The sequence below is a fragment of the Heteronotia binoei genome, chromosome 15 (assembly GCF_032191835.1).
Source record: "Heteronotia binoei isolate CCM8104 ecotype False Entrance Well chromosome 15, APGP_CSIRO_Hbin_v1, whole genome shotgun sequence".
Lineage (NCBI taxonomy): Eukaryota > Metazoa > Chordata > Lepidosauria > Squamata > Gekkonidae > Heteronotia > Heteronotia binoei.
The window spans coordinates 20,245,067-20,317,155 of record NC_083237.1 but is presented as its reverse complement, the minus strand read 5'-3'; the positions used below and the strand labels follow the sequence as shown (position 1 = coordinate 20,317,155).

The window sequence follows — 72,089 nt, the reverse complement described above, 5'->3', positions numbered from 1 at the left end:
TTCTTCTGAGATCTGACAAGATTGGGCTCTAGTATATCATTCCAGGTCCCAAAGGTAACTGGTGTGTGATTGGGAAATGAAGATTGTTTGGATTGCGACTAGGTATTCTATGTTAAAATAGATATGAGAAACAGCTATTGAGCCATGCTGCCTTCTCTTTTCCCCTTTCATGACTCAGAAAAACATACTGGCTGGTGGTTGACCATCTGTACACACCTGTAGTGCACTTCCACATGGAAGACAATTGTATGGGGAAGAGACAGTGAATCTTTACAGAACTCTACACAATTCCTCTGTTTGTCCTGCTGTTGGATATCCCATGAACCTAAAAGCAGAGCCTCTCAAACCCTGACTCCAAAGCTGGACAAGGCTAGCAGGTGTGAGTGATCGGGAAACCTTCTGTCTAAGTCTACAAGACAATAATCTACACTAGAATCACTGAAATACCATGAGAATTGCCACAATCCCCTTAAAATAAATTAAGGTCTACTTACATGCCTGGTTGGGTATATGGTGTTACAGTAAAGTTCAGTATTTGTACCATATTAAGTTCAAGGGATACAAAAGCCCCAATGATAATGTCAGCCCTGGAGCTTGCAGCATTCTGAGGTTTTGCCTGCCGATTGCAGAGGGAGTTCAAATCCTTGCCACAAACAGGAGCAAAGAGGAGCAGGAGGAGAAGGAGCCATAACATTGGACATATGGACATATGAAGCTGCCTTATACTGAATCAGACCCTTGGTCCATCAAAGTCAGTATTGTCTACTCAGACTGGCAGCAGCTCTCCAGGGTCTCAAGCTGAGGTTTTTCACACCTATTTGCCTGGACCCTTTTTTGGAGATGCCAGTGATTGAACCTGGGAGCCTCTGCTTACCAAGCAGATGCTCTACCACTGAGCCAGTGTCCTTCTCCAACATTAACACCTCCCTCTTTCCCACACAATTCCTGCTGCTCATTTTCATGATGTGCTTTTAAATAGCAGCAGCATTACAGCCCCTCCCCCCAACAATGAACAGCTGCCTGACCATGTGGCTAAGTGCAGGGCAGTGAGACGACAAGGGATGTTTTTGTCCTGTGGTTTGAAAGTTGCCTCTTGCTTCCCATAGGACACCTACAAGGACAGAAGGTGAATTATAGTGGAGTGGATAATTGTAGAGGAATTATTCCCTTCCCTTCCCTTCCTTAGAAGCTCATTGATTCATGAATCTTGAGCAGCAGAAAGTAACTGCTTTCCCTTAAAAAGGGAGGCGGAAGTCCCACATCCACAATGTCTCATAATATATGGGCACCAGACATTGCCAGGAGTATGCCATCTCTCAGGCTGCTTGGCATTCCCCACTGCCAGTCTTGGCCCATGAGGAGTTGATGGAAGATGTCAGTCTCTTCCCTCAAAGCAAGCCCACCGGGACCTCTGGGATCTGGGGATGACCAGCCCCAGGTGGACCCCTTGGTGTGTGCTGCAAGTTTGACCCCCCCCCTCCTTGCTGTATGAGGTATGTTCCCCCTGAGGAGGCATGGGGCAACCAAGAAGCCCCAGACAGCTTGGATTCTGCCCCTGATCTCTCTATTGCTGTTATGGGAAGAGGTTGCCCATGGGAAGGTTTATATGAGCTGAGAGGAACTTGCATGTCATATGGGACTGCATTGTGGCACTGAGGCCCTGGCTGTCACGTTCTCAGGGCACAGGCAGGTGGGAGTCCAAAGCCAGTCCAAGGTCAAAGTCCAGGAAGTCAAGCAGGAGCCACCAAAGCAAAATCGCAAAACAGAATCAGAAGTCAGCATCTAAAAGCCAAAGAGTCAGGGTGCCAAGGAATTCAAGCTGGTCAGGATCTGGAATCAGGAAGGAGCATGGATGCAAGCCAGAGGATCAACTTGTTGCTTCCACGAGGTTGCCAAGTCCAGGGTGTGAGTTATATGGGAGCCTCAATCAGCCTGCTCCCTGGGTGGCCATGACTCTTCTAGAACTCAGGGCTGAGAGATCTGAAGCACCGGTGTGCCTCATGCCTTCACTCTGAAAGTGCCTTTTGGAGCTGGCTCCACACTCTTGAGATGGGAGGGGGAAAGTTTGGAGGAGATTGATTGTCAACAGCCGGCACTGGTGCCCGGAATGTGGGGAGAGTGATTGATGCTCCAACTGCTGGACATTCAGCTGAGGAGCTTGTAGGCAACTCTTCCTAGTCTGTTAACCCTTCCAGCTCCCCCTCATCAGGGCTCATGACACTGGCCATGGCTCCTGCCCCTGCCCTCCTGACCCCTGATGGTGCTCCATGGGCTGCAAATCTTAATTTGTAAAACACAAATGTGATGAGATGTATAATAATAAGATTGTCTGTTCTTCTGTCAGGGTCTGGACGACTCACCAGAAAATTAAGCAATGTCTCAGAACTGGCCTCCCTCTTCAGGATGACCTTGGGAGTTGTAGGGGCAAACTAGAGTATCCTGGAAACTAGAGTATCCTGGACCTGGTCCTTGCAATCCCCAGACTTCCCCCCACCCATTTCAGGCATAAAGCTGGCAGCCTCAAAATTGGCCATTGGCTTCATAATGATGATGGAAGGAGCAGGCCCCAAACTAAGGGAACTGAAGCATATTAGCCCATGCTGACCCCACTGGAAGCAAAAGGTGAGTTTGGCAGTCATTTTTCATTAGGTTCCAAAAGTGAACGGAACTGGAAGTTTCCGGCCCATTTAATCCTGAGAGCCCCCTTCCACCTGCATTTTATATTGGAAGCCAATATGAGTCAATTGTTAGATCTTATCCTACATAATTGCCACACACAAGGGTGGACATAGCTGCAGGGCCTGTGAGAATCCCAACAGCATGATCCAATGATGGCTCTCACCAAAGAATGCCAGGCATCCAGCAGTGAAGAGGCAGGGCTAGGGTGGTCCTTGGGAGGAAACCCAAAGATGAGGGGAGGGGCTTCAGGGTCTGTGGAGGCAGGCTGAGGAAAGGGCCTCGGGCCTGAGGATAGCCCCATATCTGATATTAGATTGGCCAGGACTCTATTTCAATTTATTTCAGATAAATTGTATCTATTTCTATGGGCAGTGAAAACAATTGGAGCATATCTGTGAAAATATCATTTCGAGATTGAAAAACAAAGAGGTTTGAAAAAATATCTGTTAACACATCTAGACTTTGTTGGCCTTGTTTTCACACAGGTCTGGGGCAAACTAATAGTGCCCTAGTTTTCTTTATTAGCTGCTCTCTAGTTTTGAGTTCAGATGCTCCTGTTGTTGACTTTGGCATAAAATATCTCATAAAAACAGAGTATTCCGATTGTACAAGGAAGTGTCAGAATGAATAGTATCATCCACTATTATTCCAGATTTTCCATTTGAAATCTATAGCACACTTGATATGGATTTTACGAATCACAATAAGCCCTTGGCACTAGGGATAACAGGCCTCTCGCTATAGGAGGAGACCTCCTAGCATGGAACGGGGGGAACTTCTGGTGCTTACAGGGGCCAGGATGCAACTGCCATGACCAGTCAGTGATCCTAGCATCAGTTTATAATAGTTTATGTTTCCACAGGCACCCTTAACTTCCATTGCAAATAGCATAGGGGGCTTCTGAATAGAATGCGCATAAACTGGACCACAATCACCAAATTCCTCTCATTCTTGTCTCTGCCACTTCCCATCATCATCACCCTCCTATACATGGCAGTCAGTTTTCAGACATCTAGCTTTATTTTCTAATGAGCCATGCTTTTCAGAGACAGCAGAGTCTTCCATAGCAAAGAAGCTGGGGAAGGTTGGGGTATCTGGTGATTATGTGGCTGAGGATTTTCTGATTACTTGGAATTTGGCTTTGTAAATGCAATGACCATCCTGAAGCTGGTGGCTCTCTTTGAGAATGCTCACTTTATTTTCTGAGGAGTTCTGCATGCCAGTGAGTGACATAGAGATGGACACATCTTAGTATAATTTTACATAAAGCAAATTTATTCCTATGGGCAGTAAATTGTGATAAAGCACAATGCCATAATCCAATAAGCATATATGTAAACACATTTTAGTGAAGAAAAATAGTGAAAATATTGCAAAAATGTGGGAATGGGTTTTTTAAAATAACAAAATCTGCTGATTGATCTACAAATTGTTGGCCTTCTGGGTAAACTGGTTGGACCCAAACTACTCTGGTGAGATATAATGGTCTATTCCTTAGTTTTCCTTACTAGTTTCTCTCTGGTGTTGAGTTCAGGTCTCAGTATAATAATGTAGCATTTGGGGAGGAAGATACACCCCAATAAACAAGTGTTCGAGGCCAAGATGGAGAAGATCTCCACAGCCACCATATATTTCCCACTGGTGCTCAAGTAGGTGGGGACAAAGGACACCCAGACAACGCAGAAGACCAACATGCTGAAGGTGATCAACTTGGCTTCATTGAAACTACTGGGCAATCTCTTTGCCAAGAAAGCCACAATGAAGCTGATAGTGGCAAGAAATCCCATGTAGCCAGGACAGTGTAGAACATGACTTCTGAGCCTTCATTACATTGGACTGTGATGAGAGCAACCTGGGAGAGCATGTCAGACTCTGGGAAGGGAGGAGAAGTTGTCAACCACACAGTACAGATGCCTACTTGAATGAGGGAACAGAGAATAATGCTTGACACTCCCAGCCTCTTCCCTCCCCATGTCCTCATCTTGTTTCCTGGCTTGGTGGTCATGAAAGCCACAATCACAGTGAGGGTTTTGCCCAAAACACAAGAAACGGAGAGAGAGAAGGTGATGGCGAACAGTGGTTGCCGAAGAAGGCATGTCACCTTCCCAGGTTCCCCAATGAATAGGAAGCAGCAAAGGAAGCCGAGCAGCAGAGAGGCAAGGAGGGCGCAGGTGATGCTCCTGTTGTTGGCTTTGACGATGGGTGTGTCCCAGTGCAGAATGAAGAGACCCATCACCAGAATGGAGATCAGTGAGAGAAAAAGAGTGAATGAAGCCAGAACTGCTCCCAAGGGTTCTGCATAGGATAAGTAGCTGATGGTTTTGCGGATGCATTGCATCTGTTTCTGGTTTGGATACTGATCTTCTGGGCACTTTTCACATTGGTCTGCATCTGAAATGAAAGGACATGTCAATTATTCAAAAATGTTCTCCATATACACTTATTTTTCAATGTTATTTAAAACCTTCCTTTATAACCTCTCACTGACATGCACAACAGATTTAAGAGTGTGCATCGATGCAACCCATGGGATGGGATATCAAGTAAACAGTGTAATACACATAGAATGACAGAAATCTGCAACATACCTTAAGGTATTAGACACAATATGTTAAATGGTGCAGAAAAGGGATTTCATACCTGGAATCTGTCCTTATTTTTCTAATTATAGTATATGATCGTATAAGGTTGGGGGGGGGGGGTTGCTATAATTTTTTACACAGAGCAATGGATTTCAGTTCAGTCACACATCACGATATTTATTAACATTTTTGTTCCGAGTCCTTCATTTAGAGACATTGTATGTTATGAGCCTTTTCCTAATTTTCGTTGCCTGCGCCTGGAGGCAGGGTGGGGAGGTGGGAATTTAAAGCAGAATATAGCTGTGAAAATTGTTGTTGTGTCAGAGGAGCACCCAGATCTGCCCTTGTGGGTTTGGAACAAAAAGGCAGAGGGTCACTTTTCTCTGGTTAACACACATAATGTGTTTAGAGTGAATTAGGTTGTTTATGTGCTGAAGTCTGGTACTTCAAAAGTAGGGAAGGAAGGAGGGAGGGAAAGAGAATGTTCACCTGGCAGACAGTTGGCATCTTCGGCCCCATTTGAAGAGCCGTATTTTGAATAGGAACTCTGCTTCCAAACCCTGGAAACCAGGTTTCTTCCCTTAGAAAACAGTATGCCTTCACTATGTAACATATAAAATGTGAAATCTCATCAGTAAACAGTTCATATGTTAAAGTTGAATGGGACTCTGAATTCTGTTGTAATATTCAATCTTTTAGGTTTTTGAAAAAAAACCCTATGTTTTAGGCCATGCAGTGTGAAGGGAGGCAGCAGAGTCCCAGTCCAGATTTAAAATCTAACACAATTCAGATTGTAGGATTATTCTGGAGTTACCTCCAGCGAGTATGGCCTTTTGCAGCCATGGCAACCAGTAAATCAGACCTGAATTTGTTCATGCTCCTTTGCTGTTTGTTTTGAGGACTTGCTGCTGGTTGTTGGCTCACAGGTAACTTCATGTTCTTCTACATACTTGTTTGATTTGATATCCTCCCTTTGGAGCATTGAGCACAGTTGTAGCAACAGGTGTTCTTTCCCTCCTTCGCTAACCTGGTTTGTCCAGGGAGGCAGCTCTCAACACACTTGGATCGGGGGATTCTCTGTTGAAAAGCACAAAGAAAGGGGCTAAGGACGGAATGGCTGCCTTCTGTTCACTCCATGGAATGAATTAAAATTTGTGTGGCTAGGGTAAATTCTCTTAATTTCCATTGGCCCACTTTCTCTCTGAAATCCACCTGTCTGTACCCACTTCCATTTTTGGAGGAATTTGAAATCAGTTTCAAATCAATTCGATTTTGATCAAAGTGATGTTAGAAGTGAGAAGGGGAAGGAAGAAGGGTTCTGTAAATTAGAGGATTTCTCTCCAGGGGCTAAAAGACAGGAAATTCCATTGCAAACCTACATACCTGCTTAAAATTGGGATTCCACACAATGGCACTTGTATTAAGGGTGAACTCTTTGTGCTGGGGGCCCATTTTTCCAACTTGGATTCTTTCGAAGGATTCATATGGGGATATAACCAAGTTCATGATGTCATAGCTAGCTACCTGATTACCGTTTTCATCAAAAAAGATTTCTTCCCCAGCAGTATTCTTCTCTTGTGTGCTATTTAACACTACCTACTTTTGGCACAGGTGGTCATCCAGAGAGTAGGTTTGTTATGCCATCCATATATAGATTGTGTTCAACATTCTTGGTCCTTTCCTAAGGGTTGTTGACTGCCTCGGGAGTCTTCTGAGAACCATTGTAGAGACATATAAGTTAACTCACAGATATAAAAAAAATGGTTTGGCAGATATTTGGCAGCCTTCAAGGAAGCAAGCTGAAAGCTCCTAGTGCCCGTCCCTCCTATTTGTCACTATCATATATAGCATTATAGACGAAATCCACTGTAGCTCCCAATATATAGCCCCTTAGCTCCCTTAGCTTAGATGTGCAGGTGGTTATCCCAAATTATCCTGCAATGAGAATATCAGGTACTCTTACATTTTAGTAGAGATCTCATTGGGTTCCATACTCCTCCAAGAGCCTGAGGGCTCTTCTCGCAGGGCCTACTGTAAGCTCTTGGAGGATAGAAGAAGAAGAAGATATTGGATTTATATCCCGCCCTCCACTCCGAAGAGTCTCAGAGCGGCTCACAATCCCCTTTACCTTCCTCCCCCACAACAGACACCCTGTGAGGTGGGTGGGGCTGGAGAGGGCTCTCACAGCAGCTGCCCTTTCAAGGACAACCTCTACCAGAGCTATGGCTGACCCAAGGCCATGCTAGCAGGTGCAAGTGGAGGAGTGGGGAATCAAACCCGGTTCTCCCAGATAAGAGTCCGCACACTTAACCACTACACCAAACTGGCTCTCCATAGACTACATCAGGGGGGTGTAGCCTAGCATTCAAAGGAGTTCCTGCTACAAAAAAAGCCCTGGTGGTTTACAAACTTTAACTGATGTTGAAACTGGTTGGCATCCACAAAGGCTAAGCTGTTCATCATGGTGGATTTGTGAATTACCTGCCACGGATGAGCATTCAGAAGATTCCCTCTGTCTCCATCCCCGGCTGCTTTTTGTGGTGCACTTGAATACATGGCTTGTAGAGCGTGCTGTACAGCATAGACAGCATTGTAGATGCGGTAGATGTCGCTGTACGCTCTCTTTTCAAGTTGAGTTTCAGTGAAAGCCAAGCCTTTCTCCTTTCCTGTACACATTTGCTTGGTGGAAGAATATGGGCAATATCCGGGGAAACAGCACTTAAAAATATTGTACCACAAATAGTGGATGCAATAAAATTCAGAGTGGATAGGAGATACGTTCACCAAAAAATTCTGGAATCCTGGCATTTTCTTTCTGTGGGTTGAGAAGCACAAAGTGCCATTGAGGGATTTTGTTTGGGACATACTTTTTAAAGAAGCAGCAGTTATGTCCACCTCTGCAGTTGTGATCCAGACTGTCTCAAAAGCATATTTTGAATTCTGCACTCCAAATAGAAATGATGATAATCCCAGTATATAATGAAGCTCTCCATGGACAATGACCACGTTGATTTTGTTCTGTTTGAGATTAAAAGCCACAGTAATCATCTCTGTTACATGCTGGGTTAATCTCTGAATCCATAGCACTGAAATCATGTATGTCAAAGCAATGCAAATATTGTTCTGGAGGAGCCTTGGTCTCAGGGTCTGAAGGAATGTTTCTCCGCTGTCATCGTCTGCTGTGATGAGGCCAATCCAATTCCACCCAAAGTGACCCAGTAGGTGAACAATCACCTCCTGTTGAAGATTTTCATTGGGAATCATCCGGAAGAAATGAGGGAACTGTGTTTTATCACTCAGTGCTGGGAGGAAGGATCCGTAACTGAGCTAAACATGGTGCATGGATGAGAAAACACATTTTTAAGCATAGTAAATTCCCTCCTTTCTTTTATAGGCACGGTTTATTCCTTATGTTTATAGAATTTATTACTCCAAGCGACAGAAACTTGTAAATCCACACTGATCATTTGAGAGGAAACTACCATCTTTGTACACAGGACAAATGGATTCAATGTATGAGACTGGAATAGCCATAGCAATGGTGATTTATCCTAGTGGTAGTGGAGTGCCTCAAGGATCTGTCCTGGGACCGCTGTTTTTCAACATCTTTATAAATGAATTAGATGAAGGAATAGAGGGAATGCTTCTTAAATTTGTAGATAATACTTAAATGGTAGGAGTAGCAAATACAGTAGAAGATATAGCATGCTTAACAGGCTGCAAAACTGAACTAAAACCAATAACATGAATTTAATTGTGATATAAATTTAATGTTCTGCATTTAGATAGGAAAAACCCAATGCATTATTATAGGATAGAGAGAGCTGTCTTGGCAGTAGTTTGTGTAAAAAGGGATCTACAGGTCTTAGCGGATCATATACTGAACATGAGACAACAGTGTAAAGCAGTAGCTAAACTGTATAAACAGAAGTATAGTGTCCAGATCATTAGGAAAGGCACAAACAGGTATAAGAAGAGGCCAGCATGGTTAACAAACAAAGTAATGGAAGCTGTAAAAGGTAAGAAGGACTCCTTTAAGCGGTGGAAAACCAGTCCAAGTGAGATTAATAAAAGGGAACACAGGCAGTGGCAAATCAAATGCAAGACTGTGATCAGGCAGGCAAAAAGGGACTATGAGGAGCATGTTGCAAAAAACATAAAGACCAACAATAAACATTTCTTCAAATATATTAGAAGTAGGAAACCAGCCAGGGAAGCAGTGGGGCCCTTGGATGACCATGGGGTAAAAGGATTACTGAGGGAGGATGGGGAAATGGCTGAGAAGCTGAATGCATTTTTTGCATCCGTCTTCACCGTGGAAGATGAGAAGTGTTTGCCCGCCCCAGAACCACTAATATTGGAAGGGGTGTTGAAAGACCTGAGTCAGATTGAGGTGACAAAAGAGGAGGTCCTACAACTGATAGACAAATTAAAAACTAATAAGTCACCGGGTCCAGATGGCATACATCCGAGAGTTCTGAAAGAACTCAAAGTTGAACTTGTGGATCTTCTAACAAAAATCTGTAATCTTTCATTGAAATCTGCCTCTGTTCCTGAGGACTGGAAGGTAGCAAATGTCACCCCCATCTTTAAAAAGGGTTCCAGAGGAGATCCAGGAAATTACAGGCCAGTCAGTCTGACTTCAATACCGGGAAAGTTGGTAGAAACCATTATCAAGGACAGAATGAGTGGGCACATTGATGAACACAGGTTATTGAGGAAGACTCAGCATGGGTTCTGTAAGGGAAGATCTTGCCTCACTAACCTGTTACATTTCTTTGAGGGGGTAAACAAACTTGTGGACAAAGGAGACCCGATAGATGTTGTTTACCTTGACTTCCAGAAAGCCTTTGATAAAGTTCCTCATCAAAGGCTCCTTAGAAAGCTTGAGAGTCATGGAGTAAAAGGACAGGTCCTCTTGTGGATCAAAAACTGGCTGAGTAATAGGAAGCAGAGAGTGAGTATAAATAGGCAGTCTTCGCAGTGGAGGACGGTAAGCAGTGGGGTGCCGCAGGGCTCGGTACTGGGTCCCATGCTCTTTAACTTGTTCATAAATGATTTAGAGTTGGGAGTGAGCAGTGAAGTGGCCAAATTTGCGGATGACACTAAATTGTTCAGGGTGGTGAGAAGCAGAGAGGATTGTGAGGAACTCCAAAGGGATCTGTTGAGGCTGGGTGAGTGGGCGTCAACGTGGCAGATGCGGTTCAATGTGGCCAAGTGCAAAGTAATGCACATTGGGGCCAAGAATCCCAGCTACAAATACAAGTTGATGGGGTGTGAACTGGCAGAGACTGACCAAGAGAGAGATCTTGGGGTCGTGGTAGATAATTCACTGAAAATGTCAAGGCAGTGTGCGTTTGCAATAAAAAAGGCCAACGCCATGCTTGGAATTATTAGGAAGGGAATTGAAAACAAATCAGCCAGTATCATAATGCCCCTGTATAAATCGATGGTGCGGTCCCATTTGGAGTACTGTGTGCAGTTCTGGTCGCCGCACCTCAAAAAGGATATTATAGCATTGGAGAAAGTTCAGAAAAGGGCAACTAGAATGATTAAAGGGCTGGAACACCTTCCTTATGAAGAAAGGTTGAAACGCTTAGGGCTCTTTAGCTTGGAGAAACGTCGACTGAGGGGTGACATGATAGAGGTTTACAAGATAATGCATGGGATGGAGAAAGTAGAGAAAGAAGTACTTTTCTCCCTTTCTCACAATACGAGAACTTGTGGGCATTCGATGAAATTGCTGAGCAGACAGGTTAAAACCGATAAAAGGAAGTACTTCTTCACCCAAAGGGTGATTAACATGTGGAATTCACTGCCACAGGAGGTGGTGGCGGCCACAAGCATGGCCACCTTCAAGAGGGGGTTAGATAAAAATATGGAGCAGAGGTCCATCAGTGGCTATTAGCCACAGTGTGTATGTGTGTGTATCTATCTATCTATCTATCTATCTATCTATCTATCTATCTATCTATCTATCTATCTATCTATCTATCTATCTATCTATCTATCTATCTATCTATCTATCTATCTATCTATATATTTGGCCGCTGTGTGACACAGAATGTTGGACTGGATGGGCCATTGGCCTGATCTAACATGGCTTCTCTTATGTTCTTATGTTCTTATGCAAAGTGATGGTATTACTTTACTCTGCTCTGGTTAGACCTCACCTAGAGTACTGTGTTCATTTTTGGGCACCACAATTTAAAAAGGCTGTAGACAATCTGGAAGGTATCCACAGGAGGGCAACAAAGATGGCGAAGGGTCTAGACCAAGTCCAATGACAAAAGGCAGAATGAGCTGAATGTTTTTAGCTTGGAGATGACTGAAAGGTGATGTGACCGTATATGATCTGGTACTTGAAAGGTTGTCAGCTAGAGGATGGTGTGGAGTTGTTTTCCATGGCCCCAGAAGGTCAGACCAGAACCAATGGGTTGAAATTAAATCAAAAGGGCTTTTGGCTAAGTATTAAAAAGAACATGATGACAAAGCAGCTTCCTCAGGAGGTGGTGGGCTCTCCTGCTTTGGAGGGTTTTAAACAGAGGCTTGATGGCCATCTGAAAGCAATGCTGATTCTGTGAACTTGGTTGGATCATTAGAAGGAGGACAGGGCTGCAACCACAAGGAAATGGTGATCATCACTTGTGGTCATGAAGTGATTTTTCTCCAGGAAGTTTGGCTAGAGATCCTGGAGAGTCCCCCCCCACCACCACCCAATCTTCTGGGGATGGAACAGGGGTCACTGTGTGTTGTGTGTGTTGGAGAGAGGTATTGGTGAAGTTCCTGCATTATGCAGAGGGTTAAATGTTCCTTCCAACTCTTTTGATTCTATGGAAACCCTCGTATCCACAGCCACAGAAATTGCAATAAACAACATTACAAAGAAATGGAACACAATCTTTTAAAATATTGTTTGTTCTTTAGATTTGGAATGAGTTTCAGTTTCACACTTTTAATGATCACAAAGTATCCAGTTTTGTTATTATTGCAATTACTAACAAAAGATTGTGAGACTCTAGCATCAGGAGCTCCCAAGATGACCTTGATTAGAGACATTTTTATGGACATACTTTGAGGACCCAAAGAAAGGGAATTGGAAGGGGATCTATAGTTGGAGTGTATCTATATGATCTCCTAAGCATCTTTATGAACACTCATACCTGTGGGATCTTGTACATCATTGAAATCTTGGCCATCTCGATGGAGATTTGTGAGTTGCTGCCTTCAATGATGGCCATAACCTTCCTCTTCCTGTCACAGTTGTAGTTGAGTAGAATCGCCTGTCCTTTGGAGAGTAGACTTAGAATGTTCCAGTATGACTTTCTTTCAAGGAAATTGTTGTCATAGATCTCCAGTCTCAAAGTATGGTTGAATAAAAGGTTGGGATTTTTGTTGATCTCCTTTTCAGCAAAACCAAAGGCAAGGATGTGCAGATAGTTATCACAACTTATCCTGCAATGAGAATAGCATGTACTCTTACATCTTTGTAGAGGCCTCATTGGGTTCCATAATGGGAGAAATTTGGGATGTGATTGGGGGGGGGGGGGGGAGAGGAATAAATGCATTTAATTCCAATACATTCTGAGCTTCAGGTAGCTTATGTGCAGCTCACAGAGTGTCATGGTGAAATTCTTGAAGTGTTGCTGCATTCATATCTGAAATGCAGGTCCTAAGTGATCACAGAAGGCCTCACAAGAGGGAGAGCGTGATTAAATAGGAGCCAACTAAATGAATTTTATCTCATCTTCCAACTGTAAAGTACTGGTGTATTATCATTTCAGACAATTTTCTGTACATTTATTTATTTCCTTAAATTTCTATCCCGCCCTCTCCACAAGCGGACCTAGGGCGGCTCACAGTCAGTTCAGAAGTTGTATTTACAATTAAAACTAATAAAATACAATTACAATTAAAACATTCCATGATGCTGTACAACTTCAATATAGGCGGGCTCTTCTTTCCTGATGGTGATCGTATAGTAATCATAGCTGTTTAGGTGGCAGGCCTCTCCTGGGTTAGCTGTTAAAGGCCTGTCGGAACAGTTCAGTTTTGCAGGCCCTGTGGAAAGTAGAGAGATCTCGCAGGGCCCTTATGGCCTCCAGGAGGGCATTCCACATTTCTGGTGCTGCCACCAAGAAGGCCCTAGCCCATGTGGAGCATAGCCTGGCCTCCTTTGGTCCAGGGATGGACAGTAGGTTTTGTGTCTCTGAATGCAGTGCTCTCTCGAGAACATGCGGAGAAATGCGGTCTCCGACCATAAAGGGCTTTAAAGGTCAATATCAACACCTTGAAACGGACTCGGAACACAATATCCTGCCTTCCTATCATGAAGTTCAGCTGTACCCAACCTAGGCTTACCCTTCCACCAGACACACTTACGTTTAAACCAGTGTTTCAAGAAGGAACCCAGAGCCTGGTCTCCCACTCTATTCTACATTGGTTCTCATCACACTTCTCACAGTACTCAGTCTCAGTTCTGGCAGATGAGAAAAGTTATCATCAGACTTTCCAAAGAGCTAAGAATGATTTTCTTGGTAAGAAATAGGGGCCAGTCACTCTTAGGTGAGTTGGAGGAAGACCTTTGCTTGGTTTGAAATCTGTGGCTACATTGAAGAACACTCTGAGCTCAGCCACTTAGGAGGGGGTAGTGGAGGAGCACTCTAAAGAAGCCATTCTGCATCCTGCTTGGTACAGGTTCAGGGTGCAGGATTGTCATTTACATATTTAATACATACACTAGCTGAAAAGGCACAAGATTGTTCTAAAAAAGTGGGAAAGAACTGAGTAGAAGTTGCTGATGAGTGCCTGTTTGCGTGTGTAAAGTGCTGTCAATTCAGAGCAGATTGATAGTGACCCTGAAGGGTTTTAATGGCAAGCAATTAAGCAGAGGTGGTTTGACATTGCCTTCCTCCGCAAAGTCTACCTTGGTGGTCACTCATCCAAGTACCAACCCTGTTTATGTTCTTCTGAGAGATGATGAGATTGGGCTAGGCTTGCCAATCCCCAGGTCCCAGCGGAGATTCTTCCACTTTCCCAGGCTCCTTCCCACCCCCAGTCAGCTGGCCGGCGGGGGGAAGCCCCGACCCAAGAGGACCATGTGCCTTTCCAACTCCGGAGGCTTCAGTCTCCGATTGAAAGGCTTCCTCTTGGGATGGTGTGTCTGTGTTACCTTGAAGAAGTTGGCAGCAACTCATGAGTAGAGGGGCCAATCCCCTGCTTCAGACTCACCAGAAATAGGGTGGTGGTGGGGGGGAGGGAAACGTCTGCTGAGCACTTCATTATTCCCTATGTGGAGATCGATTCTCATAGGGTATAATGGGGAATTGATCTGGAGGTTTCGGGGGCTCTAGGGGAGCTGTTTTTTGAGGTAGATGCACCAAATTTTCAGTATAGTATCTAGTGCCTCTCCCCAAAATACCCCCAAGTTTCAAAACGATTGGACCGAGGGATCCAATTCTATGAGCCCCAAAAGAAGGTTCCCCTATTCTTCATTATTTCCTTTGGAAGGAAGACATTTAAAAATGAGTGCTGTCCCTTTAAATGTGATGGCCAGAACTCTCTTGGAGTTCAATTATGCTGGTCACACCCTTGTTCCTGGCTCCGCCCCCAATGTCTCCTGGCTCCACCCCCAAAGTCCCCAGATATTTCTTGAATTGGACTTGATAGGGCTCCAGTATATCATTCCACGCCCCAAAGGTGACACTTATTGAACATCTGAAATTTGGTGTGTGATTTGGAAACAAAGATTGTTTTGATTGCAACAAAAAGGGGAGGGATGGTGGCTCAGTAGTAGAGCATCTGCTTGGTAAGCATAAGGTCCCAGGTTCAATCCCTGGCATCTCCAACTAAAAGGGTCCAGGCAAATAGGTGTGAAAAAACTCAGCTTGAGACCCTGGAGAGCCGCTGCCAGTCTGAGTAGACAATACTGACTTAGATGGACCGAAGGTCTGATTCAGTATAAGGCAGCTTCATATGTTCATATATGTTCAACTAGGTATTCTCTGTTTAAATAGATCTGGGAAACAGCTATTGAGCCATGCTTCCTTCTCTTTTCCCCTTTCATGACTCACAAAAGCATGCTGGCTTATGGTTGACCATCAGTACACACCTGTAGTGCTCTTTCACATGGAAGAAGTGTATGGGGAGGAGACAGTGAATCTTTACAGAACTCTTCCTCTGTTTGTCCTGCTGTTGGATATCCCATGAATCTAAAAGAAGAGCCTCATAAGTCCTGACTCCAAAGTTAGACAAAGCTCCATCTGGAGAGCAGGAGGTTTGAGTGATGGATGCCCTCTGTAAGCGAGCAGGATCAGCAGGAGAAGGAGCCATAACATGACTGGTTGGGAATATGGTGTTACAGTAAAGTTCAATATTTGTACCATATTAGGCTCAAGGGATACAAAAGCCCCTATGAAAATGTCAGCCTGGAGCTTGCAGCGTTCTGAGGTTTTTCCTGCCAACTGCAGAGGGAGTTGAAATCCTTGCTGCAAATAGGAGCAGGAGGAGAAGGAGCCATAACATTAGTGCCTCCCTCTTTCCCACATGATCCCTGCTGCTCATTTTCATTATGTGCTTTTAAATAGGAGCAGCATTCCTTCCCGCTGTAGGAGCGCAAGCTCAGAGATAATGCTGGCAGTTAACAACCTGCCTGTGGTTAACCACTCCATAGTGGATGCTGACACTTGTTTGCAGTTAGAACTCAGCATCTTTTTAAAAGCCCTGAGGTCTTTGCATCTTGCTGGCTGGTGAAGAACTGGCCAACTTCAGCCCAACAAGTAGCATCACATCTCAAGAAGGCTGTAGGGCTCCCCAGTCTTCAGAGAATGATGCTGCAAACTGATTTTTGCTGGACTTTGGCTTTGATATGTAACCTTCACTTTGCCTATAATACCTTGTTAAACCTTGCTAAACTAAAAGCTGAGCCTGGCGAGCCCTGACTCCAAAGCAAGATAAGGCTCCACCTGGAGAGCAGGAGGTGTGGCTGATCTATTTAAGTCTTCAAGAGAACGATGTACACGAGAATCACTGAAATATGATGAGAATTGCCATGCTGGCCTTAAAATAAATGAAGATCAACTTACTTGTTTGCTTGGGTATATGGTTCTTCCATAAAGTTCAACATTTGTACTAGGTTATACTCAAGGGACACAAAAGCACCAATGATAATGTCAGCCCTGGAGCTTGCAAAGTTCTGTGGCTTTTGCAGCCAGCTGCATAAAGAGTCCAGAGGCTTGCTGCAAACAGGAGCGAGCAGGATCAGGAGGAGAAGGAGTCGTAACATGAGTGCCTCCTTCTTTCCACACAATTCCTGCTGCTCATTTTCATGATGAGCTTTTAAAAAGAACAAGGAGCAACATTAGAGTCTCCTCCCCAAAGATGAGCAGTTGCCTTGCCCATGTGGCTAAGTGCAGGGAAGGGATGCCACGAGGGATGTTTTTGCTCGGTGGTTTGAAAATTGTTTCTTGCTTCCCAGGAAACTCCCACAAGGATCAAAGGTGAATTATAGTGAACTGGATAATTGTAGAGTACTGAGTTGTTTGAGCAGACTTTGGAGGATGGTGGAAGACAGGAGGGCCTGGAGTGATTTTGTCCTTGGGGTCGCAGAGAGTCGGACTCGACTGCGACTGAACAACAACAAACTTAGTTGTTTTCCTTTGCTTCCCATTCCTGCCCTTAGAAGCTCATTGATTCACAAATCTTGAGCAGCAGAAGACACTTATTTATTTATTTTCTTCTTTCCCTTTATGCAAGGGTAAAAAGGACTGAGACAAACTTTGCAATTCCTAGAGTGCTCTTATGGCTGAATAAGAGGTTGAGATTTTTGTTGATCTCCTTTTCAGCAAAACCAAAGGCAAGGCTGTGCAGATAGTTATCCCAACTTATCCTGCAATGAGAATATCATGTACTCTTACATTTTTGTAGAGACCTCATTGGATTCCATAATGGAAGAAAGGTGGGATGTGATTGGGGAAATGCATTTAATTCCCATGCATTCTGAGCTTCAGGTAGTTCAACTGCAGCTCACAGAGTGTCATGGTGAAATCTTTGAAGTGTTGCTGCATTCATATCCGAAATGCAGGTCCTCAGTGATGGCAGAAGGCCTCATCAGAGGGAGGGAGTGATTAAATAGGAGCCAACTAAATGAATTTTATCTCATCTTCCAACTGTAAAGGACTGATGCATTATCATTTGAGACAATCTTTCTGTATGTTTTTATCCTGCCTTCCTTCCGTGAAGTTCAGCTGTTCCCAACCTAGGCTCACCCTTCCAGCAGACACACTTACCTTTAAACCAGTGTTTCAGGAAGGAATCCAAAGCCTGGTGTCCCACTCTAACTACACTACGTTGGTTCTCACTACACTTCTCACATTACTCATTCTCAGTTCTGGCAGATGAGACAAGTTATCATCAGACATTCCAAAGAGCTATGAATGATTTTCTTGGTAATAAATAGGGGCCAGTCTCTCTTAGGTGAGTCAGAGGAAGACCTTTGCTTGGTTTGAAATCCACGGCTACTCTGAGCTCAGCTACTTAGGAGGGAAGGGAGGGGTGGAGGCACTTTGCTTGGTGCTGCTTGGTACAAGTTCAGGGTGCAGGACTGTAGTCTTGGATATTTAATACATACACTATCTGAAAAGCCACAACATTATTCTAAAAGAAGAACCCAGTAGAAGTTGCAGGGGTATGTGTGTGCATGAGTGTGTATAGTGCTGCCAAATCAGAGCAGACTGATGGTGACTCCAAGGGTTTTTGAGGCAAGTGATTAAGCAGAGATGGTTTGCTTTCCTCCACAAAGACTTACCTGGCGGCCACTCATCCAAGTACCAACCCTGTTTAGGTTCTTCATAGATAGGACAAGATTGGGCTCTAGTCTACCCTTCCAGGACCCAAAGGAAACTATCGCAGCGCCAGCCTCACGGCCTCACTGGATCTCTAAATTTCAGTCTCTTCGGGGTATTTTACTTGTTTAGATGGATGGGACCACAGCAGCTTTGTAGTTTTTCTCACACAATATAGGCTCACGAGAACTTGAACTTAAAACCACAGATTTATTGTTACAAACAGTCTTAAACTGGGGATATGGGAGATATTTACACAGGTTACTATTTTGTTTCAGGCTTCACGATTACTTTTTCTTTTGTTTTGAGTCTTTCACCGTTACACAGTTCACCTTCAACTCCCTCTCCACCTTTTGTCGAGGTCTGGCCTCTTGGGATAGATGTGTCTAGTCACACCCCTCGACTGAAGACTCTTCTCTCAGCCCTTCTTGGTGTCTCTGACCCACATCTACTCCCTCAACCTCCTCACTAGGTCTTTAGAGTAGTTTCCTGGTGTCTGCGACCGTTCAGGTCTTTAACTGACTCACACACACACACACAGCCCTCTCGGCTGGTTAGGTCAAGCTGGCAGTCTCTGGAAGACTTCCCCGTCTCCTCATCCAGCTTCTTCTCAGGATCAGCTTCTTCTCAGCCTCTCTCAGGCCCGAACTGACCCTCTCAGTCTTTCTGTCAGGCTCCAACTCTGACAGACTCCTGACAGAACTCCCGCCTCAGCAGTTTCCTGTCACCAACCAACTTTTTTTCCCCCTCCCTGAGAGCTCAGAGCACTCTGCCCCCCACCCTCAGGTCACCTGACGCAGCCCTGTGCGCCTTCAGTTTATTCTTAACCCACTGCTTTCCGTCACATGTCCCTCCCCCTTTTGAGACATTGCGCAAGGCGAAAGGTCTCAGCCTTTTGCTGAGCAATGGGACATGGGCACACTTGCTTGGGTTACACTACGTTATAACACTTTTGTCATAATACCAACTTCAAAATTATATACATTCTTACTCAGTTATACAGTCTAATACTCTTTAACATTACTATACAAACAGACTTTTAACACTTCACATTCTTCTTGATAGCGCATCTGCTATCACATTTTGCTTCCCAGGGATATGCTGGATGTCAAAGTTGTAATCTTGGAGCTGTAAACTCCATCTTATCAGTTTGCTGTTCGTATCTTTAACTTGGTTCAACCATTTCAGGGGAGAATGATCTGTACACAGTGTAAACTTCCTTCCCCATAGGTATGGTTTCAATTTACCTATTGCCCACACAATCGCTAAACACTCTTTTTCAATTACTGAGAGGTGTTGCTCTCGGTCCAATAACTTTCTGCTCAAATACAGAACTGGATGATACAGTCCTTCCTCTCCTTGCTGACTTAAAGTTGCACCAACCCCAACATTAGATGCATCAGTAAAGAGGGTAAACTCCTTTGAAAACTCTGGAGTTTTCAACACCGGTTCCGTGGTCAGAACCACTTTCAGATGTTCATACGCTTGTTCACACTCTGAATTCCAGATTACTGGATCAGGGTTCTTCTTCTTGGTGCACTCACATAGCGGTGCTGCTATCGTGCTAAACTCAGGTATAAACCTCCTGTAGTATCCTACTACACCTAAAAATGCTCGTATTTGTTTCTTGGTTTGGGGTCTAGGCCACTCATGTATGGCTTGCACCTTTCCCCAATCTGCTTTGATCTTACCTCCTCCTAGCACATGCCCTAAATACTTAACCTCGGCCATGGCTAGTTGACACTTAGATGCCTTGATGGTGAGACCCGCATCTTTCACTCGCTGTAACACAATGGCCACATGCTGCAAGTGTTCCTTCCATGTAGCACTGTAAATAGCAATATCGTCAATATATGCAAGAGCAAATTCTTTCAGTCCTACTAACATCTTATCAATTAATCTTTGGAACGTGGAGAGAGCGTTCCTTAACCCAAATGGTAATACAGTAAACTCAAAGAGTCCCTCTTTGGTTACAAAAGCTGTTTTCTGCTGATCTTTAGGATCCATAGCTACCTGCCAATAACCTTTTGTCAAATCTAAGGTGGTAATAAAATTGGCAGCTCCAATTGTCTCGACCAACTCGTCTATGCGAGGCATTGGATACACATCCGGTACTGTGATTTTATTCAACCTCCTGTAGTCCACACAAAACCTTATAGTTTTGTCCGGTTTGGGTACTAGGACTACAGGTGAGGCCCACGGACTTTCTGATGGTACAATCAAACCCAATTTCAACATTTCTTCTACCTCCTGCTGTACATACTTGGCATTCGGGCCAGTCACTCTGTATGGTTGGAGTGCTACAGGCCTCGAATCCCCTGTGTCAATCTTATGACACGCTAAGTTCGTCTTCCCTGGTACATCTGAAAAGATTGTCTTGTACCCTCCCAATATCGTTTGTAATTGGGCTCTCTGTTCTCCATTAAGAGAAGGGGCGAACTGAACCTCCTTAATGGTTTCTTCCTGGGATATTTTCCCCCAACCCGACAATTCAGTTCCCGCACTCACTCCCTTCTTTGCAACTAAAACCAAATTACCCCTGTCAAAATAAGGTTTTAGCATATTTACATGGAACACCCTACATTGTTCCCCATCTTCACTTAAGTTCACTACATAGTTCACGTTGGAGACCTTATGGGCGATGGTATAAGGTCCCTCCCAGGCCACATCTAACTTGTTCTTCTTTCTGGGCTTCAAAACCAGTACTCTGTCTCCTGGCTTGAACTCTCTGTCTCTGGACTTGGAGTCGTACCACTGCTTCTGCCGTCGTTGTGATCTTCTCATGTTGTCTGCAGCAGCCGTCCTCACCTCCTGCAGATGCTGTTGTAGTTCTTGTAGGTAAGAGATGACATCTGTCTCCTGGATGTCCTCGTTCCCGGACCACGCCTCTTTCAGAACATCAAGGGGTCCTCTGGCTTGTCTTCCATACAACAGTTCAAATGGACTGAACCCGGAACTTTCTTGGGGTACCTCCCTGTACCCGAAGAGCAGGTGTTGCAACCTTTGGTCCCAATCGTTGGGATGTTTGTATGCGTAAGTCTTTAGCATATGGTTCAGGGTGCCATTAAACCTTTCATTGAGTCCATTTGCTTGTGGGTGGTATGCTGTTGTAGTCACATGCCGGATTCCACAAGCTCTTAACAACTCTTGCATCACATTTGACATAAATGTGGTGCCTAAATCAGTCACCATCTCTTTTGGGAAACCCAATCTTGAAAACACAGTCAATAGGGCTTCCGCCACTGTCTTTGCCTCAATGTCTTTAAGTGGAACCGCTTCTGGAAACTTGGTGGCATAATCTACGATGGTCAAGATGTACTTGTTTCCCCTTCTGGTCACTCTGGAGATAGGACCAACAATATCTACTCCTATCTTCCCAAAGGCTTCTGTGACTATAGGGACTGGTTGTAATAGACCCTTAGTTTTATCTAGAGCTTTCCCCACCATTTGGCAGGCCTGACACGATTTGCAAAAAGCCCTTATGTCCTTGCCCATATTTGGCCAAAAGAACCGTTCTTGCACTCGGTCCCTTGTCTTATTGATGCCAAGGTGAGAGGCCATGGGTGATGCATGAGCCAAATCCAACACTTGCATCCTATACTTTCTTGGCAGGACTAATTGCTTCTTTCTTTCCCATACTATGTTATGTTTTCTTTTTAAAGCCACCCGGTATAGTTTCTGGTCTATCACTTTAAATTGGCATGGGTGTTCAATTGTGATCTCAGTGTCACTCACCCCAGTTCTCTGCCATAGTTCCTTCAGGCTGTCATCTTGTTGCTGCTCTCTGAGGAATTCTGCAGCAGGGATGGTCTGCAACATTGTTTCCTCTTCTTCTGCTGGTTGCTGTACACACGCCTCAGTAGTTGCTTCTTCTGGCCTGCTTCTAGTTACAATGTTGACAGGATTAGCTTGCTGTCTCTTTAACTCATCAGCTAAATCATTGCCCAATAGAAGTGATGTTCCTATGTCACTCAGGACTCCCACAATCCAATCACCTTGGAACTCTCTATACTTGATAGGAACTTCTGCTAGGGCCACTTCAAATGTAGGTCCTTTAATGCCTTTTATGGTGTAAGATTTCCCAGGCAAATACTGATGACTTTTTACTAATTCTGGCTGTACTAGGGAAACCTGCGCCCCTGTGTCCCTATAAGCCTTGACTTCCTCGTCATTTACTGTCACAGTCTCAGTATATTCCTCACTCAAGCTTTCCTGCACCTTCCACACCTTCAGAACACTACTGGGTCTTTCTGGTGATGTGTTCTCTGGAAGTGAAGGGTTTGTTTCTACTTCTTGCTTTTGACTTTGCACTATTTTAACTGTCTTAGCTGGTGGGGTCTTTTTCCCTTTTTCTGGGCAAAATTTGGCATAGTGCCCAATTCCTCCACATTGGAAACAAGCAGCCTGGGTCCTTCTGTATGGAGGTGGACTGTACCGTTTTGCAGGGTTGTTGTTACCCGCCCCAGACTTCTCTGGAGAGTTCCAGACTCGGGGTTTTTTAGTTGGAGCAGTCCACATTGATCTCCCTAGATCTGATTCAATCTCATCTAGAATCATAGCTGCTTCTTCTACTGTCTTCAATTTCTTGTCTCTCAGAACCCACCTATACTGAGAGGGGACTTGGTTATAAAACTGTTCCAAGCCCACTAAGTTTTTCAGGTCCTCTAAAGTGGAAACTTTACTCCCTTCAACCCATCTGTTCAGGGCTCTGTCTAACCGACAACCTAGTTGAGAGTATGTTTCTCCAGGCTTCCTTCTGATTTCTCTAAATTTTTTCCTGCTTTGCTCTGCTGTTAAGCCAAAGCGGACTCTGACCCTTTCCTTGTACAATTGATAATCAGAAGTCTCCTCATCCCTCAGTTCAGAGTAGATTTCACTCAACTCTCCACAGATCTGAGGTCTCAAATAAATCATTCTGTCCTCATCAGCAACTCTTAAATCTTTACATGTTCTTTCAAAATTAAACAAAAAAGCTTCTACATCATCCCCTTTTTGATACTTGGGGAATTTCTTTTGTTCTACTGTGAGGCGCCTCTCATTTCTAGTATCACGTTGAAACTCAGGCCTTCCCTGAATCTCCTGGAGTTTCAAACTGTACATTTTTTCCTCATGTTCTCTCTCTCTTTCTGCTTCCCTCTCTCTTTGTTCTCTCTCTGCTTCCCTTTCTCTGCGTTCTCTCTCCTCTCTTTCTGATTCCAGCCTAGCCATTTCCATTCCTTTCTCTGATTCCAGCCTAGCCATTTCCATTCCTTTTTCTCTTTCGGCTTCCCTTTCTCTGTGTTCTCTCTCCTCTCTTTCCGATTCCCTTTCTGCTTGAATCTTGGCCATCTGAATTTCTTTTTCTGCTTCTATTCTGGCCAATTCCAACTGTATTTTCATAGCCTCAATGCTCTGACCAGGATTCACCTCAGGAATCTCTTCTTGCGTCTGCCCATCCCCCGTGGCTGTGGTAGTTCTCTTAGGAGGAGCCATTTCTGACAGGAATTTTTCACAAAACTGTCTTAATTCCTTCACTGCAGTGTCCCTCTACTTTCTGTGTCTCTTAGTGACACTTATTTTGGGGTTTTTCTTCGAAATCCCGACGCTGGCAACCAATTATCGCAGCGCCAGCCTCACGGCCTCACTGGATCTCTAAATTTCAGTCTCTTCGGGGTATTTTACTTGTTTAGATGGATGGGACCACAGCAGCTTTGTAGTTTTTCTCACACAATATAGGCTCACGAGAACTTGAACTTAAAACCACAGATTTATTGTTACAAACAGTCTTAAACTGGGGATATGGGAGATATTTACACAGGTTACTATTTTGTTTCAGGCTTCAAGATTACTTTTTCTTTTGTTTTGAGTCTTTCACCGTTACACAGTTCACCTTCAACTCCCTCTCCACCTTTTGTCGAGGTCTGGCCTCTTGGGATAGATGTGTCTAGTCACACCCCTCGACTGAAGACTCTTCTCTCAGCCCTTCTTGGTGTCTCTGACCCACATCTACTCCCTCAACCTCCTCACTAGGTCTTTAGAGTAGTTTCCTGGTGTCTGCGACCGTTCAGGTCTTTAACTGACTCACACACACACACACACACAGCCCTCTCGGCTGGTTAGGTCAAGCTGGCAGTCTCTGGAAGACTTCCCCGTCTCCTCATCCAGCTTCTTCTCAGGATCAGCTTCTTCTCAGCCTCTCTCAGGCCCGAACTGACCCTCTCAGTCTTTCTGTCAGGCTCCAACTCTGACAGACTCCTGACAGAACTCCCGCCTCAGCAGTTTCCTGTCACCAACCAACTTTTTTTTCCCCTCCCTGAGAGCTCAGAGCACTCTGCCCCCCACCCTCAGGTCACCTGACGCAGCCCTGTGCGCCTTCAGTTTATTCTTAACCCACTGCTTTCCGTCACAGAAACACTTATAGATCATCTGAAAACTGGTGTGTGGTTGGGAAATGAAGATTGTTTTAATTGCAATTAGGTACTCTCTGTCTAAATAGATTTGGGAAACAGCTATTGAGACAGGCTGTCTTCTCTTCTCCCCTTTCATGATTCACAAAAACTTGCTGGCTTGGGGTTGAACAGGATTTTTCTGCATATGTGGAGGTCCTATCCAGTAAGTAGCACCTTTTGTCCTTTCACAACTTGCCTCTTTGTGGGGAATTCCTATATTCAGAAGGACAAATTAGAAATAGGGATTACATCATGAGCTTTGAGTAAGAAGAAAGGAAGAACGCAACTCATTGAATCTCCCCCCCCCCTTCAAATAGTCATTACTGCAGAGTAATGATCAGGAAAATGTTTGAAGATTGTTGCATGCAGAGGACTGGATCAAAAAAGATTTATTTTCCTGACAATACAGCCAGAGCCGTCCCTGCAAGTAGGCAAACTAGGCAATTGCCTAGGACATTGGCCTTCTGGGGGTGCTAAATTGGGTGGCCCCCATCTGACTCGGTGATGTTATAACTGCAGAAGGGGGAGCAGAGAGCATAGGATCAGCTCTGAATACAGAATTCTGCTGATGCCAGGAGGCTTCACGGGGCTCTTTGTGCCTGAAGGACTTTCTATCAGAGGAAGATGTCATTGTGAGCAGAATCAAAATTGTGGATCCAACCTAACATGTTCTCCATCACTCCATTAAAGATGTACTTTTCTGCTTTTATACAATAACAATAAACTGAAACTCATCCTAAAATCTTTTCCTGTTTTGAGGCAATTGTATCCCCTTTCTTTATGTAACGACACCTGCCCTCCTGGGAATCAAAAGCAAAAGAAAGAAGGAGAGAAATTTTACTGCTAGCTTTGTGATCCATGCCCAGGGGGGAAGATTTCAAAGCAGAAGGGTAAGTGATATCACACAGCAAGTTTTCCTGCACATTGTGCTAATTCAGAGAGCCATTGATCTAAGTCTCATGCATTGAAGTACGTAGAAAGCCATCTGGAAAACTGATGCAGAAAAAAAAAAACTATTTGGGAAACCAGAGATGCAGAAACTTTAGGGCAATTTTTGGCCTGAATCAGAACACTGGGAAAGAGGATCAATAGTAAGTTTCCAAAGGTTTTCCATTCAGACATACAGCTGTGGGTCATATGATGGGAAATGAAGAACATAAGTATCTGTGCACCAATACGATTGGATGCACTGCTCTGGATTTTTTTTTTTTACATATAACTACAATGTATAACCCAATTCAGTGGGTCATTGGGACAGGAGACATTGTATACAGAGGTCTGTATAAGCCTGGAGTCTACAATTATATAGAGGCAGTATTGCCTCTATATAACAGTTGACTGAGGAGTGACATGATACAGGTTTACAAGATTATGCATGGGAAAGAGAAGGTAAAGAAAGAAGAAGTACTTTTCTCCCTTTCACACAATACAAGAATTCACGGATGCTCAATGAAATTCCTGAGTGTTTGGGTTAGAACGGATAAAAGGAAGTACTTCTTCACCCATAGGGTGATTACCACATGCAGTTCACTGCCACAGGAGGTGGTGGCAGCTACAAGCATGGCCAGCTTCAAGAGGGGATTGGATAAACATATGGAGCAAAGGTTCATCTGTGGCTATTGGCCACAAGGTATCTGTTTGGGGCAGTGATACTCTGTATTCTTGGTGCTGGGTGGGGGGGAAGAATGGCCACCTACTTCTGGCTGGAGTTCTGGCTCCACCTGTGGACCTCCTGATGGTACCTGGTTTTTGGTCACTGTGTAAGTAGGTCTCAACAATGGGATGGTAAAGCTCCACTCTCCTCCATGGAGGGAAGCAAGATTTGGAGGAATTAAATACTTTTCACACAAGAGATTTCACCCGAGCTAACCCTACCTCTCATACAGATTAAAAGTGCATGATCATACAAGCACATCTGCCCTCCAAGCCGCACCCATTCTCACCCCATCTTCAGGTGTATTGCAAAGGTCCTGGAAAGCTAATGCAAATGAAAGGTGCTTACATTATACAGGGTTGTTATGCTGCTTCTGGCAAGCCCCAGGAACAAAAAGCAAAACTGTGAGAATAAAACCAGCACTGTTGTGGAAGATACCACCAATGCAACACTCTTTCGGGATGTTCTCTCAGTAATATCCAGGGCTTTTTTTGTAGCAGGAACTCCTTTACATATTAGGCCACACACCCCTGATGTAGCCAATCCTTCTGGAGCTGACAGTAGGCCCTGTAATAAGAGCCTTGTAAGCTCTTGGAGGATTGGTTACATAAGAGGAGTGTGGCCTAATATCAAAGAAGTTCCTGCTACAAAAAAGCCCTGGTAATATCACACTTACACCACACCGATAAAAGGAAGTAATTTTTTTACCCAAAGATATGTGGAATTCACTGCCGCAGGAAGTGGCGGAAGCTACAAGCATAGACAGCTTCAAGATGGGATTGGATAAACAAATGGAGCAGAGGCACATCTGTGGCTATTGGTCACAAAGTATATGATTGGGACAGTGATACTCTGTATTCTTGGTGCTGAGGGGGCAAGATTGGCCACTAACTTCTGGCTGGAGTTCTGGCTTCACCTGTGGACCTCCTGATGGCACCTGGTTTTTGGCCACTGTGTGACACGGAGTGTGGGACTAGTTGGGCCATTGCCCTGATCCAACATGGCTTCTTTTATGTTTCTTTGTTCTTATCTGACAAGCTCAGGCTATACTATGCTGCCAGAGCTGGTGCATCGATTAGGCAGCAAGAGGCAGCTGCCTAGAGCGCAGCTCTGGGGGGAGAGTGCTGGTTTCAATGCTTCCGCCTGACCTCACTTTCTCAGTGAGGGAAATAGTGAGCTCAGTGGCTATTGTGGGGCTTCCAGCCTCAGTGTGCATGCAAGCCTCTCACTGATACTCCATCCCTCACATCTGTGCTTCCAAGCACAGATGTGAGAGGCAGAACAACAGTGTGTGAGCTGATGCCAGAAGCCCCACTGTGGCTGCTGCCGAGCTCACCTTCACTGAGGAAGCAAGGGGTAGAGAGGGGCATCTGGCCTGGGGCACTGGCATTGCATGCTGCCTTCCCCCCCCCCCTACTGCCTACTACCAAGTCCTTCTTCATAACTGACAAAGTTGAACATTAAAACTGGGAATTAAATGTAAAACTGTCTTCTACCAAAGAGCTATGGACCACTTTACTTCACTTCATATAGCCTATACTCTATCGTAAAGCATATCAGTATTATAAAATGGTATCATAAGAGCTACATAGGGTTGCCAACTCTGTCCTGGGAAATTCATGAAGTTCTGGGGACAGTGCCTGGCAAGGGGAGAATTTGGGAAGTGGCTCTGTGGAGGTGCGATGCCACAGAATCCACTTTCTGAAGACACCATCAATCAATCAATCAATCAATCACCTTTTATTTGTATCCCGCCCTCCCCGCCGAAGCAGGCTCAGGGCGGCTAACAACAAAATTCAATATACATTGTACAGTACAACATTTTAAACTACAATTAATTAAAATCTATTAAAATTCTAAAAACATTAAAATTAATATTTGTGCTATTACCTAGATGGCGAACTTACTTAGCCGTTCTAATCAGTGAAGGCCATTCGAAACAAGATGGTCTTGCAGGCCCTGCGGAACTGTTCAAAGTCCCTCAGGGCCCGCGTTTCTTCTGGAAGTTGATTCCATAATTGTGGAGCCATAACAGAGAAAGCCCGGGTGCGGGTACTTTGAAGTTTTACCTCTTTTGGCCCGGGGATAGTCAGCAGGTTCTTCCCTGCTGACCTCAGTGCTCTCTGGGGTTCATGTGGGGAGAGACGGTCCCTAAGGTAGGCAAGTCCTCGGCCATATAGGGCTTTAAAGGTAATGACCAGCACTTTGTAACGAATCCGGTAAATAACTGGTAGCCAGTGCAGTTCACGCAGCCCCGGCTGTATGTGCTCCCACTTTGGGAGCCCCAGCAGCAATCTAGCAGCCGCGTTCTGCACTAGCTGCAGTTTCCGGGTTCGGCACAGAGGCAGCCCCATGTAGAGGGCATTACAATAATCTAATCTCGAGGTGACCGTTGCGTGGATCACTGTTGCCAGGTCCCGACGCTCTAGGAAGGGAGCCAACTGCCTCGCCCGCCTCAGGTGAAAAAAGGCTGACTTGGCAGTGGCTGCTATCTGGGCCTCCATTGATAATGAAGGCTCCAGTAGAACTCCCAGGCTCTTGACCTGGCGCGCCGCTTTCAGTAGTGCCCCGTCAAAGACCGGGAGAGGTATTTCCCCTCCCAGAGCACCCCGACCCAAGCAAAGGACCTCTGTCCTCGCTGGATTCAGTTTCAACCCACTCAGTCTTGACCAAGTTGCCACGGCCTGCAGTGCCAGGTCCAAATTCTCTGGGACGCATCCAGGCCGGCCATCCATTAGCAGATAGAGCTGGGTGTCATCTGCATATTGGTGACACCCAAGCCCATAACTCCTGGCAATCTGGGCAAGGGGGCGCATATAGATATTAAATAGCATCGGCGATAGAACTGCTCCCTAAGGCACCCCACAATGTAGTGTGCATCTCTGGGAGAGCTCTCCTTCGATTGCCACCCTTTGTCCCCGATCCTCGAGGAAGGAGGAGAGCCATTGTAGGGCCAACCCCCCAACCCCGACATCGGCGAGGCGGCAGGTCAGTAGCCGTTGGTCAACCATGTCGAACGCGGCCGACAGATCTAACAACATCAGCACCGCCACACCGCCTCGATCCAGATGCCGCTGGAGGTCATCCGCCAAGGCGACCAGCACTATCTCCGTCCCATCGCCTGGGTGAAAGCCGGACTGGCAAGGGTCTAGGACGGAAGCGTCATCCAGAAAGCCCTGCAACTGCAACGCCACTGCCCTCTCTAAAAACGGTAAATTCGAGACCGGTTGGTAATTTGCCAATTCGGCCGGGTCTGCTGTACTCTTTTTACTCTTTTTCAGGAGGGGACGGACCAGAGCCTCTTTTAGGGGCGTTGGAAAGCGCCCCTCCAGGAGGGATCTATTTATGATGTCCCGTAAAGGACATCCAAGCTCCCTCAGGCAAGATTTAATTAGCCAAGAGGGGCACGGGTCCAAATCACAAGTTGTTGGGCATGCAAAGGAGAGAATTCCGTCAACTTCCTATAGGCTGAGTGGGTTGAAATGATCCAAGACTAAACCAGAAGACACCATTTCCTCCAGTGGACCTGATCTCTGTAGGCTGAAGATTAGCTGTAATACTGGAAGAACTCCAGACCTGACTTGAAGGTTGGCAGCTCTATGGACATGCTAGAATCCTCATCAGCAGTAGTGTTCGACTGGAACTCGGATGTCCAGGTTCTAATCCTCAGTCACCCATTATTCCTCTTGATTTCAGGTCTGTTATGAAGGTATAATGGAAGAAGGCAGGGCTTTTTTTTTGTAGCAGCAACTCCTTTGCATATTAGGCCATACACCCCGATGTTGCCAATCCTCTTGGAGCTTACAGTAGGCCCGATATTAAGAACTCTGTAAGCTCTCGGAGGATTGTCTACATCAGGGGGTGTGGCCTAATATGCAACAGAGTTCCTTCTACAAAAAAAGCCCCAGAGGAAGGGAAGAATAACAGCATGATAGAAAGAAAAGGGAAATGAACACATCAGCTTATCTCTAGGGGTCAGTGCAAAAGGTAAGAAAAAGTTTTCTTGTTAATGTTAGCACAGAGTTCAATGTCTGCAGAGGGAATCATCTCCTCTTGCAATTATGCCAATCACAGTAATTTCTTCTCCTTGACAAGCCTTCCCAAAGGGGGGAAGGAAACAACCAAGAGAGAAGTCTGAAAATGGTCATTAAACCTCCCATGGCCACTGACAGTTGGCAGAAGAGACAAGAGGCAAGCAGGTTTTTGTCACTTCAAGCTAGGGTATGCCAGTTTTGTCATTCATGTTGGACTGTATGCCACCTCAGCTAGCACTGAAAGCATCTCTTTGTAACTGTTGACAGAATGTAGGTTGGTATGTTTCCCTTTAAGAAAGGAGACTGGTGGACACATTCACTATCCAAGGTAGCCCTAAAGCTGTAGATGATCACAAGAGAGTCTATGTTGGTTTTTTCAATCATGCTTAAAATTTGACCCTGCACAATTTCAGCTAGAGCTGAAGGCATTCTTTTGTGCCTGTGTTGAAAGAAAGAAGGCTGGTATATTTTTCTGCAGTCACCATCCAAGGTTATTGTAGGTTGTAGATGGTCATAGGAGAGTCTTCGTCCAAGGAGAAACTTTTCTGAAGGAATGGGGACATTGGTGGTGACAATATTTCTCTTAGTTCCCATGATTAGGAATGTAATTGCTCTACAGTGCTCTCCAAAGGATCCTCTCCCTGTTCCATATGAATGGTCCCAAGCAGGGGATTTCCTCGTTGGTGGAATTCTTTCTCAGATAGTTCACCAAAGTTACATACTTCTTTTTACACAACACCCTTCAAAAAATTTATTTGAAGTTCCAGAGTAAGTAATTTTTTTTCAATCTGCTTCATATCTCCTTAGGATTTTAAACCTAACATAGTTGATATATGAGAAAGGATATTCCTAAGTAATTACATGTGTTTGGTTTACCTTAGCTCTTCACCCTATCATTTTCTCAGTCTTGGCCATTACTGCTTTGAGTCATTTTTGCAGGGTTGAGGTGGTTTCATAAATGTTTTTAATTTGTATAAATGCCGTTTGCCTCATCCAGTCAGGATATCCTTTGCATCCCCTATGCTATGTATGTAGCATCAACTTCAATCTATACAGAGACCTCTGTGATTGCATCTACACCACAGATAGGCCTAAATGTCATGAGGGTATTTGATTTGTTGTTGTTTCTTACCAACCTCAGGGGTGGAAATTAGTCAAAAAGTCATAATTACTGATTTTACTGACCAAAATCCCTAAAAAGCTTGCCAAAAACTAACAAAATACTGAACTTTTTAATTTCAGCCTGTCAATAAATTAGTGCTTAAAAGAAAATCTGGAATGCCATTTAAATATATATATATATATATATATATATATATATATATATATATATATATATATATATATATATATATATATTTACAGAACATAATTACTGTAAGGCAAGACTTGTTTTTGCTTTTACTTTATATTTGCTTTTAGCTGAAAAAAGGACTTATTAACAAAATGTTTTGTTTCTCAACAGTTTTCTGCACTGCATCTGCAGGAATTTTTTTCTTGTAGTATTCTTCCGTTGTTTTCTCCACTTCTAGCATGAGCTGTGCCATGTTGATCCCACAATATCTTTTTTCTCTCCAGCCTCCTTTACACGTTTGGTTCTGTTCTTGTCTCAGCTTTTTCAGCTTTGCTTCCTTCTTTTCTCTGTCTGTCTTCTTAAACTTTTTTAACTCCTATGCTTTGCCCTTTTCTTTTTGCTCCTTCTCTCTCATGGCATGCTGTTCATCAAAATGTTGCTTGCCATCTGTAAAATCTCCTGTGTGATATTAACATGGCATACAATGTTTTTGTCAGGGCTTTTTTAAAAAAAGAAAAAGCCCAGCAGGAACTCATTTGCATATTACGAGACACCCCCTGATGCCAAGCCAGCCAGAACTGCATTCCTGCTCAAAAAAAAGCCCTGATTTTTGTATATATCAGGGGTGGCCAACGGTAGCTCTCCAGGTGTTTTTTGCCTACAACTCCCATCAGCCCCAGTCATTGACCATGCTGGCTGGGGCTGATGGCAGTTGTAGGCAAAAAACATCTGGAGAGTTACCGTTGGTCACCCCTGGTATATATGATACAAAGTTTCTTTGACTATCAGGTGGGCATTCAAAGTTCTCTCTGACATGCTGGCCCTTTCACCGGTCAAAATGAATCCAGATTTTGAAAACTTGAATCTGTCTTCTCCCTGGGAAGTCATCATATTTCCCCCCAAATGCAGCAAACCACAGATTGCATTCACAAAAACAACAGCAAAAATACAACCTTTACAAACAATTTTTTTTAAAAAATGACAAATTAATGGCCAAGATGAAAAAAAAAACTGACTTACTGATTTTACTGAACATTTTCAACCCTTGAAACCATATAACAGTGAGGGTCTTTAAAGGAAACACTTCTAATTGATAATGAGATGCTGTGTTTGACTGGAATAATGACACAGAAATTTAGTCAGCTGTTTGTGTTTTTGTTGTTCTTGTTGTTGTACGCTGATATCGTGTACTCCCCTCCCCCCCCCCGGTAATTTGATTCCTGGACAAGAGAAATATGGATTTAAAAGACTTCAGCAATCAATCAATGCAACAAATCAAGCTCAGATTCAAATTCACGGTCTGTGTTCCAATGACTTCTCATTAACTAGAGGTACAATGTTACAATCATCATCAAATGAACCTTTAATGGCATAGTAATACAATAAAACAGGGATAAACAGTCCAAGAACTAGACACCTACAAATATATAAAAAGGGTCGCCACCAACCAGAACCCACTGAAGTTAAAAAGGCAGAGCAGGTATGCAGAACAGATCTATATTTTATATTCTCTCGTTCTTCCATACACATGACAGGAACTCAGCCACAGCTGCAGTGATTTTGGGAGACTTGTCAGATAACAAAAAGGCTTAATTATCATCAGATCAAAGGGTTTAAAGATGGGAGAAGAGGACGAATCCAGTAGTGGCCCAGAGAAGAGTAATGAGAGCAGTGAAAGAGAATATGTTGCATAGAATCAGGTTCCTTAAAGAGGCAGGAGCAAACTCTTTCCTTATAAGGAATGCCCTTATAAATATTAAATCTAGCAAGCATAAAGGCTCTGCAATGTCAGGGATTTGTCAGGTTAGAAAAAGCCTGTGCCATAGAATCTTATTCAAAAGGGAGGCCAAAATAATGCGGGGAGCAAACTCCAGAGCTACCAGCTTTGACTATTTAGGTTTCAATATCCCAGATCCTCCTTCAGACAATCTGAAATATGGCCCTTTCGTCAGAATTCGCCAGGGAGTCAAGATCAAATCTGATGGTTTTAATTTTGGATACTATAAATTGTAGATAAATTTGGATACTATAAATACTATAAATTGTGACCATGTTGAGCTCAGATTCAAATTCACAGTCTGTGTTTCAACGACTTCTCATTAACTAGAGGTACAATGTTATATAACATAACGCTTATCGCTCATGATACTGAAAAAAAATTTTTTTACAATGTTAAAATAATAATAATAGAACAAATAATCAGTTGGATCAAACCAGCTTCTCAGCTGGTTCTCACCATGTTCCCCTTTCTACAAGCCTCATCCTGAATGTCTTCTGCTTACAGAGGCCCTGAAATCCTTGATACAGCCTTGGAATCATAGAATCATAGAGCTGGAAGGGACCTCCAGGGTCATCTAGTCCAACCCCCTGCACAATGCAGGAAACTTACAAATGCATCCTTCTAAATTCACAGGATCTTCATTGCTCTCAGATGGCCATCTAGCCTCTGTTTAAAATCCTCCAAGGAAGGAGAGCCCACCACCTCACAAGGAAGCCTTATTGGCTCCCAAATCGAACCCCCTCTCAATATGCTGCCAGTTAAGATGCTGTCAACATTCATTGCAATAATAACACATTCTATTTCATTCACCATTTTCCGTGGCTTTCTTGCCAACAAAATCACTAGAATTGGCTGAACACCTTGGCCTGCAGATTGCCAGTTCCTCCTTTCACCTGTAGAGCTACAAGCCAGCTTTCGACAGGACTTTTCTTGTAGAAAAAGCCCAGCAGGAACTCATTTGCATATTAGGCCACACACCCTGGCATCAACATTGCTTTCTTGCTGGTGTCCCCTTTTAAAAAAAATTACTGTAATGGCGATGGTGGAGTAAGCAATGTATGTCTATGTAAGCACTTTGAGTCCTGAGTTCTGGGGGAAAAGTGGCTAAATAAATAAGATAAGGAAATAAAAGGCAACAAGGGCAACATGCAGACAGTGATTTATCAGTGGTAGGTGCCATAATATAGATATTGGTCATGATTTATAAAGGCTGTTGTCCCCTAGTTGAGAACCAGTTGGCCACTGGTCATCAGTGTCATTTGGCAGAAAAGAAAGATGTTTGTTAATTGCTTGAAAAGTAAGGAGGATCCAGAAAACTAAGGAAGACCCAATGATAATAAAATCTTTTGGTGCTTGATAGATTTCTCTGGTGAAGAGGACTTAATTCTATTTACAGAATGGTGACCAAGTACTTCCAACACGTCCTAGCATTAGTATTTGCAGTGAATGAGGTCAATCAGAATCCCAAGATCTTGCCCAACCTTACGCTTGGTTTCCACATCTATGACAGCTACTATGATGCAAGAATGACCTATCGAACCACTTTGGATTTGCTCTTTACTGCACACAGATTTCTCCCAAACTACAAATGTGACCTCCAGAATAACGTGACAGGTGTCATTGGGGGGCTGAAGGGTGATACGTCACACCATATGGTAGACATCTTAGGCCTCTACAAGATTCCACAGGTAGGATGTATGTATTGTGGCATGTATTGGAGGAAATAGTATGGATTCCAGAGGGGTATCCGTGTTAGCATGCAGTACCAAAAAAAATAAAAAAATGGCAGTACTTCTGAGGAAGTTTTAACTTCAGACAATTCAGCTAGAGATGCAAATGTCCTCAGGAATTATGAACTACATAAACACAGATCTATCCTTTAGATGAAATATAGGATGCTATCAAGTATCTCATTCCTACAGGTTTACATCCTGCATAGAATGTTGTATGAATGAGAGTTACTTGGGTATAGTGGTTAGAGTGTTAAGCTAAGATGGGGGAGTTTAAACCACTATGATGTTGGTTGGGTGTCCTTGGGTCAAGCCCTCTCTCAGGTAAACTTGCCTCTCCTTACCTTGTCATGCATAGTAAAAACACACTTACAAAAGAGTGAACTACAGGTGAATATTTATGGGCAGGGAGGTTTACAGTTGAGGACAATTCTTTTAATGTGCAACTACTGTCTTTCTACTATGATCTTAGTGAATGATCTTAGCTGCTGGGTGGCTAGTTATGATTGATGGATGTATCATTTGTTAGTGGAATTCCTTTTAAAGCAATTTACAGCATCCCTGCATCTGCTAGCACTGAATCCCACTATTTATTCATTGTTGAGTAGAAAAGTATTAAGGAATCAAGTCACAGCATCTCAACCTTACCTTCTTTGCCTGTTTTGAACAGTACTATTTTTGTAGCTGGAACTCCTTTGCATATTAGGCCACATACTCCTGATGTAGCCAATCCTCCTGGAGCTTACAGCCAGGCCTCAGATTCAGTGGGAGCTCACAGGAGCACAGCTCCTGAACTTTTCTGAGAGTTCGACCTCCTTGTACATTGAATAGTATGTGCAGCTGAATAACAATCCCTGGATGAGCTCTGCCACCTATTTTTCTACAAAATTAATCCCTGTACTAAGAGCCCTGTAAGCTCAAGGAGGACTGGCTACATCAGGGGTTTGTGGCCTAATACGCAGTGGCGTTCCTACTACAAAAAAGCCCTGGTTTTGAAGGTAGTAGGAAAGAAAAATAAAGTCACCTGGGGACATGAAAGAACAAGATCAAATGGAGAATGGAATAAAATACAGGAAATGGAAAGTATGAGATAGCAGAAGACATTTTTAGACGTGTTTCCAAAGCTTGAGAACTTTTACACATCCAAGCATCCTGGACTTTTAGCTCTAACCAAACTTTCCAATTCCAACAGGAAATATTTAGTGCATGACCAGAACGCATGCGTATACACATTCCTGCCTCTCCTCATGTTTCTAGGAAATGTTTTCCTTTCCTTCCAGTTCACCTATGGATCCTTCGCCCCAGAGAAGAGGAATTCAAAAGGGTTCCCTTCCTTTTACAGCATGCTCCTAAATGAATCTCATCAGTATATGGCTCTGATTCATCTGCTGCTTCATTTTGGATGGACGTGGGTTGGACTCTTCATTTTGGATGATGACACTGGAGATCATTTCATAAAGGTTGTGGAACCATTGCTCTCCCAAAATGGAATCTGTTTGTCATTCACAGGAAGAATCCCAACACAATGTGGTCTTGAAACGGTGGCTGATTGCTATGGTTTATTGGGAGATCTCTATCTACCCTTCATTGAAAGCAAAGCCAACACATTTATCCTCTATGGAGAAATCTGGACTATTAATCTGATTAACTTTCTCCTGTTACTAGGATACCCAGGATATATTGAAAATGAGTCTTTTAGAAAGGTGTGGATTATGATGGGCCAGATCGATTTTGTATCCTCCAGTATGGTAAGGAATCCCAATTTCCAATTCTTCCAAGGTGCGATTTCCTTTCAAATGCACTTCAAAGAGTACCAAGGATTCCAGGAATATATGCAGATCAAAAAACAGTACTGGACGCAACAAAATGGCTTCCTCAAGGACTTCTGGGAACAAGCATTTGACTGTGGTTTTCCAGACCCTACAAAGCCAGTGGAATTCAGTGAAACATGTACTGGGGAGGAGAGGCTGGAGAGCCTTCCTCAGACCTTTTTTGAAATGCACATGACTGACCACAGTTATGGTATCTCTAATGCTGTCTATGCTGTGGCACATGCTTTGCAGGCAATGTCTTCCTTCAATCAAAGAAAAACTATGGGGTTTCAAAACGTAGAACTTCAAGGTCTCCAGGTTTGGCAGGTAATATCTTCAGAGCAGTATGATTTTCCTTTCATTAACAGATTAAGGCAAGGTAAGGCAGGACCGAGCTTTCTTCTCAGTATAAAAATAGTTTTGCGCATATCCATGAAGGTTTGTGGTTTCCCTTTTTCTTTCAAGACTTGAGCTGCTTCCATTCTGCAATGCTTCCCCCTATACCTCCACTTTAAATGCCAAACGGAGGCAAAAGCTGCACAAAGAACCAATCTTGGGGCCTGAATAATGGTGATTTACAGTCATCTGTGAATACAAAATAGTTTCAGATTACTCATGGATGTAGAACCATAATCGGTTATTTGCTGTGACAGCTGCATGCTAAGTCATAATACTATGCATTTCTAGGGATGTCCAGAATGAAATTCCCAAGCCATAGATATACATGGAGATTTTGGGTTATAACCATGATTTTCCAGAATGGTAACACAGATCTTCTATTAGGCTGGGTCCAGATGGGCAGTTTGGGGCATACGGGAGGCGTCCCAAATCAGGCTGGCTCTAAAAGGAGTGGCGAAAGTCCATTCAGATGCTCCCCAGCAAAGCACCTGTATTTTGCACGGGAGGCACTTGGGCAGAGTTGCCACGGGCCATCCCCATAGTGCGGTTTTGGGTTTCTTTTTTTCCTTACAATTTTAGTGATCATGCACTCATGCACCCATGTGCCTAAGGCAGTTTTTTTTAAAAAAAAATACCGGTGAGCACCTAGAGTGGATTGACAGGTTCACACCACCAATCCGCCTCACTTGTGCGCTCCTGCATTCATATGCCCGAAAAGATGGATAGTGTGTGGCAGAAGAATTTGCTACCACTTCTCTGTGTTGGCTTAAGCTGCTGGTCTGGACCAAGCCTTAGATACTAAAAACTCCCTTTCAAAACAATCTGTATTCTTTTTCATCTTCAAGTAGTGCTAGCCAGTTATACCATGTTATCATATTTTACTTTGATTCTACTGATGTCCTGAGCAATGTCATCTCTCCTATTTAATCGGATCCCTGCAAGGCAGAAGCACAGAGAGTTCCCACTCAATCACTTTGGGAGACAAGTCACAGAAAGCCACAGTTCTCTGTCCCTCCCTTCTTTGGCATGGGGCAGAGCTCTTTTGTTATTTGCAATTTCCCATGGCTGGGGGGGGGGGGGAGAAGGGGCAGCCTGTTTGAGGCTCATAGAATTCAACCTGTTTGAAAAAATTGTGTGGAACAAGGGAGTTCTTTACAATACAGGGTAATCTCAATCCACTGCTATTTTGGTGTCATTTGGTAGAAAAAAGAGCCACTATAGTCCTCTTGGGAAAAAAAATCAGACTGACAAGAAGGGAGAGGGGGAGTTCTATTCATTTTTTAAATGCCACTTTTGAGCATCATTTTTTTAATTGGTAGAGAGAAATCTGGCTGCATTAAAAGTCATACATGTAGGGGTTCTGGACAATCAATCCCCTTTTGTTCAATTTGCTTGAAAATTGGGATTTTTTTAAATTACAGAGAGGACTGTAATCTGTGCAAATTTGTCATTATCTTTTATAAATCACTGCCACTGAGTCTCATTATCTCTTTAAAATAATCATCCTGTACTCTGGAACATAGATTTGAATCCCAAATGAGTTTTGTCCTACCTAAAAATGCACCATCATGAAGAAATTGCCCCCAAAGCCCAGATCTCCCCACTACACACTTCCAATACTTGGTTTGTTCTTTTTCTTTCAAAAGCTACACCACTTTCTTCAAGGCATTTCATTCAACAACTCAGCTGGAGAAGATGTCTCTTTTAACAATAACTGGGAAATAGAAGCTGGTTATGACATCATAAATGCAGTGGTATTCCCAAACAACTCTTTCCTGAGAGTGAAGGTTGGAAGGGTGGATTCCAAAGGAAAGAGATTCATCATTCATGAACATTTAATGGTGTGGCAAAGTCGTTTTAATCAGGTGTGGATTTGAGGATGTTCTCATCGGACACTCTACATAAGGAGGATTCAGGATGTCAGAAACGGCATAACATTTATTTTTAACTTAAAACGATTGCTATAAGAAAGAGAGCCTATGTTGCACATGCTTGCCTTATGATGTCTTCTCCTTCTAGATCTTAAGGAGACAAATTCAATATTTAGTTTTGATGTTGCTTGTAGAATCTTTCATTATAAACAAGCTTTTTATTTCTGGTGGTTTGAGAATTATTGTTATGGAATTCTGGGTCATTTTTGCATTATATTGTGTGTTCTACTGATGCTTGGTTCTTATTATCTTCTTCTTATTTTTTATCTGTTTATTTATATTCCACCCATTTCCCATAGAGGCTCAGAGCGGAGCACAACATAAATAATAAAATCACAATAAAATCAATATAACAATAAAACAGCATAACAGTAAAAACCAATTTCAATTTTCAGTCTAACAGAATAGTTCAGCAGAACCAGATGGCATAACAATACGATGCAGCAAAACAGTGCAGTATAGTAGGGGAGGCCAATCGATCTAGTGAATAGATGCCCACCACCTCACTCAAAAACCTGGCAGAACAGCTCTGTTTTACAGGCCCTATGAAAAGCTATTTTTAAAATCTTGAATAATTATTTTTATTGAATCTTATATTTTCCAACTAAGGGACTGGTCAGCATTCCCTCCTTCCTCAAAGTTTCTGCTTCTCCCATTCTTTTCTTCTTCAAAACTCCTTTTCCCCCTTCAGTTCCCACAATCCCACCCTGCAACTTCCACTCCTGCCTGCCCCTGTGGAGGAGGAGTGGGAGCCATTGAAGACAATTCCCCAAATCAGAATGCTGGGTAGAGGCATTTGGAGAGAGGGGGTGGCTGGTACAACTGATAGATGAATTCTAAGCAGGCCTTTGTATAAGATTTCCGGTACTATTATTGATTTTTAAGGCAACCCCTAGGCCAACTGAAGTTTCTGCTTTACTATAGGCCATTTGTTTTCGATTAGGCTGGTGTGGCTTGAGAAAGATATAGGTATGCACTTAAGAAGCCCTAGGCATCTAATGAGCTTTCCTGTATCAGATCATTTAATTCCTGGTTGGAGATACTCCTCAAGAAGGCCTTAGGTTTGTTATGGGTACATTCTGCAAATGGAGAATCTCTGCTTTAATTTTAAACTTTTGTTAAAATGCAGCTATTCAGCATTCTTAACACTGGCTTAATCCAAAGAACATTATGCCAGCTACCATATTGCAAAGATAATTAAAGGAAAACAATCACATGATCATATAACAGTATCTAACTCTAAACAGAAGCAGGTCAACAAGCAGAGCATTGCTTCTGAGAAGAGCCTGTCAATCAATTCAACTTCCCATATTTATAGATTTTTTAAAAGAAATCATTTAATAGTAAATTACTATCCTACTTGATATGGGATCGTACTCAGTACCTTATAAGTTCAAACACTGTACAGCACAACCTATACTTGAAATGGCTTCTTAAAATATATGGAAACAGTTCATTCTTGCTATTTTGATTTTCGCAAAGTGTGTATAAAAATAAGGATTAAAGGTTTTCTATATGTAGAAAGTTGTTTTCTCCTTCAAAAAATTCTCTTCATCTTTTGCCCCATTCTGTGATGCTGCTTCTCTGGGACTCTGCACATCATATCTATTGAGAGGGGTTAGACAGCTTCTAATCTAGGCAGGGGTATATAATTGTGTGATGTCTTCATTTCTTGCCCCACATCAACTTGGTTGTTTCTGAGTCTCTAAACTCCTTTTGTGGCATGTTTGCTATCCATGTTTCTGTGTACAGAAACATCCTCTATGTCCTTTTCAATCAAGTCCAGCAACTGTTCCTCTCTATTGGAACACGGGAGAGGAGGGTAGGTATTTTGTGCATTTCCTGGAGTAGGACTAGATGACCCTGGAGGTTCCTTCCAACTTGTTTATAAGTAGATTTATACCCCGCCCTTCTCTCTGAATCAGAGTCTCAGAGTGGCTTACAATCTCCTATATCTTCTCCCCCCACAACAGATACCCTGTGAGGTGGGTGGGCTGAGAGAGCTCTCACAGCAGCTGCCCTTACTCCTGCAATAGCTATGGCTAACCCAAGGCCATTCCAGCAGCTTCAAGTGGAGGAGTGGGGAATCAAACCTGGTTCTTCCAGAGAACAGTCCGCACACTTAACCACTACACCAGACTAAAGAGGCTTTGAACTTTGGGCTATATTGTTAAATATTAGATTTTTCTGCATATGTAGAGGTTCTGTCTATTAAGTAGAATCTTTTGTCCTTTCACAACTTGCCTCTTTGTGGGGGATTCCTATATTCAGAAGGACAGGTCTTCAAAATTTAACATAGTGATTACATCATGGGCTTTGAGTGTAAAGAAACGAAGAACGCAACTCATCAGATCTGCCCTCCCCCTCAAAAAATAATAGTCATCCATGTAGAGTAATGATCATGGCAATGTTAGAAGATTGTTACAGGCAAAAGACTGGATCAAAAAAGATTTGTTTTCCTGACAATACAGCCAGAGCTGACCCTGACACTAGGCAAACTAGGTGATTGCCTAGGGCACCAGCCTTCTGGGGGTGCTAAATTGGGTGGCCCCCATCTGACTCGGTGATATTATAAGTGCAGAGGGGGGAGCAGAAGTTAGCTTTGCCTAGGGGGCCAGAGAGTGTAGGGTCAGCTCTGAATACAGAATTCTGCTGATGCCAGGAGGCTTCATAGGGCTTTTTGTGCCTGAAGGACTTTCTATCAGAGGAAGATGTCATTGTGAGCAGAATCAAAATTGTGGATCCAACCTAACATGTTCTCCACCATTCCATTAAAGATGTACTTTTCTGCTTTTATACAAGAACAATAAATGGAAACTCATCCTAAAATATTTTCCTCTTTTGGGGCAGGTGCATCCCCTTTCTTTATGTAACGACCCCTGCCATCGTGGGTATCAAAAGCAAAAGAAGGAAGGAGAGAAATTTTGCTGCTACCTTTGTGATCCATGCCCAGAGGGGAAGATTTCAAAGCAGAAGGGTAAGTGATATCACACAGCAAGTTTTCCTGCACATTGTGCTAATTCAGAGAGCCATTGATCTAAGTCTCATGCATTGAAGTATGTAGAAAACCATTTGAGAAACTATGGCTCCATATTACTGATGCAGAAACTTTAGGACAATGTTTGGCCTGAATCAGAACACTGGGGAAAAGGATCAATACTAAGTTAACCAGGGGTGTTTTTGTTGAGCAGGAATGCTCAGGAAAGCAGTTCTGGCTGGCTTGGTGTCAGGGTGTGTGGCCTAATATGCAAATGAGTTCCTGCTGGGTTTTTTACTACAAAAAGGCCCTGTGCAAAATAATGGTGATTTCAGGTGTGTGGCCTAATATGCAAAGGAGTTCCTGCTGGGTTTTTCCTACAACACGCCCCCTCCAGTGTACTGGGATATGAAATGAAAGAGCAGGTAAAGTTCATTTAGATTGATCTTTAGATTTGTCCAGAGCACATTTGGGCTAGATGTTTTTCATCAGGTAGTTTTTATACATAGAAGAACCAAATATGGATCTTCTATGCCACAATAAATAGCCAAAGGCTTGCTCTTTTGCAGGGTTGGAAATCCATGTCAACACTACATACCAAGCTTTGGTAAGGAGGGATATTGGGCTTAGCTATACAACAGAGTACAGGGTTTCCAAGAAGAGATGAGTGTAAAAATACATTTAGCCAGATTTCTTGTATTTGTATGACTTTGGTATATTACTGATTTGATTGTGTGTCTCAGTCTGTGTACACAGACACACGTTTGCTGTGGGACAACTGATTGAAAATTTGTCAAATTGTCTGTATGTCAAAGGTGGCCAATGGTAGCTCTCCAGATGTTTTTTGCCTACAACTCCCATCAGCCCTGTCCAACAGCCATGCTGGCTGGGGCTGATGGGAGTTGTAGGCAAAAAAACATCTGGAGAGCTACCATTGGCCACCCCTGCTGTATGTCATGAATTTATACATTGATAAGTGGAAAAATGAAAAGGCAGGTAAAATAATAGTACTTAAAAATCATAGGCATTTTAAATGCTTTAAGCACAAGAAAGAACAAGAATAAATACTTCAGATAAATCATCTGCAACAGCTGTGAGAAGTCATGGAAAAGATTCCCAGAAGCTCACATATCACACATGGGTTTGGGGTTGTGATGTGAGAAGGGAGCATAGGAATGCCACTCACATTGAACACAATTGTGGCAACTGGTGCTCTTTCACATGCATTGGAGCTCACATGACCCCTCTTCCTTTCCCCACCCCAGACATGGACAGATGTGTTGAATGCCCAGAACAGAAGTATCCAAGCAAGAACCAAGGTAGTTGCATTCCCAAGATATTAACTTTTCTGTCTTATGAAGAACCTTTAGGGATTTGTTTCGCTTCAGTTGCTGGGTTCCTTTCCCTGATCACAGTCTTTGTACTAAGAACTTTCATTAAGTACAAAGATACCCCAATCGTCAAAGCCAACAACCGAGAGATCACCTACACCCTTCTCGTCTCCCTTCTGCTCTGCTTCCTCTGCTCTTTGCTCTTCCTTGGACAACCTACAAAGATGACCTGCTTACTCCGCCAGTCAGCTTTCAGCATCATCTTCGCAGTGGCTGTTTCTTGCATATTGGCCAAAACCATCACTGTGGTGGTAGCTTTCATGGCCACGAAACCAGGGTCCAGCATGAGGAAGTGGATAGGGAGAAGACTGGCCAACTCCATTGTCATTTCTTGTTCCTTCATTCAAACAGGCTTTTGTATGCTGTGGCTGGGAACCTCCCCTCCATTCCCCAATTTCGATAAACAGTCTGTTAGGGAAGAAATACTTGTAGAATGCAATGAAGGGTCTGCCGTTATGTTCTCTATTGTTCTTGGCTATATAGGACTCCTGTCCTTTATAAGCTTGAGTGTGGCTTTCGTTGCAAGGAAACTGCCAGATAGTTTTAATGAAGCCAAGTTCATCACTTTCAGTATGCTGATGTTTTGCAGTGTTTGGTTGTCCTTTGTTCCAACCTATGTGAGCACCAAAGGGAAGTACGTGGTGGCTGTGGAGATCTTCTCCATCTTGGTTTCCAGTGGTGGAATATTGGCCTGTATCTTTTTCCCCAAATGCTATATTATAGCCCTGAAGCCTGAACTGAACAACAGGGAGATGATAATAAGGGGACACCATAAATTGTCTGCGACTTGACAACATTTTCCACCCCCACCAATAAGGAGAAACAATTAAAATACCAAACTGTGCTGCTAGATATATACATTTTGTGTATTCCTATGATATGAATTTCTCCTATGCAGTGAATTAGGTTGATCCAATGTAGGTTTTGTTTTGCACAGTTTCAGTATCTATAGAACAGTGTAATCATGCTTTTGAAAATCTAGCAGAATACAGACTGAATAAATTACGATGTGGTGCACAATTGTATAACCCAACCAATCTCTGTTGGATTAAATGCAGGGGCGGGGGGGATACCTTCCTTTCCTACAGCCAGTTAGATGATCCATTGAAAGCAACTCTTCTTGCATTACATTGGGTTGGGTTTTCATGGGAAGGGAATGATCTGCTTTTAGTGTCCAGTGCAAAGTGATGTGGTTAAGTGCATGGACTCTTATCTGGGAGAACTGGGTTTGATTCAACACTCCTCCATTTGCAGCTGCTGGAATGGCCTTGGGTTAACCATAGCTCTTGTAGGAGTTGTCCTTGAAAGGGCAGCTTCTGTGAAAGCTCTCTCAGCTCCACCCACATCACAGAGTGTCTGTTGTGTGGGAAGAAGATAAAGGAGATTGTAAGCCACTCTGAGTCTCTGACTCAGGGTGGGGTATAAATCTGAAATTCTTCTTCTAATATACAGCTCCAAGGTCTCAGAAGAGTAGCTGGGGAAAAGAGGGTTCAAGATTACATAATTGCTGTAATGTGTTTCCATAGATATATGCAAACTTATGTTGATGCGCCTGTGTTTAGTGAGGGTGGTCTTTAGTGACGCAAAGAATGAAGGCTTGCACACAGCAGTGATAAAACTACTATATACAATTTATTTACACCTCCACTCTCCAAACCGACAGAATGCTCCGCTGCAACTCCACCATACATAACCCACACACAGTATAGTGTCTCTGTACATTTATACAATCCATCCACCCAGGTGACCAATCAGCTTCCTGCTGAGTCATGCTGACATTATCCAGGATGATGCAATCTGGCAAGCAGCCACCTCCTGTCACTTAGATGATCTACCTGGCAAATCAGTTACTTTCGCTTTCCCAGCATGTGCTTAGAAACTGCTTGGCTTCCATAATATTGACAACTTATTGGCACTTCAGGCTCCCTCTGTATTTAACAGGGCTTCAGTCATCTTCCTTTGTTCTCACTTGTTTAAGTACATCCACCAATAATGCCCTATGGGGTGTTGGAGTGGTTGTTTTCCAAGCAAAAGACACCAACCTTGCAGTAAAGTGAGATCTGTCTGCTAAAGGACCCCCAAGTTTCAACCAAATTGGACCAAGGGGATGAATTCTGAGTGATGCTGAACAAGCTTACCGAGCTCTGAATTTTCTCAGCCACAGTATTTTCAAAGAAGAAATAGACTGTGCCCCCTCCCTTCCAAAGGACTAAGGGAAAGAGAGCTGGTGCTATCTTTGTCTTGTCTCCAAAGTTGACTGGAAATGCAAGGATCTGAGGGAAAGGGAGAAATGTCATTGCTTGAGAAATCAGCCCTGGAGCTCTCTTGGATCAGGTCTGATGATAGGCATATTGCATAGGAAAGAAGTCATGGCTGCCTCCTGGGTAATTAATTACTTTAAAAACATCTGCAATTGAGACAAATTGAGTGTCAATCAACAGAGGCAAGGGAGGCAGAATTGAACAAGTGTAAATAAACACTCATCCTTATCTCTGTTCACTTTTGGGATTGGAGCTGTGGCTGAGGCAGTGCTGCAGTCTGTTGCCCATTCAAGCACATTCGTTCTCCTGAGAGGACATTAATCAAATTGATAGAAGAGGTTTTTAACCAACCATGAGAACCCAGGTGATTCTCAGCCCACAGGAACTAGTTAACTTATGTACCTACAGACCTTGTGCAGGTTAGTTCGTGTTCCAATAAGTGAATTAATTTCCCTCTCCCAACTCACAAACACACTTGCAGAAGCCCAGCTCTTTTGGTGCCCATACTCAATCTCATTTGCACTGAGACATTTAATAACAAGCTATGGGAACCCCAGCTACAGCTTACTTCGCTATGTACATACACAAGTACATACACACACCACCCCATCAGACTGTCACTATTATGTGTAAACAGACAGCTTATAGCATGTGCTGCAAAACAGAAAGTAGATCTAGAGGCTTAGATGATCTACCTGACAGCAGGTGGCTGGCTGCCAGAAGTCTTACATCAGCCAGCAGAGTCAGCATGACACAGCAAGTTGCTGATTGGCTGTCCCATGTATAAATGTACAGAGCAACAGTGGTGATTGTGGGTTAAAGGAGTTGGAGTGCAGTGGAGCATATTGTCAGTCAGGAGAGTGAGTTGGTGTAAATAAATGTATATAGTGGTTTTACAGCTACTGTGTACAGCCTTCATTCTTGCGTCACTAAGCATCACCCTCTTGGTCTCTCTATGCGCATCGACAGGGTTATGGGCCCAGCACGCTTCCGCTGCGCCTAGAACCTAGGAGTGGGAGACCTGAGAGAGAGGTGGTAGAGGAAGGACGCTGACGTGCTCCAGAGGCTACCTAGGAGGTGAGACCAGCAGTGGCTGAGAGGAGTCTGAGCAGGATGGCTACAGCTAGAGCTACTGTGCTGGTGGATAAGCTCACCACTACCAACTACAATACCTGGTTGCTGAGGTTAGAGCATTTCCTGAAGAAAGAGGGGCTTTGGGACTGTGTGTCAACTCCTCCTGCTAATCCCACAGCGGCAGAGGCCATCAAGGATCAAAAAGCTCTAGCCACCATCATCCTAAGTGTTGCAGACGACCAGCTGGTGCATGTCCGTGGGCACCAGAAAGCAAAGGAGGCTTGGGAAGCTCTCAAGGCTGTGTATGTGCAGAAGTCAGCTGGCACGCTGATATCCCTATGGAGAAGGCTCTACAGGAAACGTATGCTGGCCGGGGAGTCGATGAGGGACCACCTCGACGGTATGTCTAATTGTTTCCAAGACCTTGAAGCAAGAGGGAGGGCCGTGGCGGTCGAAGATAAGGTGTATATCTTATTTAGCTCTCTGGACGAGAGATATGACATGCTGGTGTTAGCATTTGAAGGGCAGGATGCTGACAAGCTAACTTTGCCTTATGTGACCGGCAAACTCCTGGCTGAAGAGCAGAGGCAGCTGGAAAGCAAGAGAGAGCAGACTCGAGCCAAGGAACAAGATAAGCCGAGGTCTGTCGGGGCTGGTTCCAGCTGGCAAGTCGAGGAGGAAAAAGCCTTGCAGGTGCGGAGGAGGTGCTGCTATCGGTGTAATCAGCTCGGACATTTACAAAGATTTTGTCCTCAGCAGAAGCAGAGAAAGAGCCGGCAGCAGTCTTCAAGGACTCCCCAGGTGACTCTAGTAAGAACTGGTCCGGGACTGCAGAGTCTGCCATGGGTTGTGGATTCTGGGGCTACTCAGATATTCTGCTGCTGTGAAGAGGAGCTTCAAGACTGCAAGCCGGCTGAGCAGAAGACTGTCAGCTTAGCTGATGGAAGACAAGCTAGTGTTCTTTGCCAAGGCACGGTCTATTTTCCTGGACTTAAACACAGGTTTGAAAATGTATTATGTGTGCCCGAGCTAGAAACTAACTTGTTAAGTGTCTCTGTTCTGGCAAAAGCTGGGTTTACCGTAGTATTTGATAAGCAGGGCTGTGCAATTTTGAAACAGGGTAAACAGCTGGCTAAAAGCACTCTGAAAGCCAATGTGTATGAGCTCATGCAAAATGTGGGAAAAGCTCATACTGTGTGGAATAGGCAGCCCCACAACAGGTGCATTCATAGGCTTCATAGAAGGCTGGGTCACGCCAGCTACAATACAATAAACAAAACTCTAGAAATACTAGAGGGAGTGAAGGTTGACAAATGCCATGCCTTTTTAGATTGCAATGTATGTAAAGAATCCAAATCAAGGGCAGTTCCATCGACTAGAAAGAGTGTACGTGTGTCGGAGAGACCACTCCAGTTAATACATGCCGACCTGGTGGGGCCGTATGCACCCAGTGTCTCTAAAAACAGGTTTGGCTTAATTTTGGTTGATGACCACAGCAGGTTTGCGTGGGTATATGCCATTAAACACAAAAGTGATGTCTGTGCCACCTTCAAATACTGGGCTAGGAGAGTGCAAAAACAGCTAAATGCTAAGATTGCCTCAATCCAGACTGATCAGGGAGGTGAGTTCCTGAATAAAGAGTTTACCAACTATTTGAAGCAAAAAGGCATAGAGCACAGGGTGGCCAATGTTTCCTCTCCGTGGGAAAACGGGATTGTGGAACGGAGAGGTGGAGTACTCCAAGGTATTTGCCATGCTTTGTTGCAAGATAGTGGGCTAAGGCAGGCATACTGGGGTGAAGCCTTAAAGGTGTCCTGTTATATTTCCAACCGCTTGTGGACAGAGGCTATAAACGATATACCCTACAGGGTCTTGTATTGGAGAAAGCCATCTCTAGATCACCTCAGGATATTTTGTTCAAAGGCTTGGGTGAACATCCCTCTGGATAAGAGAAGAAAGGGAGGTCCCAAAGCCAGAAAGCTTGTGTTTATAGGGTACCAAAATGGCATGAAATCCTGGAGGTTTGTGGACAATAATAACTTGATAAGGCTGAGTAGGTCTGCCTCGTTCTGCGAGGATGAAAACTGGTCAAAGATTCATGCCAATGAAATGCCTGGGGAAAATAAGCTGCAACTGTCTCTAGAGAGTGAGGAGGGGCAAAAGCCAGAAAGCTCACTGAAGCAGGAGAAAGACAGTATGGGCAGTTTACCAGGCAGCAGTACACAACAGGAGACATCTGAGGCTGTAAAAAGGGAGCCGGTCAGAGTCTCTGCAAGAGAAAACAAGGGTGTGCCGCCATAAAGATATGGTTTTGACACTGATGTGAATTATCTGGGCAAGGGAAAAAGTTTGCCAGATGCAAAACCAAGAGGCTGTGTAAGTGCACCAGAGGTACACGTGGATACTTCCTTCACTAGGGAAGAGGGAGGTTATACCTATATATACGATGACCATCCTAAAGCATATCCCAGTGTGTTGGAGCTATTGAATGAGATGTCTCTAGGAGAGAAAGGAGACACATGAGCAAATCCTGGAAAGAAAGGCTGTAAGCAATAACTGAATTAAAAGGGTGCAATGTACAATGAATAAAGTGCTGGAATGTAAAGCAATGCTGTAAAATAAAACAAACTTACTGTTTGAAAATGTATGATAAACTATGTAACTAAACTATGTGACTATTGTAAAAACTGGACTGAGATGTAACAATTTCTAAAAAAAACTGCAAATGTTATGCTATGTGTAAGGAAAAACCTGAAATCTGTAACAAGTCTGTAAGCAAATGTGAATTGAAAAATATGTGCGCTTGTATTGAAATGATATGGTACTGTGTGTTAAGAACAAGTCAGGGAAACAAGCCAGAAAAAGATAAGGCAAGTGCTCAGTCTGGGCGGAGAGCCAACTGATAACAATGAGCTTGCAGGTTAATTGGCAAGCAGAGCAAAATGTGTGTGCGTTAACACAAGTGTTCAAAAGGATGGAAGTAACTGAACTGTAATGTATATATGGAAAGCTATGTAATCTATATATTGGTGAAGAAATAATCAATATGTATAAGCAATGTTGTAATGGATGGATGTCAGCACCACTATAACCTGAGGAGGGGTGTCAGTCAGTCAGTCAGTCAGTTTATTGCGGCTCTAAGCCAATCGACAGCAACAACACAACTCATCAATAACAGTACAACACAACACCAAGTTGAAATATAACATAACAATATAAAACTTGTACATCCATCAAAGTGGTAATAAAATTAGCTGACGTAGGCAACACTTAACTAAAAGCATCTTCTTTCAAATACAGACAGCATTAAATTTCTTCCTGTCAAGGTCGGTAACATATAGAAACTTAGCAAGATCCAAAGAAAGTTGATCACTCCCATCCCCTAAGAGGAAGTAAATGGTTTGGGCCTGATTTAAAGATTCAGCTAGCATTAGATGGTTCCGCAAAAGTCTGTACCTTGCCTCTGTATGGAAAAGACAGTTCAGAATAAGGTGGGAAACCGTATCGACCTCCTCCAGGCCGCACAGACAGATCCTGTCTTCTAACGGGATCTTGTGGAAACGCCCCCTCAGTACTGCTGTGTCCAGAATGTTCAGGCGTGCCAAGGACAGCATCCGCCTGATCTTAATTGGCTGTATCTTTTCTAGATACCTGGCACATTTAAGGTCACTTGTAAAAAGGGTTGGGATGTACATCCCCCCAACTTTGGCCAGAGATTGTTTTAACTCCAATTCCAGTAATCGGTCTCTGATAATTTCTTTTGCCCCGTTCTTGAACATGAGGGCTAGGGAGTCAATATTCAGATCACATTCCTCTAATTTGGAATTTAATTTCCTCAACCAATTGCTGACAAATGAGTCGTAGAAGATTTGGTGTACAATGTCATCCGGATTGGCCAGCACTCTTAACAGGAGACTCAAACCTCTATTCCACATTACTGTGGAGAGGCTTGGAAGCCCCGTTTCCAGCCTGTTTGCAATAGATGAGGCATATTTTGGCACCTGAAGGATACATCGTACAAACTTCGATTGAACCATCTCCAATTTGGTTATTTTGTTATACAGGAAAATCTCAGCTCCGTACATTAATTGGGGTATAACCTTAGCGTTATAAACCTTAATCGCCGCTAAGGCGTTATAAGCGCCCTTGGAGGTGTAAAACTCCTGCAGAGCGAGCGCCGTGCGTTGGGCGTTACAGTGTACGTTATCAATGTGCCCTTGGTAAGATCCTGTGTGATGAAAAACAACCCCCAGATATTTATATGTTTTAACTTGTTTCAGTTTTCCATCATTAAAACGCCAATTCATTTCTCTAAATCTTTTGGTGAAGACTATAATTTTAGACTTGTCCCTGTTAACGACTAGATCTGTGTCCAGACCAAAGAGGGAAAGCATCTTAAGCGACCTGCGTAAACCAACTTGGGTTCTTGACAGTAGTAACACGTCGTCTGCATACATCAAGATGGGCACAGCAATCTTCCTGATCTTAGGGGGATGCACACCGGGGTCAGTAAAATACCCTACAATGCTATTAATATATAAATTAAAAAGTTGCGGGGCTAGTATACAAACTTGTTTGACACCTTTACTTGTTTGAATTGGATGTGTCAGATGACCTTGAGGTGTGCATTTTACCTGCATACTAGAAGGGGGTCACTATTATGTGTAAACAGACAGCTTATAGCATGTGCTGCAAAACAGAAAGTAGATCTAGAGGCTTAGATGATCTACCTGACAGCAGGTGGCTGGCTGCCAGAAGTCTTACATCAGCCAGCAGAGTCAGCATGACACAGCAAGTTGCTGATTGGCTGTCCCATGTATAAATGTACAGAGCAACAGTGGTGATTGTGGGTTAAAGGAGTTGGAGTGCAGTGGAGCATATTGTCAGTCAGGAGAGTGAGTTGGTGTAAATAAATGTATATAGTGGTTTTACAGCTACTGTGTACAGCCTTCATTCTTGCGTCGCTAAGCATCACCCTCTTGGTCTCTCTACGTGCATCGACACAGACAGCATAGATGTGTGTAAAGTGTCATGAAGTTACAGCCAACTTATGGTGACCCCAGCAAGGGGCTTTCCTGTCAAGTGAGAAGCAGAGGAGGTATTCCATGGTATCCTCTGCAGTCTTTCTTGGAACTGACCCTTCTTCGATTCCAAAATCTCATGAAATTGGGCTGTACCATGCCACCTTCAACACCTTTTCCAGAATTTTTTTTGAGGGGGGCAAGGGCATTTAGCATGTTAGTGCTTACTTGTGACGAAATCTGCTAGGTGGATTGGGCTGTGCAAAGGAATTGAGGAGCTTCTTGTTGTGTATGGGGACTCAAAAGAGGACTGAATTGGATATTCCTGCTGGGCTCATTGGAGCCATATGAACGGAGCTTGGGGACTTGGGAACAATGGGCAGTAGGATCCAAATCCCTTCTGCCATACAGCAATCACAAGCCCCTGCTGGTTTGAATGACCCAACAGCGTGCTTGCACAGGAACCCTGAGTTGTATATAGTTGGCCCCGTTAGCCCAGTTCACCAGTATTGTTAGTGCAGCCACCTATCATGCTGTATTTAATAGAGCTGTTTGTCTCAACCACCTCGCCTCTTCAATGCATAGAACCCACTATATTATGTTGCTGTTCTTTTGTTTTGACTGAGCAGCTGACATATGCAGGGGTTGTTTTGTAAAAAAATAGGTGGTGGGGCTCATTAACATAACTCATTAGCATATGCTGCACCTTCACCAGTCAAAAGCAACCCAACGCAAGAAAGGAGAGCCCTGGGTGAGTGAGGCCTGCTTGGGTTGGCTAGAGATCCAGGCAATCCAAGCAGGCCTCGTTCACCTAGGGCTCTCCTTGGCTGCCCCCCCCCCCAGTCAAAAGGCCAGCAAAAACCCACCGCTCAAAATCACATAAGAAGTGGAAAAAGGGTGGTGCAGGCTTCTCTAGGGGTTAATGAGGAGCCCACCCCCCATCTCTCCTACCAGAGCTGACAGGGCACAACCAATTGTCTGGTCAGGCTGGATAAATTGGGGAAGGGGCATTGCCTGGTGACACCCCTCTTGTAGCTATGGGTCTTGTGGTCTTCCCTCCATCAGATAGCCCAAGGGTGGCCAACAGTAGCTCTCCAGATGTTTTCTGCCTACAACTCCCATCAGCCCCAGCCATCAGCCATGCTGGCTGGGGCTGATGGGAGTTGTAGGCAAAAACATCTGGAGAGTTACTGTTGGCCACCCCTGATATAGCCTATACTACATCAAATAACATGTCAGCACTATAAAATGTTTCCACAAGATCCAGGATCACCAACTCTGGCCTAGGAAAATTCTGGAGATTTGGGGGCAGTGCTATAGTGAGGTCAGAAGTTGGAAAGGAGATCCAATACCATATAATTCACTCCCTGAAGGCACCATTTTCCCCAGGGGACCTGATCTCTGTAGTCCTGAGGCAGGGCCGATGCGTGGGATTAGGCAAAGTAGGCAGTCGCCTAGGGCGCCACCTGGCCTAGGGGCACCACTGAGTGCCCCCTCCCTGACGCATGCATCTGGCTCCTGACCATTGTAACCTTGTCCTCTCCCATCACCAAGCTGCCCTCAACAAAGCCAAGCCCCACCCCCACTCCCCGATGTGTGACTTGGCCTCCCACCTCATCCTATCCTGCCACCTTCCTTCCTAACATGGCCGTCAAGCACCTATTCTCACAATTTTTTTATAACATCACTTTTTTTTTTTTGAAATTGCAAATCAGTAAATTAAAAATGTGAAAAGTTTCAAGTTTGGCTCTCTTCAATTTCCCTATGTTTTTTAATACTGGGAGGGGGGGCACTAGTGGGTGATTCACCCAGGGCACCAGAAAGCCTAGCACCAGCCCTGCTGAGGTCAGGTGTAATACTGGAAGAACTCCAGTCCCAGCCTTGGGGTTAGCAACACTAATAAGAGCCAATACAAAGCACATAAAAGAATCATCATCAGCAGTAAAGTTGGACTGGAACAGGGAGGTCCAGCTTCTAATTTTTTCTCTCGATTTCAGGGTTGCTGTAAAAATAAAATGGAGGTGGGGAGAACCATTTTGGTCCCCCAAACTACTTTAAGGAATGGAAGAATAACAATGTGATAGGAAAAAAGGGAAAGGAACACATCAGCTCCTCTCTAGGAGTCAGTTCAAAAAACAAGAAAAAGGCTTTTTTGTCAAAGTTAGTACAGAGTTCAATTTCTACAGAGGAAATAATCTCCTCTTGCAATCCTGCCAATCACTGTAATTTCTTCTCCATGACAAACCTTCCCAAAGGGGGAAGGAAGCCACCAAGAGGGAAATCTGAAAATAGTCATTAAACCCCCATGGCCACTGACTGCTGGCAGAAGGGATAAGAGGCAAGCAGGTCTCTTTCACTTCAAGCTAGGATAGGTTGTTCATGCGTGAAATCTGACCCTGCTCCATCTCAACTAGCACTGAAGGCATCTCTTTATAACAGTTGATAGAATGTAGGCTGGTATAGTTCTCTTTAAGAAAGGAGGCTGGTGGATGTAGTCACTATCCTAGGTAGCCATAAAGTTGTAGATGGTCACAGAATGGGGACATTGGTCGTGGTAATATATCTGTTTGTTCCCATGATTAAGACTGTAAATGCTTTGCCATGCTTTCTAAAGGATCCTCTCCCTGTTCCACACGAATGGTCCCAGGCAGGGGACGTCCTTGTTGGTGGAATTCTTTCCCAGATACATCAGCAAAGTTACAGACTTTCTTTTACACAACACCCTTCAAAAAATTTATTTGAAGTTCCAACGTAAGTTTTTCTTTTCACTCTGCATATCACCTTTGCTAGAACTTAAACCCTAACTATATTTGATATACAAGAGAGAATATTTCTAAGTAATAAAACCTATGTTTGGTTCACCTTACCTCTTCACCCTATCATTTTCTCAGTCTTGGCCATTACTGCTTGGAGTCATTTTTGTGAGGTTCAAAGGTTTCATAAATGTTTTATATTTGTATATGTGCAGTTTGATGTGCAGATTAACCCTGCTCTTTGGGTTTGCATTCCATAGCTGATTTTTTTTCCCTATGAGTGCTTTCTTATGGGTGTCTTTTTAAAAAAAAAATTCTGGTCATGTTGCATGTGGTGTAAGCAAGGTATGTCTTTGTAAGCACTTTGAGCCCTTTATTCTGGGAGGAAATTGGGTGAAGAAAGAAATAGAAGGCCAAAAGCCCGAAATGCAGACAGTGATTTTTCAGTGGTAACTACCATACTATATTAAGTAAGTAAATAAGTATGTAAGCAAGCGAGTAATAAATTTTATTGTATATAGCCATTTGCTTTTACAAGTTAAAATGTACTTACAGCCCTAGGATTTCTGATATAACATCCATCTCTAAAAATTCTCATTTGGACTCAAAAGTTACATATCATTTCATATGACTGCTTTCTTAGATACCTCAGTTGCTCTGATTTTCCTAGAGTGCTATCCTGTAGGAGACAAAGGAATCTACATCTGACAGCATAAATATTAATTTGTCAGAACTGGAAAGAGAATAAAGTCTCTAATGTCCTAGCCAGGAATTTGTTTCTATGCTCCCAGTATAAAGGGCAAAGCAAAAACATAGTGAAGATCCGTTTGTACTTTTTGCATGGGACAAAGTTTGATTAGGAAGTTCTTACACATATTTATTTTCTCTTCATGTTAATGCAATGGATTATATGGCTGTCTACACTATTGGATCAAGTGAATAATTTTGAAATAGGCAATAGCATTGCAAGTGATCATTGCCCTCTAAACATCTTTCGTTTCTGGCAAATCCCTTGTGGAGGATCTGATTTCCATAGATCTGATAAAAACCTTTCCCAACTGATGGCTGCCAATATTACCTAAACTATTCCATAATATCAAGGTTGGCCATGATTTAGAAAGGCTGCTGTCCCCAAGTTGAAAACCAGTATGCCCGCATTCTGTGAAGAACACACAATAGGTAGGGATCTGAAGTATTCTGCTTGGGCAGAAGAGAAAAGATTTTGTTAACTGCCTGAAAACTAAGGAGGACCCAGAATGGTCCACAATTGCGATAAAATTGTTTGGTAACTGATAGGATTCTCCAGTTAACAAGCATTTAATTCTATTTACAGAATAGTGATGAAGTTCTTCCAACATGTCCTGGCATTAGTATTTACAGTCAATCAGGTCAATCAGAATCCAAAGATGCTGCCCAACCTTACACTTGGTTTCCACATCTATGACAGCAATTATGATGCCAGGATGACCTATCGGACCACTCTGGACTTGCTCTTTAGAGCACAGAGATTTGTCCCCAGCTACAAATGTGACCTCCAGAATAATCTGATAAGTGTCATCGGAGGACTGAAGGGTGATATCTCGGACTATATGACACACATCTTAGGCCTCTACAAGATTCCACAGGTAAAAGGTAAAGGTAGTCCCCTGTGCATTATCAACCCATGAAGTGATGTCACATCACGTCATTTTCTTTGCAGACTTTTTATGGGGTGATTTGCAATTGCCTTCCCTAGTCATCTACACTGTTCCCCCAGCAAGCTGGGTACTCATTTTACCAACCTCAGAAGGATGGAAGGATGAGTGAACCTTGAGCTGGCTACCTGAACCCACGGGATCAAACTCAGGTCATGAGCAGAGCTTGGACTGCAGTACTGCAGCTTGCCACTCTGTGCCATGGGGCTCATATTGCACAGGTAGGATGCCTGCATGGTGGCATGTATCAGAGGATAATATAGATTCCAGCGGGGTGTCTGTGTTAGCCTGCAGCAATGAAAAAAAGTTGGCAGAACTTCTGAAGGAGTGTACTTTTTTAACTGCAGGCAATTTCACTAGAGATGCAAATGTCTTCAGATGAAAAATAGAATGCTATCAATATATCTCATTCCTAATGGCTGACAGCCTGCATAAAATGTTGTATGGATGAGACGCCGAACTGGATATGTTAATGATGAGATTAAGGGAGGGCAACCTACAGGATTGTAAAAAAACATGGTACCCACTGTATCTATGGATAAATAGTATGGGAATTGATACGAGAAACCTGAAACGGTGTTTCGGATCTACCCCTCCAGCTCCAGGGGAAGGGGGGATAGGTGAAGGGTATTGATTGTATATTGTCTTTGTGTATATGTATGGTGAAGGTATTATTGTATTTATGTGTTGTCAATAAAAGGGTTTTTTTTAAAAAAATGTTGTATGAATGAGAGCTAGTTAGGTATATTGGTTAGAGTGCTAAAATAAGGAGGAGACCTGGGTTCAAACCACTGTTCAGCTATGATGTTGATTGGGTGACTTTGAGTCAAGCACTCTCTCTCACAAACTTATCTATCCTTACCTTAACATATATATGAAGAAACACAAAATAGTAAACTGTAGGTGAATCATTAGAAGCAGGGAGGTTTACACCATTTCCTCTATTGTATAACCACCGGAGATGGAGTGTTCAGACAGTCCTTCCACATTGATCTTATTGAATGATCTTAGCTTCTGGGTGGCTAGTTGTGACTGATGGACTTATCATTCATGAATCTGTCTTTAAAGCAATTTACACCATCCCTACATCTACTGGAACTGAATTTCACCATTTATTAATCGTTGTTTTTTTTTAAAACAGTTTATTGATAACATATGGTTACACTATCTAATTATATTCTTGCTATCTCTAACCCATATGATATTTTCAATCCCCCCTCCCTCCGTAAATAGACTCCTGCCGAGGTTATATATTTAAATTCAATTATAAAAGTACCCTTAACCCATCAGAATTCAATATCTTTCTTTTCTCACATTCGTATTAAAAAATTGTCCAATGTCTTTTTACATTCCACTCTTGTTCCCTATATCCTCTAAATTTCTTCCACTCCTTTTTGAAAACATCCAGATCATAGTCTCTTAAAGGTCTTGTTAATTTGTCCACCTCACTCCATGATAAAATTTTCACAATCCAGTCCCATTTCTCTGGTATTTTTTCTTGTTTCCACAGCTACGCATACAATATCCTAGCAGCTGAAAGCAAATACCAAATTAAAGCTCTTTCTTCTTTTGGAAATTTTTCCATTTGTAATCCAAGCAGAAAAGTCTCTGCAACTTTCTTAAAGTCGTATCCCAAAATTTTAGAAATTTCTTGTTGTATCATCTGCTAAAACTTTTTCGCTTTTTCACAGGTCCACCACATATGGTAAAAAGAACCCTCATGTTTTTTACATTTCCAACATCTATTCGGCATCTTATTACTCATCTTAGCCAGTTTTTTCGGAGTCATATACCACCTATACATCATCTTAAAACAATTCTCTTTAATGTTCTGACATTGATATTTTCATCGAGTTCTTCCAAAAATACTCCCATGTATCCATTTGTATTTCTCTATTCACATTAATTGCCCATTTAATCATTTGAGATTTTACTACTTCTTCTTCTGTAGACCATTTCAGTAGTAGTTTGTATACTTTCGATATTAATTTTTCGTTATCTCCAAGCAGAACCCTTTCCAATTCTATTTGTTCACGTCTAATTCCATCAGATTTAGTATCATTTTCCATCAAACTTTTTATTTGTTGCATTTGAAACCAGTCATACTTGTTGTTTAGTTCTTCTGCAGACTTTAATTCAACTTTATCACCTTGAATCTTTAGCAGTTGATTATATGACATCGCTCTTTCTTCATCAGATTCAGCTGTCATTTTTATTACTTCGGCTGGCACTATCCAGAGCGGCTTTCTCTCATCACCATATTTCTTATATTTTATCCAGGTGTTTAGTAAGCTATTTCTAATATAGTGGTGAGAAAAAAGACCGTCCATCTTATTTTTCCCATTGTACAGATAAGCGTGCCAGCCGAATTTATTCCCGTGAGCTTCTAACCATAAAAGCTTTTTATCTAACAGCATTATCCAGTCTTTAATCCATGTCAAGCAAATTGCATCATGATACAGTCTTAAGTCCGGAAGCTGAAAACCTCCTCTCTCCTTAGCATCTGTTAAGATTTTCATCTTAATCCTTGGTTTCTTCCCGGCCCATACAAAATCCGAGATCTTCTTTTGCCATTTGGTAAATTGTTTGCTATCCTTCACAATTGGAATGGTTTGGAACAAATACATTATTCTTGGCAAAATATTCATCTTAATTGCAGCAATCCTGCCCAGCAAGGACAAGTTAAGTCTGTTCCATTTCATCAAATCTTTGTCCATCTTACACCATAGCTTTTCGTAGTTGTTTTTAAACAAATCAATATACTTCATAGTTATTTCTAAGCCCAGATATTTAACCTTAGAGGTAACTTCACATCCCGTCAAAGTCTGCAATTCTATCTATTTGGTTGCATATTTTTACAGAAGAATTTCGACCTCTTTGTTTATATACAATCCTGCTATTTCTCCATATTCTTTTATTTTAGCTAACAACAAAGGTATCACTTGAATCGGATTCTCAATTATAAACACAATATCATCTGCAAATGCTTTATATTTATAAGAAAATCCTCTGATTTTTAAATCCTTCTCTTTATCCTTTTGTATTTGTTGCAATAGAATTTCAAGAGTCATTATAAACAGCAATGGTGAAAGCGGGCATCCTTGTCTTGTACCTTTGCTCACCTTCATTTCTTTTGTAAGATCTGCATTTACACACAATTTTGCATATTGTTCTGTGTATATTGCTTTCATCATCCTTACACAATGTTCCCCCACCATTTATTAATTGTTGAGTAGAAAATTTCTAAGTGATCAAGCAACAGTATTTTAACATTACCTTCTTGGTCAGTTTTGAAGGCAGTAGGAAAGAAAAAAATAAAGTCATCTGGGGGCAAGAAAGAACAAGATTGACTAAAGATTGACTGTTGAGTGTAATAACATGCAAGGAATGGGAAGTATATTTAAGCAGAAGACACTATTAGACATAATCCCAAAACTTGAGAGCTTCCAAGCATTCTGGATTTTTAATTCTAACAAATTTGCCAATTCCTACAGAAAATGTTTAGTGCAAAACCAGAGAATATCCATCTACACATTCCTTCCTCCTCCTATGTTTCTAGGAAATGTTTCCTTTCCTTCCAGCTCACCTATGGGTCCTTTGCCCCAGAGAAGAGGGATACAAAAGGGTTCCCTTCCTTTTACCGCATGCTCCTAAATGAATCTCATCAGTATACGGCTTTGATTCAACTGCTTCTTCATTTTGGATGGATGTGGGTTGGACTTTTTGTTTTGGATGATGATACTGGAGACCATTTCATAAAGGTTGTGGAGCCATTACTCACCCAAAATCGAGTCTGTTTGTCATTCACAGGAAGAATCCCAAGGCAATGCAGTGCTGAAATTCTGGCTGATTGTTATAATTTATTGGGAGATCTCTATTTACCTTTCATTGAAAGCAAAGCCAACACTTTTATCCTCTATGGAGAAATTTGGTCTATTAATGCGATCAACTTTCTCCTGTTATTAGGATATCCGGGATATATTGACAATATGTCCTTTAGAAAGGTGTGGATTATGATGGGCCAGATTGATTTTGCATCAACAGGTACTATGAATTCTGATTTCCAATTCTTCCAAGGTGCAATTTCCTTCCAAATGCACTTCAAAGAATTCCAAGGTTTCCAGGAATATCTGCAAACCAAAAAACATTACTGGACAAGAGAAAATGGTTTCCTCAAGGACTTCTGGGCACAAGCGTTTGACTGTTCCTTTCCAGATCCTACAGAGCCAGTGGATGTCAATGAAACATGTACTGGGGAGGAGAGGCTGGAGAGCCTTCCTCAGACATTTTTTGAAATGCACATGACTGACCACAGTTATGGTATCTCTAATGCTGTCTATGCTGTGGCACATGCTTTGCAGGCAATGTCTTCCTCCTATCAAAGAAAAACTGTGGGGCTTCAAAACATTGAACTTCAAGGTCTTCAGGCTTGGCAGGTAATGTCTTCAGTGCGGGATTATTTCCCTTTCATGAACAGATTAAGACAAGGTGTGGCAGGACCCCACTTTCTCTTTTTAAAAAAGGTATTGTGGATTTTAGCTATCTATGAAACTTGGTGGCTTCCCCTTTCCTTTTAGACTTGACCTGCTTCCACTCTGTGATGCTTCTCCATGTATCCTTCATATTCCTGTGGATTCAGAAGCAACAGAGCATAAATTCCTGGGCCTCAGTTCCTCACGGCTGCCTGTTCCTTTATCACTGGCAAATCTGTTGGGGCACTTTTATTGGTAATTAAAAGATCACTGTAGTTCATGAAAATTATAACTACTTGCCATGATCCAACTGCTTCCATTCAGGGTTTTTTTGTAGCAGGAACCCCTTGCATATTAGGCCATGCCCCCCTGATGTAGCCAATCCTCCTGGAGCTTGCAGTAGGCCCTGTATGAAGAGCCCTGTAAGCTCCAGGAGGATTGGCTACATCAGGGGTGTGTGGCCTAATATGCAAAGGGGTTCCTGCTACAAAAAAAGCCCTACTTCCACTGAATTCCCAGATTTTATTTAAGTCCATTGGCATTTTTCATGGAAATCCGGGGATTTAGAGAGACTAGTTCATCATGGCAATAGATTTTTACAAACAGGGAACCTGCAAAGACTGGTGGGGGAGAATCTCATTTCCCCTTCCCCCACTATTTCCTCCTTCCTCCCCTGAAACTGCCAAACCCATTACCCTTTTCGTACTTCTTTCCTTCCTTCCCATCTACCTGCCAACCTACCTTTTACCTGTCTTCCAACATCAGCTTTATTTATTATTTTGATGGATTTATACTTCACCGTTCTCCACAATGGAGACCCTAAGCAACTCACTTCATTACCTTATCCTCCAAATCCTAAGAACCAAACGACCTGGGGCCCCCCACCTCTCTACTAGCCTGTCCTGCCGCCGTCCCTGAAAGGAGAAAGAGGGAGGAGAGGAGGCAGTCTTCCTGAATGTGTCCTGCTGTCTCAAAGGGGTGAAGGAGGGAAGAAGAGACATCTCATGTAACCAATAAGCCAGCCACCTCTTTTCTTATATCACACATGGCTAGGAAAGTCACTGCTTCTCTTGCTTTGATCTTGTAGACTGAGCCAGGCAGCTCTGCTGCTTCTAGGGTTGCCAAGTACCATTCAAGAAATATCTGGGGACTTTGGGGGTGGAACCAGGAGACATTGGGGGTGGAGCCAGTTACAAGGGTGTGACAAGCATAATTGAACTCCAAGGGAGTTCTGGCCATCACATTTAAAGGGACCGCACACCTTTTTAAATGTCTTCCTTCCATAGGAAATAATGAAGGATAGGGGCACCTTCTTTTGGGGCTCATAGAATATGACCCCCTGGTCCAATCATTTTGAAACTTGGGGGGTACTTTGAAGAGAGGCACTAGATTCTATACTGAAAATATGGTGCCTCTACCTCAAAAAACAGCTCCCCCAGAGCCCTCAAAACCTCAAGATCAATTCCCCATTATACCCTATAAGAATCTATCTCCACATAGGGAATAATGAAGTGCTCAGTAGATGTTTCCCTCTCCCCCCCCCCTTTTCTGGTGACTCTGAAGCAAGGGATTGGCCTCTCTACTCATGAGTTGCTGCCAACTTCTTCAAGGTAACACAGACACACCATCCCAAGAGGAAGCCTTTCCAATGGGAGACTGCAGCCTCCAGAGGTGCAAAGGCACATGGTCCTCTGGGGGCGGGGCTTCCCCCCCACTGGCCAGCTGACTGGGGGAAGGAAGCAGCCTGGGAAAGTGGGGTTGGCAAGCCTAGCTGCTTCTCTTGCCTTGTGAAGGAATTGGGTGGATCAATTGGGGCTGCTCAGCTTTCCTTACCTGAAACAGGCATCAGATAGGGTAATCTACATGCCACCACTACCCTCATCTCATGTGGGGTTCAGGAAGGCCAAGCCAGGTGTCTCCTTCTTTTCACCTGTCCAGTGGTTGCTGCCAGCCCTGGTCTCAACAATTCCTCCTTTAAAGGTCAAAACAACCCCAGAAAAGGCCCTGCTGTCTCCTCTGCTTTTTACTGATAGAAATCAGGTGTGGAACAATTGGAAAACAAGGCAACTTTTTATCATTTGAGATTTTTTAATCCTCCCAACATTGCTTTTACATTTCAACTTTTTCTTCAAACCGTGGGAGTTTTTCAGGTTTCTAGAAAGATATATCTTTTCCATTCAAAGCTCCATTTCTATATTTAAATAAAAATCACAAGACTTGAAAGGGGATGATCAGCAGATGCTGCTGCTTGGATCCTCCACCCCTCAAGAGAACCCACTCCAGTTTGGATACCAAATTGGAGCAAACCTGTACATAGAAGCAACCTTGACGTTCGAATAAAGGTGATTTATAGTCATTTCAGAATACAAAATAGTTTCAGATTACTCAAGGATGTAGGACCATAAAAGGTTATTTGCTATGACAGTTGCATGCCATCATCTTGCTACACATTCCTAAGGGTGTGCACAATTAAATTCCCAAATCATGGATACACCTGGACATTTTGGTTTGGGTTATTACCATGATTTTCCAGAATGGTAAAACAGATCGACTATTCTTAGATAACAAAAACTCCCTTTCAAAACAATCTGTATTCTTTTTCATTTTCAAGTGCTGCTAGCCAGTTACACCACGTTCTCATTTTTCTTTGATTCTACTGATGTCTAAAGTAATGACTTTTCTCCCTTCCAACTGGATCCCTGGAAGGCTAATGCTAGTAAAATATTAATAAACACTTACTACCTTCCCCATACATTATGCTTTTCCCTCCTCCCCTCCCCCCAAATCTTGCCGGTGCCAATTGCATAAAATTCTAATATCAAAAGGTATCTTTAACTTTAAAAGAATAATAATAATAAAAAAGAATATATATATATATATATATATATATATATATATATATATATATATATATATATATATATATATATATATATATATATATATATATATATATATATATATATATATAATTTTGCAAAGAAATAAAAAACCACATTTCTTATACTTTATAAAATCCCACCCAATTATTATAGTTCATCTTTTCTTCTTCTTCTAAAAACCTAAGTGGTATTCTCAAAAATCACCCAATGTCCTTTTATTTCCCATTCTTTTTCTATATATTTTCTGAATTTATCCCAATCCATTTTAAATCCCTCTAAATCATAGTCTTTCAAGATTCTTGTAAGTTTATCCATTTCACTCCATGACATAACTTTTACAATCCAGTCCCATTTTTCTGGTATTTTATCTTGCTTTCATAACTGCGCATATAATGTCCTAGCAGCAAAGCAAGTACCAAATTACAGTTCTATCTTCTTTTGGAAATTTCCCCATTTGTAATACCAATAGGAAAGTCTCTGGAGTTCTCTTAAATTCATATCCCGAGATTTTTATTGTGGCTATTCTTCCCAATAATGACAGATTGAGTCTATTCAATATTAACCTATCTTCTTCCATTTTATACCATAACTTTTCATAATTATTTTATATAAGTCAATATTTTTCATGGTGATTTCCACATCTAGATAATTTACTTTAGTCGTAACTTCACACTCACTTAAGCTCTGTAATTCTTTCTGTTTTTCAATTCTCATATTTTTACACAAAAATTTTGATTTTTCTTTGTTTATATAAAATCCAGCCAGTTCTCCATATTCTTGTATTTTACTCAAGAGCAGTGGCGTTACTTTTAATGGGTTTTCATTTATGAACATAACCTCATCAGCAAATGCTCTATATTTATAGGAAAATCCCTTCAATTTCAGTCCCTCTATCTCTTTATCCTCCTGAATTTGCATCAGCAAAATTTCTGAAGTCATTATAAACAACAACAGAGATAGAGGGCAACCTTGTCTTGTTCCTTTGCTGATCATCATATACTCCGTTAAATCTGTATTAATACAAAGTCTTGCCCATTGTTCAGGGCATACTGCTCTTACCATTCTAATAAAATTTTCTCCCAATCTCAATTTTTCCATCACCACAAACATAAACTCCCAATTTAAATTATCAAAACTTTCTCTGCATCCGCAAAGAATAGCGCCATCTTTTCCAGGATATCTTTCATAGTATTCTACAATATTTACAACAGTTCTAATATTGTCTCTTATTTGTCTCCTTGGAAGAAATCCTGCTTGCTCTTCTTTAATAAACTTCATCAAAAATTGTTTTTCTGCTAGTATTCTCGTGTATATTTTATAGTCCATGTTTAACAATGAGATTGGTCTATAATTTTTTACATCTGTGACATCTCTGTCTTCTTTTGGAATCAAAGAAATCATTGCTTCTTTCCACGTATTCGGTACTTTCCCCTCCATTCTTACAATATTCATCAATTTGTGCAGTTTGGGTATTAACCCTTCTCTGAGGACTTTATAAAGTTTTACTGTAAATCCATCTGGACCAGGTGCTTTTCCCGTTTTCATTACATTTATTGCTGCTTCAATTTCCTTTTTTTCTATTGGTTCATTTAAGACTTTTTCCATATTTTCTGTCAATGGAGCCACATTAATTCTTTGCAAATATACCTCCAACTTTTCTTTACTTATTTTCAATTTTTTAAACAATTTGGCGTAATATTTAAAAAATTCCCTTTTTATTCCTTCCTGATCTACAATTTCCTTTCCACCAACCTTTATTTTACTTATAATTTTAGCTTCTCTTTTCTTTTTTTTAATTGCCAAGCCAAATATTTACCAGGTTTATTTGCTTTTTCAAAAAAATTCTGTTGCAGTCTTTTCAGGTTCCACTCTACTTCTTTATTCAACAAAAGTCCCAGTTGTGTCTGCAACATTGTAATCCCCCTGATAATTTTATTCTTCCTGGGTCTTTTCCTTAGTTCCATTTTGTTTTTCTTTATTTCATTTTGAATGTCTAACATTTGTTTTTCTTTTTTCTTTTATCTTTATTATTCAATGTAATTAAAATACCTCTCATCACTGTTTTATATGCATCCCATCCCATTTGAAATTCCCTGTCCTCAGTTTCGTTTATTTGAAAAAAAGCTTTAGTTTCTTTTTCTAGAGATATCCCTATTTCTTTGTTTTGCAGTAAATCTTCATTTAACCTCCACCTTCTGGTTTTTTTTTTTAATCAACTTAGTTGACCACATTAATGGGTTGTGGTCTGCTCTTACTTTAGGAAGAATCTCTATGTTTTTAGTTATAAGTCCTAAGTCTTTTGTACGCCATATCATATCGATTCTTGAAAAAGTACTATGTCTTGCTGAGAAAAAGGTATAGTCCTGTACCTCAGAGTTGAACTTCCTTCATAAATCCTCCAAGTTTTCTTGTTTAATTAATTCAAAAAAAGTTTTTGGCAATTTCCGTTCCTTATTATTTTTTTTCCTCCCCGATCTAGCCAATGTATTTTTAATTGTACCATTAAAATCTCCCATTATCATAATTTGTTCATATGACACTTAAGCTGTTGCATTATTTCTTTAAAAAAAGAATCTTTTGGACCATTTGGTGCATATAGTCCCAGCAGCAGTGATATTTTTGTATTTAACGTTACTTCCACTGCTAAATATCTCCCATCATTATCTTAAAAAATTTCTTTTGGCTCCAATTCCTGTTTAATATAAAAAAGTACACCTCTCTTTTTTTGTTTAACCAATGAATAAAATTCCAGACCAAATTGCTTATTCCATAAAATTTTATAATAAATTTAAAATTTTAAAATTTTATAATCCATTTGTTTAATATGAACTTCTTGTAAACAAATTATGTTGCATTTTTGCTATGTAATCCGATTAAATGTTGCTTTTCTTTTTTGAGGTGAATTTAGTCCATTTACATGCCAAGATAATAATTTGTAATCCATTATGTTTTCTTCTTTAAACTGTGTCTTCCAAAAATCTTCTCCGTTCTTGTACACTTGTAATTGTAATCCTTCTGCCTTGGAGTTCAAAACTCAAACCTTCTGGTAGAATCCATCTATACCTTATATCATTGTCCCATAATTTTCCTGTTAATTTTTATAGGCCTTTCTATCAGTCAGTACTTTTCTTGGCAGCTCTCTCACCATCTTCACTACGCTGCCTTCCACCACAAAGTTCTTTTCAAAGCTTTTAGCTATAATTCTTCCCACCATATCCTGTGTCAAAAATTTTACTACCATGTCTCTTGGTAATTTATTTTTCTTAGCATAGAGAGAATTGACTATATACACTTAGTCATATTGGTATTTTGATGTTTCTAAATCCAAAAAATCCACAATAATTTTTATTATATAATCCTTCAGATCTTGTTCATTCTCAGGTACTCCTCTCAGATGTACCAGGTTTTCCATCAGCTTACAGTCCTGCAATACAGCTTTCTCTTGCATACTTTTTAAGGTGAAATCATATTCTTTTACTTTTTTCTCCACATCATCCACTTTTTTTGATGTTACCACAGTTTCATTTTTAAGATCTTCAAATTGTTTCTCTAGAGCTACTCTACTAGCTTCAATCTCCTTTTTAATTTCTTTCTTGAGTTCCTTCATTCCTTTCATCAGCCTTGCTTCCATAGCATCTAACTGCACTTGCATCTTATCCACTGAAATGGCCCTTGTACATATTGGCTTGTGATCTGACATTAAAAAATACTCAAAAACTTGATCTCAGCTAATTGAAAACTATATATCAGATTTAAAAGAGCAAGGCTTGCTCTTTCCAATTAGCCTCAAATCGCCGCTCCTGGGGCACCCCAAGCCGAGATATTAATATTTCAATTTTTTAAAAAATCCAAAATGGCGGTCGCAACTTTTCTTACCCCTTTTTTCAAAAAAAATTTCTTCAGGCCTTTATAGTTGCGTTCAACAATACTTTCCAATAATGTTAACTTTGTAATGTCGAAATATGCCAATTCCACCAATTTTCAAAGTCCCCAACACTTTAAAATAATATTTTATTTTGCCCTTCCTAGAGTAGGCTGGCTGACTTGCAATTTGAACTTCTTCCAATGGTTACTTCCTGTTTTACTTGCCTCCAAATCCTGTTCTCACTGGTAATCAAATTACGCGATGATACAAAACGTCACTTCCTGTGGAATTATACTGACCAGCAATGCTGTGACGATGGGGATGCTTTTCAGAAACTGCAAGTATTCAAAACATTCTTGCTTTTTTCACTTTTAAACTCTGTTCTTTAATATTAAATAGTGCCAAATTCACCCCTCCTCCTCTTCTTTATATAGGCATGATATAGTCTTTTTGCCACCTTTTAGTTATTTTTGTAAATCCTTATTTTAATCCCGGAGTGAAAGATAAAAATCAATACCTTCAGCAGCAGCTATCCAAGTAGACACCGTCCTAGTTGTAATCCAGATGTTATTTGTAGTATAGAGGTGCTGGATCCTGGTGAGTTTAAGTCAATTTAATGACTCTGGAGACCCTCTGCAGACAATGTAATGCACTCGTTTTTGGAGATCCTTCAAAGCTTCAAAGGAGCCCCCTCCGGAGCTCCCTTTCCGCCAAAGTCAATCTCCTCCAAGTTTTCCAAGCGTGTCTTGGACTTCTCTAGATGAGAAAAGTAGGTAGTAGGCGCTGAATTGCCTTCTCTACCCCCACACAGAGGTTCCAGCTGCCTCCCTTATGAGAAGCAGTTCAGCTCGCCATTTTTGAGCCCTCGGAAGTCTTCTGTTTGTAATTTTAAAATGCCACTTTTGAGCACGATTATTGGAACTGTTAGAGAGAAATCTGGCTACACAAAGAGGGCTTTTGTACAAACAATCCCCTTTGTTCAATTCCTTGAAAATCAGGATTTCTTTTTGTTTACACAGAGAGCTATGTCCTGTGCAAATTTAGTATTATTTCTATAAATAGCTGCCACTGAACCTCACACACATTCCCTCTTTTAAATAATCATCCTGAACTCTCAAACTACATAGATTTCAATCCCAAATAAGTTCTATCCTTTCTAAAAATATGCAATCATGAAGAAATCCCCCTTGAACCTTAGATCTCCTTGCTACAGAATTCCAATACTTGGTTTCTTCTTTCTCTTTCAAAAAGCTACAGCACTTTCTTCAAGGCATTTCATTCAACAACTCAGCTGGAGAAGATGTCTCTTTTAATGATGACTTGGAAATAGAATCTGGCTATGACATCATAAATGCAGTGGTATTCGCAAACAACTCTTTCCTGAGAATGAAGGTTGGAAGCGTAGATTCCAAAGGGAAAGAATTCATCATTCATGAAAATTTAATTATATGGCAAAGATGTTTTAACCAGGTGTGGATTCAAGGATATTCTTATGGGACACTTTACATAAGGAGGAATCAGGGTGTTAGAAACTCCATAGCATTTATTTTTAACTTAAAACAATTGCTACAAATAAGAGATTTCATGTTACACTTATGCTTGCTTTGTGATGTCTTCTCCTTCTAAGATCTGAAGCAGACAACTTCAATATTTAGTTTTGATGTTGCTTGTATGACCTTTCATTATAAGCAGGGTTTGAATTACTATGGGTTTGAGCAGTATGTTTATGGAGTTGCTGGGTCATTTTTGTGTTATATTGTGCACGTTTGTGTTCAGCTGTTGTTTGGATCTTATTGTCTTATTTTATTCGATCTTATCATTTTCAGCTGAGGGGATGGTCAGCATTCCCTCCCTCCCCCCTGCTTCTGCTTTTCCCATTGTTGTCTTCTTAACTCCTGCTTCTTTTTTTCTTCAGTTCCCGCAATCCCACCCTGCATCTTCCATTCCTGCCTGTTCCTGAGGCGAAGGAGTGGGAGCCAGTGAAGGCAATTCCCAAAAGCAGAATACTGTGTAGAGGTAGTTGGAGGGAGGTGGCTACTACAAATGAGAGATGAGTTCTAAGCAGGCCCTTGTATGAGATTTCTGATACCATTATAAACCAATAACTCCTAAACCAGTTGAAGCCTCTGATTTACTATGGACCATTTGTTTTAGATCAGGCTGGTGAGGCTTGAGAAAGATATAGGTATGCACTCAAAAATCATAGAATCATAGAGTTGGAAGGGACCTCCAGGACATCCAGTCTCTGTTTAAAAACCTCCAAGGAAAGAGAGCCCACTACCTCCCAAGGAAACTCTTCCTAATGTTGAGCCCTAGGTGTCTCATTAGCTTTCCCATGTCAGATCATTTAACTCCTCCAGTCTACTACAGGTACATCTCAACCAGGGTTGAGGTTTCTGGTCTGTACAGTATGCCAGTGGAGACTATAGGGAATCTCTGCTTCCACTTTAAGCTTTTGTTCAAACAAAACTATTCTGCATTCTTAACATTGACTTGATCCAGCCATCATTTTACAAAGATAATTAAAGGAAAGCAATTGCATTATTACATAACAGTATGTAACTCTAAGCACACAAATGGGTGAACAAGCAGAGAGCTGCTTCTGAGAAGAACCTGTCAACAATTCAACTTCCCATATTTATAGAGGTTTTTTTTAAAAAAAGTCATCTCCTAACAATAAATAACTATCCAATTTGATAAGGGGCCATACTCATGACTGACACATTATCTTATGACATCAAACACTGTGCAACGCTGCCTATACTTGAAATGGCTTCTTAAAATATATCAAAATGGTTCATTCTTGGACCAATCTTGCACTAGACCTTTAACACTAGAATCAGAGAAACCACCTCTATGTCTCTATGATTCTATTGCCCGATTATATTGTATACCGAGTTTGTTAGTGGGTGCTGGTTATTACCTTTAAAGCCCTACATGGCTGAGGACCTGCCTCCCTTAAGGACAGCCTCTCTCCATATGTACCCCAGTGAGCACTGCGTTCCAGCTCACAAAACCTTCTGGAAATCCCTGGGCCTAAGGAGGCCAAGCTTAAAACAACTAGGGAGCAGGCCTTCTCTATAAAAGCACCCCAGTGGTGGAATCAGCTACCGGAAGAGGTGCAGGCCCTATGGGATCTTAATCAGTTCCATAGGGCTTGCAAAACCGCCCTCTTCCAACTGGCCTTTTAAGACAGAACCCAGTGATTAACATCAAGCCATTTTGTATAATTGAGACAATAGCACCACTATACTGCTTTTAGATTAATTATTTTAAAGTTAAATTATATTGTATTTATTTATATTACTTGTATTGATGTATACTGTTTTATTGTTATATCATGATAGTTTATATCATGTCTTGTAAGCCGCCCTGAGCCTGCCTTGGTGGGGAGGGCGGGGTATAAATAAAAATTTATTATTATTATTATTAAATGATTCTATGATTTTAGTGTAGAATGTCAACTTGGGAACAGGGCTAAACCAGTATTAAAAGTCTAGTGTGGAATTTGCTGTTTTTATTCTCACAAGGTCTATTTAAAAATAGTGAATACACCTTTTTCATATGTATGAATATCTTTTTGCCCTCAAAAATACACCCCATCTTTTGACCCATCACTTCTGTGAAGTTGGACATTCTCAGATGATTCTTCTGTGAGACTCAGCACATCATATCTATTGGCAGGGGTTAGAGAACTTCTAATCTATGTAGGGTCATATAATTTTGTGATGTCTTTATTTCTGGCCACTCTCTGATTGATCTTTTTTCAGTCTCTAAAGTCTGTTTATGGCATGTTTAACAGAGACACGAGGCTATCTCTATATCTGTGTACTCTTTTCTGTCCTCTATGCTCTTTTCTGTCAAGTCCAGCAACTGTTCCCCTATGCTGCTTCTTATATCCTTTACACATTGGATTATGGGTTTTGATCCCACTTTCAAGCTTTGGGTTTTCCTGGGAGGAGGAACGAAAGTCTTAATGTGATTCCTTGTAGCAGGATGCCAGGTGGAGTCCTCAGAAGGCTTAGCATAGGGGTCTCCTATCAGGCCTCCGAGCAATTGCTTGTCATCTGCTTCCTTCTCCCTTTCTGTTTTAGATCAGGCTGGTAAGGCTTGAGAAAGATATAGGTATGCACTCAAAAATCATAGAATCATAGAGTTGGAAGGGACCTCCAGGACATCCAGCCTCTGTTTAAAAACCTCCAAGGAAGGAGAGCCCACCACCTCCCAAGGAAGCCTGTTCCACTGAGAAACCGCTCTAATGGTCAGAAGTTCTTCCTAATGTTGAGCCCTAGGTATCTAGTTAGCTTTCCCATGTCAGATCATTTAACTCCTCCAGACTACTAAGGGGCCATACTCATGACTGACACATTATCTTATGACATCAAACACTGTGCAACGCTGCCTATTCTTGAAATGGCTTCTTAAAATATATCAAAATGTTTCATTCTTGGACCAATTTTGCACTAGACCTTTAACACTAGAATCAGAGAAACTACCTCTATGTCTCTATGATTCTATGATTTTAGTGTAGAATG

At 42.2% G+C, this 72,089-nt stretch overlaps 1 protein-coding gene across 1 annotated transcript; it reads left to right on the top strand.

Annotated features, from left to right (window-relative positions):
• The first annotated feature begins 34,690 nt into the window (after positions 1-34,690).
• LOC132583293 (vomeronasal type-2 receptor 26-like) lies at positions 34,691-44,323 on the top strand. The gene is made up of 5 exons (XM_060254957.1): positions 34,691-34,981; positions 37,203-37,213; positions 40,917-40,986; positions 42,015-42,141; positions 43,530-44,323. Exons 1-5 carry the CDS (start codon positions 34,691-34,693, stop codon positions 44,321-44,323), a joined length of 1,293 nt encoding a protein of 430 aa, XP_060110940.1.
• Positions 44,324-72,089: the final 27,766 nt, after the last annotated feature.

Excerpts from the sequence above, each read along its gene's own strand:
- LOC132583293 (XM_060254957.1), top strand. The coding sequence starts at position 34,691 with ATGGTGACCAAGTACTTCCAACACGTCCTAGCATTAGTATTTGCAGTG. Across the intron at positions 40,987-42,014 it reads TTGGAACACGGGAGAGGAGG|GTGCATCCCCTTTCTTTATG; the intron begins GTAGGTATTTTG and ends CTTTTGGGGCAG. Across the intron at positions 42,142-43,529 it reads GAAGATTTCAAAGCAGAAGG|TTGCTGGGTTCCTTTCCCTG; the intron begins GTAAGTGATATC and ends GTTTCGCTTCAG.